The sequence below is a fragment of the Rutidosis leptorrhynchoides genome, chromosome 3 (assembly GCF_046630445.1).
Source record: "Rutidosis leptorrhynchoides isolate AG116_Rl617_1_P2 chromosome 3, CSIRO_AGI_Rlap_v1, whole genome shotgun sequence".
In the NCBI taxonomy this organism is placed as follows: domain Eukaryota; kingdom Viridiplantae; phylum Streptophyta; class Magnoliopsida; order Asterales; family Asteraceae; genus Rutidosis; species Rutidosis leptorrhynchoides.
Window position 1 is genome coordinate 256,750,509 of NC_092335.1, and position 72,089 is coordinate 256,822,597.

A 72,089-nucleotide genomic window follows, 5' to 3' on the forward strand; every position below is an offset into this window, starting at 1 on the left:
TAAATTTTAATATAAAATTTTATGTATTAATAAATAAATTATATTATTTACTCTAATAAAAACTGTTAAATATATTAAATATATAAAATGACTATATTTAAGTTATATAATAATCATGTATAAATTTTGGAAATCATTTTTAGTCAGATTGACTTTTGTTGACTATTGCATGATAATCTCGAGCATTAGGATTGTGATACACTATTACTTGACCTAAATTGTTAGACAGTTATTGACCAACATATAAATATATATATTTAATATAGGTTCGTGAATTCGAGGCCAACCTTGCACTTGTTCAATGCCATCATATGTATTTCTACAACGAAATACAGTATTGTGAGTTTCATTACTCCCTTTTATTATATTTTTGGGACTGAGAATACATGCGCTGCTTTTATAAATGTTTTACGAAATAGACACAAGTAATTGAAACTACATTCTATGGTTGGATTATCGAAATCGAATATGCCCCTTTTTAGCTTGGTAGCCTAAGAATTGGTGTTTATGATAATTGCCACCAATTGACGCGAATCCTAAACATAGATCTATGGACCTCGACACGTCTCATTCGGGTTACGAATGCTTTAGTACTTCGATTATCATGTCCGATGAGAGTCCCGGAATGATGGGGATATTCTATATGCATCCTTTTAGTTCGGTTATCAAGCGTTCACCATATGAATTATTTTTAATTTGCGGGTTATGCGTGTTATTTTGTACTCGGGTTACGTGTACAATTAAATATCTGAAAATCTTGTGGTCTATTTGTAACAACCCGACTTCGTTTTACCAAAAACACGTCTTAAAAAAAATTTATGGGACAATACATCTGGACGGCGTCCAGTTATCTGGATGGCGTCCAACTCTGAAGGACTGGACGGCGTCCAAGCCCTTGGGACGGCGTCCAAATGAACTAAAAGTTCCTGATCAGTTTTTCAAATTCACGCGAGCGGAAAACCCGCTTCCCGACACTTTTAAACGAAACAACTTTCACAACACATCATATTAAGTAAAACTAAGAGATTTCCACAATGAAAATAAGTTTTACAACACTGGGCCCACAATGACCCGTTTTACAAATAATGTAGCGATTTTGACCCATTTATCTCTTTAGACGGATTAGGACTATACAACCCAACCCGATACCAAGAGCACAATCCCGGGGACTACCAAATCCCTAATCCACGTTCAATATCCAAAAGCTACCCCATCGAGCCCAAGCGCTACTATGCATCTAGTTTAATAAACTAGCTAGCTTCATAATTACAATACCTGTAAAAAGTTAAACAACGAGAGGGGTAAGCATAACGCTTAGTGAATGCAATAATTATATACATACATATATAATCTACTTACTTGCAAACACCTACACAAATACCGCATACGAGCTAGCAACTCAACAACCATGCAATCACAATGCATATTAAAGTATTCGCAATACACAATAAGCTAGCATAACAATAGCATATATATATATAACTCGAACAATAATAATATGCTTACGCTACAACACTATAACCATGGTCAACCAATCGTACAAGGAATGGTACTCACATTTCCCATCGGCATTCATAACAACCATTAGAGTACTTAGCACATCGTACACTAATCCCACGGGTGGCATCTTAACACGTCGATGCTTCACCCCGGGTGGCATCTTAACACATCGACACTTCACCCATGATAGTTCTTGGAGTGGCATCTTAACACATTGATACTTCACTCCGAGTGGTGTCTTAACACAGCGACACTTCACTCTTCATATTGCTTGGGGTGGCATCTTAACACGTCGATACTTCACCCCAGATGGCGTCTTAACACGTCGACACTTCATCCTTTACTTTCTTGGAGTGGCATCTTAGCACATCGATACTTCACTCCTGGTGGCGTCTTAACACATCGACACTTCACCCCGGGTGACGTCTTAACACATCAACACTTCACCCGTCATATCACTTTGAGTGGTGTCTTAGCACATCGACACTTCACTCGTCACGTGAAATGTGGTGTCTTAGCACATCGACACTTCACATCTCACGCTACAACAAATAAATACATTATATACCTACGCATATAATTATTCCACTCACCTCGAACTCGAGCATTACAAACCACGCGCGAAATCTCCAACAACGCACCCGAGCAAGCTTTTACCTATAATACGCATATAGATATACACACAATCAACATACATTCTCTACAAGAGAATTCGGCTCCAACACCCTTAACCAAGGGTTTATACCTACCTCCACAAACCGCCCATTTAGACACCTAAAGGGGACTTTACCAATTACCACTACGGGTAGTAATTTCGACCCATCAAACAAGTACAATTTAACCTAAATTATACTTTACACCAATTAGACCAAACCTACGTCTTAACACTAAATTACTACTTAGGTAGTAATCATTTCAAACGCCAATTACACCAAAACCCCAACACGTGCAATATTGACCCATATTGCTTTTGACTACCTTTGACTTTTGTTAAAATGCCATTTTAACCCAAAATCACCTCCCACGATTACATCCATTCCAAAAACGCCATTTAACACTTTACAAAAGTGTTTAACATCCATTTAATTCAAAATTAGTGTCTTCATTAATTTTAACCCAATTCAAAGTCAACCCATTTGACATAAGTCTCAAAACGCCCAAAATCACTAACGACTAGTGATTCTACTTCCAAAACACCAATTAACACTTAAATCAAGTATTTACATACTTGATTCACCAAAACTTAACTCGAATCTCAGTTTGATACTAAATCAAAGTCAACACCCATTTTTGACCAACTAATATGTTCTTATGAACATCTATATACTAACACATTTATAAACTAGTGATTTACACCCAAAACCATGACCAAGATCGTCATCAACCCTAACCCACCAGTAACGGTTCAAAACCCATCTACTAACCACAACAAACCCATTTCACAACCATTAAAGAGTTTCTAACAAAATCAAGCTCAAACCCTAATTTGAATATCAAATAATGAAAATCGGAGTTAGAACTTACCAACACTACCAAAACGTAGCCGTTAACGAGATGAACAACTTTAAAACTTGGGCTCAGTCAAGATTCCTTCTCTCACTAACACTCTATCTCTCTCTCTAAAATGAATGGGAGTGTTTTATGTGGGTGAGAATGAGCTCCAAATGAGTTCTAGATCAGTTTTGATGATCCCAAACTGACCCCAAATGAAAAGACCAAATTACCCCTTTTAATTTGAGAAAAATACAGCTGCTGGCCCGTCAGGCCTCTTGGACGGCGTCCAAAAAGGTTGGACGGCGTCCCAATGAACTACGTCTGAAACTGAAACTTGTTTTGGTCATAACTTTCAAACCGTAACTCCGTTTTCGACGAATCAAATATCGTTGGAAATGTAATGAGATTTACTATCTGTGACGATCGCTCCAAATCCATATGGACAATACATCATTCATTGATTTCATTGCGAGGTATTTGGCCTATATATGATACGTTTTGTAAACAATGCATTCTTTTGAAAAGGCACACCATAAATGAATATTTAAATCAAAGGTTTTCGACATCTGATGATTTCTACATATAGACAATCACCGTAAATAATAGTTTACAATAGTTCTTCCGTTGACAATGCAGTCAAAATAAGATACATGGTGATAATTTGGTGAATGCAACGTTTCCTTGAAAAGTATGTCATGTAAGACTCCATGCACATAGCTTGTCTAACATATAAGCAACAGCGGAAGACTTCTAGGAAACCTGAGAATAAACATGCTAACAAGTGTCAACACAAAGGTTGGTGAGTTCATAGTTTTAATGTTTCGCATAATCTGTGTATAAAGGTGGATCACAAGATTTTAGTAGTTTCATCCAGAAACGTTTATCAAAATATTCTACAAGATTGAGCACCCTGGTAACTAAACTTAACGTATATATAATTTGTGCCCTTTGTATAATCATCTTAATAGTACACGCAAACCAACGTGTACGCTTCTCAAATAGCATACCTCCGTTAAAAGGCTAGCGCTCTAGCTCGGACGGGGATATCAAGCCCTATGGATCCATATACTACTACTCGCGCCCACCAGTTCTTATAACCGGTAGTTACTAGTTACCAAAGCTAAGGGATTTTCGGTTCAAACTCAGTGTAGAATTTAGTATGTACTTGTATCCATTGCGTTTAAAATAAAGCGCATGTATTCTCAGCCCAAAAATATATATTGCAAAAGCAATTAAAAAGGGAGCAAATGAAACTCACCTTAGCAGCACATAAAGTTGTTCACTAAAACGTGACCGAAACTCGGAATATCAAATAACCGTAGATCTCAACCTAGAGAACATATGTTGATCAATAAATGTCTATCAAGCTAGGTCAGGTCATAGTGTATAACAATCCTAATGCTCGAGATCGACATACAAAAGTTATCCAAAGTCGTTTCAAAAAGTCAATTTTGACAATGGTTCAACAAAACGAGACATACCTTATATAAGGATTCATTTACTCGGTTGGTAATATTCAAAAATCCAATTTATCAATCTCGTAAACAATTTGTTTAAATCTTAATTGTAGATTCAAAAGCAATTTCAATTAACGTTAATCATAATTCAGTTGATCATATCTTTTAATCCGTTCATCAAAATTATTCGATATCTAAATGAAAAATTATTGATTTTTCGCCAACTTTCCAAAAACATGTATATTATATACCTTTTACCAGTAATATATGTATTTACTTCGTGATTCATCATAACTGTTTAACGACAAAATTTAGCATACAAGCATGCATAAATATATATACTCGAGCACTAGACATGGATACACAATTAATGTATAAAAGATAAAATATGAGTGCTTACGTATCAATATTGAGATTCAATATTGTTGGAAAGTACGTAGACGCAACAGAGATAATAAACACTAGATTTGATTCACAAATATACCCTCGAACATTACCCATAACCTCCTTGACAATAACCCATAATTTCCTTAGCTCTATCCCGCTCAAAAACCCATTTTGAAGGTGACACGCTCATAACCTCGTCGTAGTATTTTAGGTATATATACTACTAATAATAATATTATAATAAGATTAATAATAATAATATTAATCTTAATAATAATAATAATAATAATAATAATAATAATAATAATAATAATAATAATAATAATAATAATATAAAAAAATAATAATACAGAGGAATGAATCGAGCTTTTATAGTATGTGGCCTGCTACAGTACCTCATGCGATCGCATGAGTTTTCAGTGTTTTTGCCATGCGATCGCATGGCCGCCTTATCCTGTTTTTGTTTGCTAGTTCGTCGACATCAAATAGTATTTTACTGTAGCAATAGTGTTTACTGTAGCAAATAGTGTTTCACTGTAGCAAATAGTGTTTTCACTGTAGCGCTGTAGCACTGTAGCAAAATATGATTTCAGTGTAGCAAATAGTGTTTTACTGTAGCAAATAGTATTTTACGGTAGGAAAGTCATTTTACTGTAGCAAATAGTATTTTACGGTAGGAAAGTCGTTTTTACTTGTACATATATATATATACATACATATAATTGTTCATGAATCGTCGAGAGCAGTCAAATGTAATTTAATACATGAAACAGTTCTAAAATTTTAAGATTCAACTTCATAGACTTTGCTTATCGTGTCGAAAACATTAAATCATTTAAAGATAAAGTTTAAATTTGGTCAGAAATTTCCGGGTCATCACAGTACCTACCCGTTAAAGAAATTTTGTCCCGAAATTTAAGTGAGGTCGTCATGGCTAACAATAGAAATGTTTTCATGACGAATATGAGTTGATAAATAGAATTTTATCACCGTTGAATTATATGGATAAAACAATCCGATTTCTCGAAGCGTATGAGAGAAGTTATCGTAAAAGAGTGAAATGAAAGAATAGAGATTCGTCTTAGCTTTTGACGTAGTTACGATTGATTTCCGGAATTTAAGGAATAGAAAATCTTCATAATCTAAATAAGATTTGATTCTTCGAAATTTGCGGAAATTAGAATTTTCTTTGATTAAATGCGTAATCTGTCTCGATTGCTATAAATTGACCTCTTCCGTTTCATTTATTTTCACCACTCCTATAATCTTCTTTCTTATTTCATACATCCCAATAGATTGTGAAAATGCTTAATCCAGTTCTGATTCTTGATATTTTCCTGGCTATCGTATCCTTCATTCTTCTTTTTCATCTGCCACCAGAGGAAGTTATTTTCTTCTACTATTACCTTGGGGTTATAGTGTTTTTCATTCTCCCGTGTCTTTATATTGCTATACGCATTGATATACACGGTTTGTAATTTCGGGGTTGTTATCGGGCTTTATGTTCTCCATTATATTTCGGAGCTTCATGCTTTCGTTTTCTCTTCCCGACCTTAAGTCAAGCGAATAATGGTCCAGAATTCGTATGTATGAATTTCAGAATAAACATAATTAATGTTCTAAGAAAGAAACGGTAATGGCACAATCCGACTTGTCAAATTACCAGAATATCCGGAAAAGACCGAATCATCAAGAAATATATTTTCTTGATATATTTAGAGATTATATAGAATGAAAGAGTTATGTAACATGGTTTATGATGAGGGTGTGATCTGTGAACCTTTGTCACGTTCCATTAGAAACTCAACATGACTTACTGTAATATAATCACGTTGATCAAGTGTCATTATATTATACTAACTCATGCTTCAGTTCCCAACATTACTTCAAAACATCCATTTTTTTTTTCGAATTTTTCAGATTTTAGAAACTAAAATAGTTTCTTTTATGATGTAACACAGATAGCGCGAAGAGGTAATGATTTCAGATAAGAATGGTTTCAAAAAATATCTTCAGAAATATGGAGGATATTTATAATGAGAGATACGATGATATCTTAGAATATTTAAGATAAGATGATGATGAAGAATATTGTCCGCAAAGGTTTTAGAGTAAGGAGCAAGGTATTCGCTAATGATTTCAGCAGACTCTGAATCATTTGGATTCTTTGAAGGTAGATTTAGTCTTTGTGATTTGTCCACAGCCTCCTTCATGGTCTGCTCAATCCGTTTTTCAATTCCAAACCTTCTCTTTTTCTATGCTTTACCACCATACTATTCTTTATCATAAAACTTTTGACTGTTAAGGTCGTTTACAGTTTTTACTGCTTCATCAACATTTTTCCAAAATTCGGAGAACTAGTTTCGTAGTTTGGGGTGTTTTTCGGAAACTTCACATTCGAAGTATGTAAGTCCAGGAGGTAGACGTTATATGTACACATTTAACTGTTGGCGTAGACGTGCTACAAGATTTCAAGATACTGATTGCTAATTCCCGATAGTTGGTATGGCAATTTCCGTTACAAGATGTGGATGAGTACATGATACAGTTTCAATGAGTATAAGGATTTTTCAGAAGGTCAAAGATCAATGAAGTTGTTGGTAAATTTACTGCTAATGTAGTGGAACATGAAAGGTTCCCCAGTAACGAAAACGTATATGCCAAAATTACAAGTCTGAAAGGTCGTCGTTGACTGGTTGAATGGTTGATAATACTGGATACTTTGAAAAGGAATTGCAAGGTTATTTTTGGTAAAAACAATACCAAAGGATCTTTCACAGTTTTGAAGTCAAAGTATAGCTTTGAAAGATGTAGAGATCTAAGAATAATTTCACCGGTTCAGAGTTATGACTTGGATTCTGATCCGTCAATATCAGAATATGTAATTGAATTTGTATGAAAACGATTGTATATCGCTGTGAGCATAGTTAATAATTTTTGAATCAAAGTTGAAGAATGTACAATATAACATATTAATTGTGAACTTATATATTTCCCGAGTATTACCTACCCGTTAAAGATTTCACAATTAATACTTTGTACAAAAGAATTTTTATTACCGTTTTTATGAAAATATATGTATGTATATTTTCTTCAGATGTAATACAGATTTAATGAGTTAATATCATATTAAGCTCATTTGATTTTCGGCTTGAATTAGAAATGAATAATCTCTAAAATATTAAAGATTACATAATCTTTGCGGAGTATTTTGCTAATGAAATCAATACTTCATTATTTATTCTTATTGATATTCCTTGGTGAAGGGTGTTGATATTCGTGGAATTCTTGCAAACTTCGCAAGGTGCAAATGATGTTTTCTAGAAAGTTTCGAGTGCATCGAAGATGAAAGTGTAAAATCAACCATATTATTGAATAATACCCTTGGTTTATTATGAAACAGAATTCTTTGGATTGAAACAGAGATTGTAGTTAACGAAGGTTAAGTTGTTAACGAAGGATGTACATTATAGAATATTAGTAATATGAATTTAACCGAGTAGTATTTACCCTTTTTCAATTCATACTTAATAGCTTAGTACGAAAAGATTTATGATGGTTTTAAAATATATATATATACATACATATAATTGTTCATGAATCGTCGAGAGCAGTCAAATGTAATTTAATACATGAAACAGTTCTAAAATTTTAAGATTCAACTTCATAGACTTTGCTTATCGTTTCGGAAAGATTAAATCATTTCAAGATAAAGTTTAAATTTGGTCAGAAATTTCCGGGTCATCACACTATCCAATGATAAGGTTTTGGAACATCAATTCAAACTTTATTTGGGATCCAAATATACGCTTACACGCCCTGTAATTTAAATGACGTCCAAAATAATGTGTAACTGAAAAATGGGGTGTTACAACTCTCCCCCACTTAAATTGGATCACGTCCTCGTGATCCGCACCAACACTCGTAGTAAGCACTTCTCCCTCGAACATTTCCGCTTCCAACGCGGAGTCACACACGTATTAATCACGCCTTCGAATTCTCACTTCGTGCTCTAATGCATCATATTACAACGATATCGGGCAATCAACCCTCGAGTAAAAACAACTGCAGCCGTTTGCTCCTATGCCGAGTATCCAAACTCGTACCATACACTTCACAATCGTCTTAAAAGTAGAGCAATTCACTGATAACCATCGTCGTCGTTCCTTTCATTCCTGCGAAATACAACCAAGCCCGACATCCATAACATCTTCCGTGAATTCTAAGATCTTACCACATGCTAATAGTAACTAGCGTGCACTACCGCAAAAAGCGATATCTCATACACTCACGTCCAGAATTTCCATTTATGAAAATACGAAAAACACTACATATCCCTTCAAGTTCTCTCGGCTACAACTCGCCACAAGCTACATCCGTAACCATATCACTCAATCAATCGATTCGCACACGACCATCCGTCACTGGATTAATCCAGGACAATAATAATACACCATGTGCTGAGCAAAACATCAACACTCGACGTAGGGTTCCTCCTCTAAACCCTACCACACAACCACAAGTGATTCAAGTTCTATTCAAGTTCTATATTGCTTGAGGACAAGCAACGCTCAAGTGTGGGAATATTTGATAATGCTAAAAATGAACATATATTTCATAGCATTATCCCTCAAGAAAGACAAGCTTTTAGTTGCAATTGTTCTATTTACAAGTGATATTCGTTTAAACAATAAAAGGTGAAGACAAAAGTCAGATTCGACGATTTAAAGACGCAAATGACCAAAAAGCTCAAAAGTACAAAATACAATCCAAGTGGTTCAATTTATTGATGAGAAACGTCTAAAAGTGACAAGAGTACGAGCCGCAAAACGAAAAGTACAAGATATTAAATTTTACGTAAGAACGTTCGAAAATATGGAACCGGGACCAGAGTCAACTCTCAACGCGCGACGCAACGGAGCTAAAATTACAAGTCAACTATGCATATAAATATAATATAATATATAAATAATTCTTAAAATTATATATATATTATATATATTTAATAAAACCGTCGGAAAACTAGAAAACAAAATTATGTGAGCTGGACCAGAGGGCCATGCGATCGCATGGCCTGGAGGCATAAACTCCATGCGATCGCATGGAGTCCTGTAGCTGCCCACATTCTTTAAATACAACGAATTCTAGCCGAATTTTTACACCTTTTTCATCAATCTCTCTTACTCTCAAATATATATATATTTATAATTTTAATTTTAATTTTAAGTTAATAATAATAAGGTTATAGTGGCGAATGTTGTAAGTGTGTAAGTCGAAATTCTGTCCGTGTAACGCTACGCGAAATTCTGTCTGTGTAACGCTACGCTATTATTAATCATTGTAAGTTATGTTCAACCTTTTTAAATTAATGTCTCGTAGCTAAGTTATTATTATGCTTATTTAAGCCAAAGTAATCGTGATGTTGGGCTAAATATTAAAGACGGGGTAATTGGGTTTTGGACCATAATTGGGGTTTGGATAAAAGAACGACACTTGTGGAAATTAGACTATGGGCTATTAATGGGCTTTATATTAACTAAATGATACCTTGTTAATTTAATATATAGACTTATAATTTGACGTATTTATATATATCCACATACGCTTGACTGGGTACGGTGGGCGGGATATCTATAAATACCAATAATTATTCATTTGACCGGACACGGGGATGTATTAATAATCAATAGACTTGTTGAAACAGGGGTGAATTACATTCAAGGGTAATTGGTGTAATTGTTAACAAAGTAGTAAAACCTTGGATTACACGCAGTCGATAACCTGGTGTATTCATTAAACAAAGTATTAAGACCTTGTTACAATTCGAATCCCCAATTAGTTGGAATTTTTGACTTCGGATATAAGGATAATTTGACAAAGACTCTCGCACTTTATATTTATGACTGATGGACTATTATGGACAAAACCGTATGGATATATCGAATAATCCAGGACAAAGAACACTTAACCCATGGTAATAAACTAAAATCAACACGTCGAACATCATGATTACGGAAGTTTAAATAAGCATAATTCTTTTATTTCATATTTCATCGCACTTTTATTTACTGTCATTTTATTTATCACACTTTTAATTATCGTACTTTTTAATTATCGCAATTTTATTTATCGCACTTTAAATTATTGCACTTTTATTATCGTCATTTAATTTACGCTTTAAATTAAGTCATTTGTATATTTAATATTTTACATTAGGTTTTAATTGCGAATTAAGACATAAAATTGACAAACCGGTCATTAAACGGTAAAAACCACTTTTATAATAATAATATTACTTATATATTTTTATATATATATATATATATATATATATATATATATATATATATATATATATATATTTATACAAATATAGTTTTTAAAAAATATAGGGTTAAACTTGGCTAGTTCCCTGTGGACGAACCGGACTTACTAAAAACTACACTACTGTACGATTAGGTACACTACCTATAAGTGTTGTAGCAAGGTTTAGGTATATCCACTCTATAAATAAATAAATAACTTGTGTAAAACTGTATCGTATTTAATAGTATTTCGCAACAAAAATATAACTATTTCATATACACCTCTGCGCACATCAAGTATTTTTGGCGCCGCTGCCGGGGACCCGAAAGCGAAACGCTATAAAAAAAAGATTTTTATTAAGTTTTAATTTCTTTTTGTAAAAATACGTTTTTAAATATTAAAAATACAAAAATATAAAAAGAAAAACGAAATATATATATTTTTAAGAGTTTGTTTAAAATATAAAGTTTTTCTATTTCTATTTTAGTTTTTAAAAATTAAGTTTTTATTTATTTTATATATATAAATTAAAAACCGAAAAAAAATAATAATTATATAATAGAATTCGGGCCGTACTGTAGCAGCCCAAATTTGGCCTGGTATCCGAATCCATGCGATCGCATGGCCCATAAACGTAGAACTCATGCGATCGCATGAGCCTGTCTGACAGGTCTGATCCCTCTGCTAGTACGGATTAGGGTTAAATTTTAATTATTATTATTATTAAACCCTAATTAGGGTTAATTATTATATTAATTAGTTTTAGTTTTAGTTTTAGTTTTATTTATTTTGTATTTTTAAGTTATAATTAGTTTTATTAAAATATAAAAATTAATACTTTTATAAAATAAACAATATAAAAAAATATTTTTATAAAAATTGTATTTTTATAATTTAAGTTTTATTTTTATACTTTGTATCTTTTTATTAGTTTAATTTGTAATTTATATATCTATCGTTCGTAATTAGTTTTAAATTTAGTATTTTGCCGTAGCCATTTTATATTTCTAGATTTTTAGACTTTGCCGTAAAATCCCTTAAGTGCTTTTTCTTTAGATTAAGACTTAGATGCTTTAAAATTTTACGACGTCACTTATCGCTTTAGTTTTAAATAAATTTTAGTGCCTTTTTAAGTTATTGCCTTTTTGGATACTGTAGAAACCCGAACTAATCCTCCCGGACGAAATCTTCAACAGTTGGTTCCATTGCGATGATCGACTCCAAAAAGGGTTCTTAATATGAGCTAGTGCACAGCGGAAGACTTATTTCGTACCTGAGAATAACATGTTTTAAAAGGTCAACATAAAGTTGGTGAGATATATAGGTTTGATGCTAGCAGCGTTATAACTATGGACCACAAGATTTTAAGTTTATAAACATAATACACTCGCAAGTGTATGAAAAGCATTCCAAGCAAAGGGGCACCCGGTAACTAGCCTTAACAAAAGTGTGTACCCCTGAGTTATAATAATATGTGCACCGAATCAAGTGCGTTCCGTTAACCTCGAAGTACTAAACACCCGTTCTTCTAGTTTACTAGAACAACATCTGGGTGGGGGTGTAAAACCCGATAGATCTATCTTTAGGATTCGCGCCTACCAGTTCATAAACCAATAGTTAAAGTTACCAAGCTAGGGGATTTTTGATTCAAACCCATGTAGAACGTAATTTTAGTCACTTGTGTCCATAACGTAAATCATTTAAAAAAAAATAGCGCATGTATTCTCAGCCCAAAAATATTTAGAGTTTAAAGGGGACTATATACTCACCATACTGTATTTTGTAGTAAAAATACATATGACACCATTAATCAATTATAAGGTTGGCCTCGGATTCACGAACCTACGTCAATTATTTAACAAGTAGTATTAACACATATGCTAATAGTAAACAAATAATATTATCTTTGTACATAATATTTATATATATCCAATTCTTATTAAAATATTTTAATTAGAATATATATGTATATATGTCATTTATTATAAATTATATATATTTATATATAAAAAAATGTTATATTCGTATCACAATTATATTTATATGTGTAACTATGTTAAAATATATATTTATTCTATATGTAAATTAATTATATATATAAAATTATAGTTAATAATATTTTATAAAAACTTATGTAATGTTATTGTAATATAGTATACGTAACAAGTACATCTTAAAAAAAAATATTTATTTGTTTCAAAATAATAATAATGATAATCTTAATAATAATATAAATGGTAAAAAAAAATATATAATAATAATAATGATAATAGATTTAGAAATAATACTTGTGATATTAAAAAAATGATAATTTTTATATTAACAAAAATAATAATGATAATAATAATAATTTTTACTAAAAGTAGTTCTTTTAATAATAATATAGTTGTAGTGATAATAGTAAAAATTCTTAGTTGTAAAAATGATAATAATAATAATAATAATATAGTTGTAAAAATACTAATTTTTAATAATAACAAAACTAATAATGATAATAATAATGTTTTTAATAATAATACTTATAATAATAATAATAAGAATAAGAATGATAATAATAATGGTACAAATTATATAAAACTACCTCAATTTTCGGTACAAAAAGATATGTCTTGGCCGGGTCTCGAACCCCCAACCTCCTGCTCACCGCTTACACCCTTAACCATCCCACCCTTCTTGTTTATCTGTTTTAAAACATACCCAATTACTTATAACCTATTTCTGTTGATATCTGTTTCATCTTCTCAAACACTCAGTCGACCAGAACCAAATTCCCCTTTCAATTCATTCGTTCATCTTAATTACATAATTAAGATTATAACTAACCATTGCTACTAACTTGTATTTATCTAAAACAAATAAAAAAAAATTCAAGAACAGCGCTGCTGTTTTTAAAAAAAAAAATTAAATAAAACTCAATTCGTGATTTCTCGATTAAAGATGTTTTAGATTAAACTTCCTGAATAAAATACATTCTAAAGTGATCCTAGAAACTTTCTCAAGCAGTAATTTCTACAGAAATGACCCTCAAAACTTTAATTTGATTAAAGAACTCCCGTTTGACTTTTTAAGAAAATAACTTTGACTCAAGAATTTAGACTCGATATTAAAAATTGAAACGTGAGATTTTACAGACTGATTTACTAGTTGAATCCTAACCTTACTGCAATAATAGATTTTGGAATAGGTTCGAATTCGAATTAAGGCCAAAAAGTTGTATTCACAGGGGAACCGATGGGTTTTCTAAAAAAAAAAAAAAAATGTTTTGTTTCCTTACTTCTGTTAGATTTCTTCAATTATCAGAGTTATATATATCATTCAAGGGATCGATTCTATACAGTATAATGATTTGATTGAAACTTTGTATGTTAGTGAAATAGATCGACATGAGTTCACGGGTGTTTTTTTAAAAAAATACAGAGAAAAGAAATATAGATTAGATGACAGATATAGTAGTTAACACGTGTTTGTATATCATTTTATATATTATACTTAATTTTAATAATAAATATATTAATAATAATATTTAATAATAATACTAATATTATTAATCAAAATACTAATAATATGAAAATAAAATACTAATAATATAATAGAGATAATACTAAGCTTAATGATAAAAGTAATTAATAATATCATATAATATTAATAATAAAGATAAAAGTAATAATAATAATAATAATAATAATAATAATAATAATAATAATGATAATAATAATAATAATATTAACAATGATATCAACAATATTAATAAATCGAATGTATCAAATTCAGTGTTACAGACGTTTGCCGATTAAGCTTGAACTCATTCATTTTCCATTTACTCTCTCTCTATAAATAATCAAATTTTATCACATAAATATATATTGTATATAATTACAAATAATATTTATATACATATTTATATATCTCTATATATAGTTTCCACTGATCACACTTAATTTTATTTATTTTACAATATAAATCCTATAATATTCTAAATTATATTTCAAATTATAAATACCTATTTAAATATATATGTTATCTATTTGCAAATAGTTGTTCGTGAGTCGCCGGGAATGGTCAAAGGGTAACTGATTATCCGAAATATAGATTTCAAACTTTCTAGACTCAACATTACAGATTTTGCTTATCGTGTCGAAGACATATAAAGATTAAGGTTTAAATTTGGTCGGAAATTTCCGGGTCGTTACAGTACCCACCCGTTAAAAAAATTTCGTCCCCGAAATTTGGTAGAGGTTGTCATGGATAACAATAGGAATATTTTCATGACGAATAGAAGGTGATAATGGAGTTTTATCATTATTAAGAGATATAGATAAAACGATTCGATCATATGAAACGCACGAGTGAAGCTATCACAAAAGAGTGAAATGAGTAAATATGGAATTGTTTTAACCGATGATGTGATTATGATTGATTTCCGGATTTTAAAGGATTTAGGGAAAAGCTTACGTAATAAGATTTGGTTCTTCGGCGATTAGAATCTTCTTTGATTTAATGCGGCTATCTGTTTTGATTTCCCTGTCGGATACTTTACTATAAATCCACTCCTTCGTTTCCTTATTTTCCACAATTCACATCTTCTTACCTTTATCCTTAATTCCTACTTTAAGACATTCACCAATATACTCCATCCCATTCTAATTCTTGATATATCCTTAATCTTCACATCTGTCATTCTTCTCTTTCTTCTACCACCAGAAAAATCTATTTACTTCCACTATATACTCTCGTGTTTATAGTGTTTCTAGTTATCCCGTGTCTCTATATTACTTTCTGCATCGATATACACGGTTTGAAATTTTGAGCTTATTATCGAGCTTTATATTTTTCATTATTTTTCGGAGCTTCATGCTTTCGTTTCCTCGTCCCGACTTCGAGTCAAGCGAGTAATGGTCCGGAATTCGTAGGTATGAAATTCGGAATGAACATAACTAATGCTCTAAGAAAGAAATGGTAATGGAACGATTTTGATTTGTGAAATTACCAGAATATCCAGAAAGATAGAACTATCTAGATGATATATTCTTGATATGTTTGGAGATTGGATAGAATGTAAGAGCCGTGTAACATAGCATATGATGACGGTACTGTGAATCATCACATTCCATTAGAAACTTAACATGACTTACTGTAATATAATGACGTTGATCAAGTGTCATTATATTATACTAATTCATGCATCAGTTCCCAATACTACTTCAAAACATTTATATTTTAAACTCGAAGGTTTCAGAATTTAGAAACTAATACAGTTTCTTTTATGATGTGACACAGATAGCGCGAAGAGATGAATGATCTCGGATAAGATTAGTTGTGAAAATATCTCCAGAAATATGGAGAATATGTATAACGGAAGATGCGAAGATATCTTATAATATCTAAGATAAGATGATGATGAAGAATATCATCTGGAAAGGTTTAGAATAAGGAGTAGAGTCGTTACTAACGGTTTTAGCAGGTACTGAATTATTTGGATTTTTTGAAGGCAGGTTCAGTCCTTGTATTTGTTCTTTGTTTCCTTCACGGTTTGCTCAATCCATTTTTCAGTACCAAATTTTCTATCGAGCGTTCCCAACACTCTATTCTTTACTTTTGGCCATTAAGACCATTTACTACATGCTGCTTTGTCATCCTTTTCAAAGTTAACGGATCTGGATCATCAGTTATCAAACCGAGGTGGTTTCAGAAGAATTGTGTTTTTAGATGATTAAACGCTGATGGTAATATGGTGGAATATAAAAGGTTCTCCGGTAACGACGGCGAAAGAATAACGTATATATATCGACATTAACCTTTCTGAGAAGTCGAGGTTAACTTGCTGGAGCTGTGATAAAGTTGGCTAATTTGGAAAGGGATTACAAAGTTATTTTGGGTAATAATAACACTAAAGAAATTAACACTGCTACGTGTTAAACGTTGACTCAGTCTCCGAGAGTCTTCGAGTGCATAACTATATGCAAGAATCTTTTCTTCCAGAGATGAGGTGCGGTTGGTTCATTTTCTCGATCGAAATGTTTTCAAGAATTATGAATGGTTTGAACGCGAATTGTAATTGTCGAGGTACAAATGAGGTTTAGAATGAAATCAAGTGGCAAACTTGAAGAATTGTTTAGTTTCATATGTTATAATCAATATTTTAATTCATTTTAATTGTCCAAAGTTAGCAGTCCAATAGTTCAATAGTTCAACAGTTCAATACATTCATATATAATTTAATATACATAATTAATACGTATCGTGACCCGTGTACCGGTCTCAGTGTCGATCACAACTCAAAGTATATATATATTTTGGAATCAACTCCAACCCTGTATAGCCAACTCCAACATTCACATATAGAGTGTCTATGGTTGTTCCGAAATATATATATAGATGGGTCGATATGATAGATCGAAACCTTGTATACGTGTCCCGTTATTTAAAGTGCGTAAAAGTAAATAACAGAAATTAAATGACAATAAATAAAATGTAATACGGAATTAACAGTTAGCTGGAAACAGTTAGCTAGGAACAGTTAGCGTGGAATCTTAACAATATTTCAATTAATTAGTTCGTTTGTTTCTAACAATTTTTATTTGTCCAATGTTTTCTTCATTATGCCACTTGTTGGATTCCGATAGGTCAAAATTCAAATATGTAATTTGAATAAAAATGATTGTTCTGTGGTGAACGGATACGTATATCGGTAACTGTAAATAGGATAGTAATTGACCGTTGAATCAAATTCGAAGAATGTACAGTGTAACTGGTTAATGTGAAATCTAAATATTCCTCGAGTACTACCTACCCGTTAAAATATTTTCATCATTAACAGTTTGTACGAAAGAATTTTTAATCACCATTTTTATAAAAATATACTTGCATATATATTTCCTTCAGATGTAATCATGGATTTAATGAGTCAATAAAGTATTAAACTCATTTGATTTATCGTTAGTACTTGATTACATGATCTCTAAAGCATTATAGATTACATAATCGTCATGTCGAATGAAGACAAATGAGGTAGAACGATATGTAAAGCGAAGGTAATCGATGTAGAACGATATGTAGAACGAAAATCATACTCGAAGTACAGATAGTGATATTGAGGTGTGTGAGGTTGATATCCGAGGTACAAATTGTGATGTTGAGGTTTACGACGCGGTTGTGGTTGAGGGGGATATGGGTACTGTCGGTGTTGATGATGGTGGTACGGATTATGCTGCTGGTGCTGCTGCTGGTGTTTGTAACCTTCGCACCATATTCTCCAAAGTCGTCACGCGAGCGCGAAGTTCGTTAACTTCTGCTAGTACACCGGGATGATTGGTGGTTGGAGTGAGCGAATGAACAAGATCTGAAATATGGGATAGTATATAATCGTGACGAGATACTCGAGAAATGAGAGAGAAAATGGTTTCTCGAACAGGTTCGCCGGTAAGTGCTTCAGGTTCGTCGTCAATAGGGCAATTCGGTGGGTGAAAGGGATCACTTTCTTCTTGTCTCCAATAATTTAGTACACTACGAACCCATCCCCAATTCATCCAAAATAGATGATGGGAAATTGGTTGATCAATTCCAGTGACGCTGCCTTCGGAGCCCGAATGAAAATCCATATCAGCGTAGCTGTCGGGGTCGGAGGAATTCGAACTGGACGCGGAGTTCATCTTGTATAGTCGGGGAATGAATTTTTGGTTTGGGATAAATTATAGGAGTTAGGTTTGATATTCTTCAATACATAACTTACATATGTATTTATAATACTCAAAATCCCGTGATTTGCGGAGAATCTTTGAAATTCGTCAGGCAATGTCTATAGCAACAGATACGCTAGGATACGAATTTTGTCTATACACTATCGATGCACTAAATGCAGTAAGACGTGTCTAGACTTAAGAATACTAAGCAGGCAATTCCTAAGGATGATAAGCAGATGATTTCCGACTAAATATGATAAGCAAAACTTTTGACATATAGACACGGTCAAAGTCCAGACTCATTAATGTATTCTAACAACTACTAGTCAGACACACTAATGCAAGACCTGGTTCACTAAGACCAACGCTCTGATACCAACTGTAGAAACCCGAACTAATCCTCCCGGACGAAATCTTCAACAGTTGGTTCCATTGCGATGATCGACTCCAAAAAGGGTTCTTAATATGAGCTAGTGCACAGCGGAAGACTTATTTCGTACCTGAGAATAACATGTTTTAAAAGGTCAACATAAAGTTGGTGAGATATATAGGTTTGATGCTAGCAGCGTTATAACTATGGACCACAAGATTTTAAGTTTATAAACATAATACACTCGCAAGTGTATGAAAAGCATTCCAAGCAAAGGGGCACCCGGTAACTAGCCTTAACAAAAGTGTGTACCCCTGAGTTATAATAATATGTGCACCGAATCAAGTGCGTTCCGTTAACCTCGAAGTACTAAACACCCGTTCTTCTAGTTTACTAGAACAACATCTGGGTGGGGGTGTAAAACCCGATAGATCTATCTTTAGGATTCGCGCCTACCAGTTCATAAACCAATAGTTAAAGTTACCAAGCTAGGGGATTTTTGATTCAAACCCATGTAGAACGTAATTTTAGTCACTTGTGTCCATAACGTAAATCATTTAAAAAAAAATAGCGCATGTATTCTCAGCCCAAAAATATTTAGAGTTTAAAGGGGACTATATACTCACCATACTGTATTTTGTAGTAAAAATACATATGACACCATTAATCAATTATAAGGTTGGCCTCGGATTCACGAACCTACGTCAATTATTTAACAAGTAGTATTAACACATATGCTAATAGTAAACAAATAATATTATCTTTGTACATAATATTTATATATATCCAATTCTTATTAAAATATTTTAATTAGAATATATATGTATATATGTCATTTATTATAAATTATATATATTTATATATAAAAAAAATGTTATATTCGTATCACAATTATATTTATATGTGTAACTATGTTAAAATATATATTTATTCTATATGTAAATTAATTATATATATAAAATTATAGTTAATAATATTTTATAAAAACTTATGTAATGTTATTGTAATATAGTATACGTAACAAGTACATCTTAAAAAAAAATATTTATTTGTTTCAAAATAATAATAATGATAATCTTAATAATAATATAAATGGTAAAAAAAAATATATAATAATAATAATGATAATAGATTTAGAAATAATACTTGTGATATTAAAAAAATGATAATTTTTATATTAACAAAAATAATAATGATAATAATAATAATTTTTACTAAAAGTAGTTCTTTTAATAATAATATAGTTGTAGTGATAATAGTAAAAATTCTTAGTTGTAAAAATGATAATAATAATAATAATAATATAGTTGTAAAAATACTAATTTTTAATAATAACAAAACTAATAATGATAATAATAATGTTTTTAATAATAATACTTATAATAATAATAATAAGAATAAGAATGATAATAATAATGGTACAAATTATATAAAACTACCTCAATTTTCGGTACAAAAAGATATGTCTTGGCCGGGTCTCGAACCCCCAACCTCCTGCTCACCGCTTACACCCTTAACCATCCCACCCTTCTTGTTTATCTGTTTTAAAACATACCCAATTACTTATAACCTATTTCTGTTGATATCTGTTTCATCTTCTCAAACACTCAGTCGACCAGAACCAAATTCCCCTTTCAATTCATTCGTTCATCTTAATTACATAATTAAGATTATAACTAACCATTGCTACTAACTTGTATTTATCTAAAACAAATAAAAAAAAATTCAAGAACAGCGCTGCTGTTTTTAAAAAAAAAAATTAAATAAAACTCAATTCGTGATTTCTCGATTAAAGATGTTTTAGATTAAACTTCCTGAATAAAATACATTCTAAAGTGATCCTAGAAACTTTCTCAAGCAGTAATTTCTACAGAAATGACCCTCAAAACTTTAATTTGATTAAAGAACTCCCGTTTGACTTTTTAAGAAAATAACTTTGACTCAAGAATTTAGACTCGATATTAAAAATTGAAACGTGAGATTTTACAGACTGATTTACTAGTTGAATCCTAACCTTACTGCAATAATAGATTTTGGAATAGGTTCGAATTCGAATTAAGGCCAAAAAGTTGTATTCACAGGGGAACCGATGGGTTTTCTAAAAAAAAAAAAAAAATGTTTTGTTTCCTTACTTCTGTTAGATTTCTTCAATTATCAGAGTTATATATATCATTCAAGGGATCGATTCTATACAGTATAATGATTTGATTGAAACTTTGTATGTTAGTGAAATAGATCGACATGAGTTCACGGGTGTTTTTTTAAAAAAATACAGAGAAAAGAAATATAGATTAGATGACAGATATAGTAGTTAACACGTGTTTGTATATCATTTTATATATTATACTTAATTTTAATAATAAATATATTAATAATAATATTTAATAATAATACTAATATTATTAATCAAAATACTAATAATATGAAAATAAAATACTAATAATATAATAGAGATAATACTAAGCTTAATGATAAAAGTAATTAATAATATCATATAATATTAATAATAAAGATAAAAGTAATAATAATAATAATAATAATAATAATAATAATAATAATGATAATAATAATAATAATATTAACAATGATATCAACAATATTAATAAATCGAATGTATCAAATTCAGTGTTACAGACGTTTGCCGATTAAGCTTGAACTCATTCATTTTCCATTTACTCTCTCTCTATAAATAATCAAATTTTATCACATAAATATATATTGTATATAATTACAAATAATATTTATATACATATTTATATATCTCTATATATAGTTTCCACTGATCACACTTAATTTTATTTATTTTACAATATAAATCCTATAATATTCTAAATTATATTTCAAATTATAAATACCTATTTAAATATATATGTTATCTATTTGCAAATAGTTGTTCGTGAGTCGCCGGGAATGGTCAAAGGGTAACTGATTATCCGAAATATAGATTTCAAACTTTCTAGACTCAACATTACAGATTTTGCTTATCGTGTCGAAGACATATAAAGATTAAGGTTTAAATTTGGTCGGAAATTTCCGGGTCGTTACAGATACAGAATTCTTTTAAGCTTTAATACCTTTAGACGCAACTTTTAATATTTAGTTTTTAGACTTTTAAGTTTGACGCTGCATTTTATTGTTTTTCGACGCTTATTTTTTTTCGACCTTTTATTTTTCGACATTTTTCGACGCACTCTTTTTCTTTCTTATTTCTCGACGTTCTAGTTTTTTAGGACATAGATTTTCTTCTCTACAATTTCAAAACGAAAAATTATTTTAAGCGGTTAAATTGATAGACATCCAAAATTTTCTGGTTCGTAGTAATAGTTGGATTTGTTAGTGGTGAGTTGTGGGCTTCCGATTTAAAAGGTCCTGGCTACCTGCTGTATCTATTGGCTATTCGAAAAGTGGGCAAAATCAGAAAAGTCTATTAATTTGATAACTTATATAATTTTTATCTTTTATAACTAATAGGATATTCTGTGAATGCACCGAGCAAAACGTTCACCACCTTTCATACGTTCACCACCTGTAACTCGATCAAGACATCTAGCCAATATTGTCACCGTTGATTTTTCTTTAGAATCGTCGTCAAGTTGACCAAGTACTCCAATTCAAATTTTCGGTAATCCATTTTTTGAACCCGACCTCACAATTGAGGATCCGGAGGATATTCAGGGACAATTCAGAGATACTGAACCACACATTACTCATCTAGAAATTGTCGAGGCCGAAACCATTAAGTCAGAATCCTCTAGCGATTCAGATTCAATAAATTCAATCATGGAAAATCTGGAACCTCTAAGTATGGAAGACCGAATGAGAGCTAAACGCACTGGCCAGGGTCATGCAATTACTCAACCATACATTAATGCGCCAGATTATGAAATCAAAGGACAAATCCTACACATGGTAACTAATCAATGCCAATTTAGTGGTACGCCGAAGGAAGATCCAAATGAACATCTTCGTACCTTTAATAGGATCTGTACTCTATTTAAAATCAGAGAAGTAGAGGATGAACAGATCTATCTCATGTTATTTCCCTGGACTTTAAAGGGAGAAGCCAAAGATTGGTTAGAATCGTTACCTGAAGGGGCGATTGATACATGGGATGTTTTAGTTGAAAAATTTCTTAAACAATTCTTTCCAGCATCTAAAGCCGTGAGACTTCAAGGAGAAATTGTTACGTTCATGCAAAAGCCAAATGAAACTCTATATGAAGCATGGACAAGATTTGGAAAGTTGTTGAGAGGATGTCCGCAACATGGTTTAGACACTTATCAAATAGTACAAATATTCTACTAAGGATGCGACATCACTACACGAAAAGACATAGATATAGCAGCTGGTGGTTCCATTATGAAGAAAACCGCAACTGAAGCTTACAAAATTATTGATAACACTGCTTCCCACTCACATGAGTGGCACCAAGAAAAAGATATCGTTAGATCATCTAAAGCAACTAGAGCCGATTCTAGCCATGACTTTGATTCCATGTCCGCAAAGATAGATGCTGTCAAGAGACGAATGGAAAAGATGACTAAAGATATTCACTCAATACGAATTAGTTGTGAGCAGTGTGGAGGACCACATTTGACAAAAGATTGTCTCAGTATTGAACAAACAATGGAACAAAGAGAGAATGTTTCATATATAAACCTAAGGCCTGGAAATAATTATCAAAATAATTATCAACTGCCAAGACCAATCTATAATCAAAATCAGAATATTTAACTGAAATTTTCCATACAACAACCAACAAGGTCCTAGCAATCAATAAGGTCCTTGCAATCAACAAGTATCCAATAATACTTACAATCAGCAAAGACCTATTTTTCAAAATAAACCACCATAAATCGATTTTAAAAAGCCAAATTTAGAAGACATGATGTCAAAGCTAGTTGAATCTCAAACTCAATTTTTCACATCTTAGAAACAAACCAATAAACAAAATGCTCAATCATTTAGAAATCAACAAGCTTCAATCCAAAATTTGGAACAAGAAGTAAGCAACCTAGCAAGGTTGATAGGTGAAAGAAAACCGGGAAGTCTACCTAGCGATACAAATGCTACCCCCGGAATGAAATAGCTAAAGCCATTACCACAAGAAGTGGTATTACACTTAAACCACCTGAAATACCTGTAATTTCTGATGACTATTCCTACTCCACAAGAACAACAACCTGAGCAAGATAAGGAAAAAGAACCGGTAGTTGAAAAGGTTAATGAAGATAACACAGTTAAGGCAATGCCTTATGTTAAACCATACCAACCACCACTTCCTTACCCGAATAAAATGAGAAAAAAAAAGATTTAAAGCCGAGCAATCCAAATTCTTGGATATGTTTAAACAAATAAATGTAAATCTTCTTTTCATTGATGTGATTTCAGGAATGCCAGGAAGTTTCACAATTCCATGTTTTCTGGGTAGTCTTTGTTCAATAGAAGCATTGGCAGATTTAGGTGCTAGTATAAATTTAATGCCGTATTCACTATACGCTAAACTAGACCTTGGAGAATTGAAACCAACAAGAATAAGCATACAACTAGTCGATCGATCAGTAAAATATCCTAGAGGGATAATGGAGAACATGCTAGTTAAATTTGGTACTTTAGTATTTCCAGTGGATTTTGTTATTCTGGACATGGAAGAAGATTCTCGAGTTCCTCTCATATTAGGAAGACCATTCTTAAACACGGCTAAAGCAATAATAGACGTGTTCGTTAAGAAACTGACCCTAAGTATAGAGGATGAGAGTGTTACCTTTTCTATTGATAGAGCCATGCAACAACCGCAATCTGCAGATGATACATGTTATTATGTTTAAACTATAGATTCACATGCAGAATTGTTAGAAGAATTTCTAGAATTACAAGGAATAGGAGAATGTTCTTTAGGAGAAGAAACTGAACCAATTGATGAAGCTGAAATGTTAGCTACACTTATGGCTAATGAATATGAAGCAACAACAGAAGAAATTCAAATGCTAAAAGAGGAAGACATATATCGATACAAATCATCGATAGAAGAACCACCGACATTAGAGTTAAAACCACTTCCAAACCATTTAGAATATGCTTATTTACATGGTAAATCAGAATTACCTGTAATAATATCGTCTTCTCTTACGGAAAATGAAAAATCTCAACTCATTTCTGTGCTAAAAGCTCATGAACCAGCTATTGCATGGAAGATTCATGACATTAAAGGCATAAGTCCTTCGTATTGCACACATAAAATCCTTATGGAAGAAGGTCATAAAACGTATGTGCAACACCAACGAAGACTAAATCCTAATATGCAAGATGTTGTTAAGAAAGAAATTATTAAACTGCTAGATGCAGGTTTAATTTATCAAATTTCTGATAGTCCATGGGTAAGCCCAGTTCAATGCGTACCTAAGAATGGTGGCATGACTGTCATCACAAATGAGAAAAATGAGCTTATTCCTACTAGGACTGTAACAGGATGGCGTATATATATTGATTATAGAAAATTAAATAACGCCACCAGAAAAGATCACTTTCCCTTACCTTTCATTGATCAAATGTTGGAAAGATTAGCCGGGAATAGTTACTATTGTTTTCTTGATGGTTTCTCCGGATATTTTCAAATTCCAATAGCACCCGAGGACCAAGAAAAAACCACATTCACGTGCCCTTATGGTACTTTTTCTTACAAACGCATGCCATTTGGACTTTGCAAAGCCCCTGCAACCTTTCAAAGGTGCATGATGGCGATTTTTCACGACATGATAGAAGAATGCAGGGAAGTTTTCATGGATGACTTTTCAGTCTTCGGTGATACTTTTGAAACATGTCTAGTTAATCTTGAACGAATGCTTATTAAATGCGAGCAATCAAATCTAGTTCTTAATTGGGAGAAATGCCATTTCATGGTTAAAGAAGGCATCGTTCTTGGTCATAAAATTTTAAAGGAATGAATTGAAGTGGATAGAGCTAAAGTAGATGTAATTGCTAAACTTTCACATCCCACCAATGTTAGAGGAGTTAGGAGTTTTCTAGGGCATGCCGGTTTTTACCGACGTTTCATAAAAGATTTTTCTAAAATTGCCACTCCTATGAATAAACTCCTAGAAAAGGATGCTCCATTCATCTTTTTAGATGAATGCATCAAATCTTTTAATATTCTTAAAGAAAAACTCACTAATGCGCCGATCATGATAACTCCATGTGACGATCACTCCAAATCCATATGGACGAACACGTCATTCATCGATTTCATTGCGAGGTATTTGACCTCTATATGATACGTTTTGTAAACATTGCATTCTTTTGAAAAGGCACACCATAAATGAATATTTAAATCAAAGGTTTTCGACAGCTGATGATTTCTACATATAGACAATCACCGTAAATAATAGTTTACAATAGTACTTCCGTTGACAGTGCAGTCAAAATAAGATACATGGTGATGATTTGGTGAATGCAATGTTTCCTTGAAAAATATGCCATGTAAGACTCCTTGCACATAGCTTGTCTAACATATAAGCAAACAGCGGAAGACTTCTAGGGAACCTGAGAATAAACATGCTAACAAGTGTCAACACAAAGGTTGGTGAGTTCATAGTTTTAATGTTTTGAATAATCTGTACATAAAGGTGGATCACAAGATTTCAGTTGTTTCATCCAGAAACGTTTATCAAAATATTCTACAAGATTGAGCACCATGGTAACTAAACTTAACGTATATATAATTTGTACCCTTTGTATAATCATCTTAATAATACATGCAAACCAACGTGTACGCTTCTTAAATAGCATACGTCCGTTAAAAGGCTAGTGCTCTAGCTCGAACGGGGATATCAAGCCCTATGGATCCATATACTACTACTCGCGCCCACCAGTTCTTATAACCGGTAGTTACTAGTTACCAAAGCTAAGGGATTTTTGGTTCAAACTCAGTATAGAATTTAGTATGTACTTGTGTCCATTGTTTAAAATAAAGTGCATGTATTCTCAGCCTAAAAATATATATTGCAAAAACATTTAAAAAGGGAGCAAATGAAACTCACCTTAGCAGTACATAAAGTTGTTCACCGAAATGTGATCGAAACTCGGAATACCAAATAACCGTAGATCTCAACCTAGAGAGCATATGTTGGTCAATAAATGTCTACCAAGCTAGGTCTGGTCATAGTGTATCATAATCCTAATGCTCGAGATCGACATACAAAAGTTATCCAAAGTTGTTTCAAAAAGTCAATTTTGACAATAGTTCAACAAAACGAGATGTGCTTTATATAAGAATTCATTTACTCGGCTGGTTATATTTAAAAATCCATTTTACCAATCTTGTAAACAAGTTGTTTAAATCTTAATTGCAGATTCAAAAGCAATTTCAATTAACGTCAATCATAATTCAGTTGATCATATCTTTTAATCCGTTCATCGAAACTATTCGATATCTAAATGAAAAGTTATTGATTTTTCGTCAGCTTTCCAAAAACATGTATATCATATACCTTTTACCAGTAATATATGTATTTAATTCGTGATTCATTATAAACTGTTTAACGACGAAAATTAGCATACAAGCATGCATAAATATATATATACTCGAGCACTAGACATGGATACACAATTAATATATAAAAGATATGATATGAATGCTCACGTATCAATATTGTGATTCAATATTGCAGGGAAGTACGTAGACGCAACGGAGAAGATAAACACTAGGTTTAACTTAGAAGCAATACTCCCGAACAATACCCATAACTTCCATAGCTATAACCCATAATTTCCTTAGCTTTAACCCGTTCAAAACTCGTTTTGAAAGTGACACGCTCATGACCTCGTCGTAGTATTTTATGTATATATACTACTAATAATAATAAGATTAATAATAATAATATTAATAATAATAATAATAATAATAATAATAATAATAATAATAATAATAATAATAATAATAATAATAATAATTTAATTATAATAATAATAATAAATAATAATATAATTATAATATATATAAATATAGAGAGAGTAGAGATGGATATAGATAAGTGTGTAAAACATTCGCAGAAAACTGGAGAATTTATAGTACATTTGCTGAAACTGAACCCCATGCGATCGCATGGGTTTTATGCCTATTTCTCATGCGATCGCATGGCCCTAAAATCCAGCTCACAATTTTTTAACTTTTAGCTTGTCGACATATTTTTATATAATATATATAATATATTTAATTTAAATAATTAATTATATATTATATTAAATTCACGTGCATAGTTGATTTGTAATTTTTGTTCCGATAAGTCGTACGTCATCACTCGACTCATGTCCCGGTTCCGATTTCTCGAATGCATTTTTGTACGCTTAGAAAACTTGCATTTTACGTTTCATGTCACGTACCTTTGTAAAAATATAGCCTTAAATTATCCCTAAACTATACTACTCAAAATATATATTAAACTTTTGAGTGTTTTGGTCATTTACTTCTATAAATCATTGTCTCGCTATTTGTTTATATATATATATATATATATATATATATATATATATATACATATATATATATATATATATAATAACAATTCGTTTTATGACCAGTTTAATATTATATTTTATATATTTTCAATATTAATATATACGTTTTAAAATACATATCACAAGTTATTCATATATCTAATTCCAACAGTTAATATTCCTTATTATTGTATGTCTCCAAATTACGTTATTTAAACAAACACTTTACCATTTATTTCGAATATCGTTAAAAATGAACGATTTCCCAAATCAACTTGGACCTCACAACAGAGACTCGTAATAATATCATAATCTTTAAGGGACTCAATAAATATCTTTTAATTCAATCGTTTGGCATAATCTTTTAACTCCGTAGTTAAATATATCAATCAGATAATCAAACCAATAAGGTTAATGCACATTATCATTTTCATAACACTTTGTTATGTTTTCAAGTTATAGTATATATATGTATCTATTTACATATATTTGTTCGCGAATCGTTGAGAACAATCGAAGGTTATTTGAATAGTTCAAGAATTTTAGGATTCAACTTTATAGACTTTGCTTATCGTGTCGGAAACGTTAAAGATTAAGTTTAAATTTGGTCAGAAATTTCCGGGTCATCACAGTACCTCCCCGTTAAAGAAATTTCGTCCCGAAATTTGAGTGAGGTCGTCATGGCTAACAATAAAAATGTTTTCATGACGAATATGTGTTGATAAATAGAATCTTTTTATCACCGTTGAATAATATGGATAAAAAATCCAATTACTCGAAGCGTATGAGGGAAGTTATCGTAATAGAGTGAAATGGAGAATAGAGATTCGTCTTATCTCTTGACATAGTAACGATTGATTTCCGAAATTTAAGGAATAGAAAATCTTCATAATTTAAATAAGATTTGATTCTTCGGAATTTAAGGAAATTAGGATTTCCTTTGATTAAATGCGTAATCTGCCTCGATTGCTATGTCTGCTATTTTGCAATAAATTGACCTCTTCTGTTTCATTTATTTACACCACTCCTATAATCTTCTTCCTTATTTCATACTTACAAAAGATTTGTGAAAATGCTTCATCCAGTTCTGATTCTTGATATTTTCTTGGCTATCATATCATTCATTCTTCTTTTTCATCTGCCACCAGAAGAGGTTATTTTCTTCTACTATTACCTTGGGGTTATATTGTTTTTCATTCTCCGTGTCTTTATATTGCTATACGCATTGATATACACGGTTTGTAATTTCGGGGTTATTTTTGGGCTTTATATTTTCCCTTATATTTAGGAGCTTCATGCTTTCGTTTTTCCTTCCCGACTTTAAGTCAAGCGAATAATGGTCCAGAATTTGTAGCTATACATTTCGGAATGAACATAGTTAATGTTTTAAGAAAGAAATTGTAATGGCACGATCTTGATTTGTCAAATTACCAGAATATCTGGAAAAGACCGAATCATCAAGAAAAGTATTTTCTTGATACGTTTGGAGGTTAAATAAAATGAAAGAGTTATGTAACATGGTTCATGATGAGGGTGGGGTCTGTGAACCTTTATCACGTTCCATTAGAAACTCAACATGACTTACTGTAATATAATCACGTTGATCAAGTGTCATTATATTATACTAACTCATGCTTCAATTCCCAACATTACTTCAAAACATCCATTTTTCGAATATTTTTTTTTTTTAGATTTTAGAAACTAAAATAGTTTCTTTTATGATGTAACACAGATAGCGCGAAGAGATGAATGATTTCAGATAAGAATGGTTATAAAAAAATATCTTCAGAAATATGGAGGATATTTATAATGGAAGATACAATAATATCATAGAATATTCAAGATAAGATGATGATGAAGAATATTGTCCGCAAAGGTTTTAGAGTAAGGAGCAAGGTATTTGCTAAGGATTTCAGCAGACACTGAATCATTTGTATTCTTTGAAGGTAGATTTCATTTTTGTGATTTGTCCACAGCCTCCTTCATGGTCTGCTCAATCAATTTTCCAGTTCCAAACCTTCTCTTTTTCTCAGTTTTACCACCATACTGTTCTTTATCATCAAACTTTTGACTGTTAAGGTCGTTTACAGTTTTTGCTGCTTCATCAGCATTTTTCCAAAATTTGGAGAACTAGTTTCGTAGTTTGGGGTGTTTTTCAGAAACTTCACATTCGAAGTATGTAAGTCTAGAAGATAGATGTTATCTATATATAACTGTTGTCGTAGAAAATGCTGCGAGATTCAAAATACTGATTGCTAATTCCTGGTGGTTGGTATGGTAATTATTGTTACAAGATGTGGATGAGTACATGATAGGGTTTCAATGAGTATAAGGATTTTTCGAAAGGTCAAGGATTAATAAAGTTGTTGGTAAATTTACTGCTAATGTGGTGGAACATGAAAGGTTCCCCGGTTACAAGAATGTATAATACAAGATTATAATAAGGCTAATCTTTAAAGTCGAAGTTAACTGTTGGAAGTATAGTAAAACTGGATACTTTGAAAAAGGATTGCAAGATTATTTTTGGTAAAAACAACGCTAAAGGATCTTGCACAGTTTTGAAGTCAAAGTATAGCTTTGAAAGGTATAGAGATCTAAGAATGATGTCACTGGTTCAGAGTTATGACTTGGATTCTGATCTGTCAATATCAGAATTTGTAATTGAATTTGTATGAAATGATTGTGTATTGCAGTTAAGGTAGTGAGTATAGTTAACGATTTTTGTATTAAAGTTGAAGAATGTACAGTGTAACATATTAATTGTGAACTTATATATTTCCTGAGTATTACCTACCCGTTAAAGATTTCACAAGTAATATTTTGTACAAAAGAATTTTTCATTACAGTCTTTATGAAAAAATCTGCATGTATATTTTCTTCAGATGTAATTCAGATTAAATGAGTTAAAATTATATTAAGCTCATTTGATTTTTGGCTTGAATTAGAAATGAATAATCTCTAAAACATTAGAGATTACATAATCTTCGTGGAGTATTTCACTAATGAAATCAATACTTCATTAATTATTCTTATTGATATTCCTCGGTGAAGGATGTTGGTGTTCGTGGAGTTTTTGTGAACCTTACAAGGCACATATGATGTTTTCTGGAAAGTTTCGAGTACATCGAAAATGAAAATGTAAAATCAATTATGTAATTGAATAATACACTTGGTTTATTATGAAATGGAATTCATTAAGTTGAAACAGAGATTGTAGTTAACAATGGTTAAGTTGTTAAGGAAGGATGTACATCATTGCATATTAGTAATATGAACTAACCGAGTAGTACCTACCAGTTAAGATTCACACGTAATAGCTTAGTACGAAAAGATTTATTTTGATTTCAAAATTCATATATATTAAATATACATAAAATTTCTTCAGGGAAAATGAGTTAATACATCATCGGTTATTGTTGCGGGTATTTCTTGGTAACTACGGTGCGTATGACGTTGATGCTCGTGGGACAGATTGTGAAGTTGAGGTTTGCGATGCGGATGTTGTTGGTGGTGGTAATGGTACTGTTGGTGTTGTTGTCGGTGGTACTGTTGATGCCGGTGATGCTGATGGTGGTTGTAACCTTTGCACCATATTCTCCAAAGCCACTACCCGAGCGCGAAGCTCGTTGATTTCTTCTACTACACCGGGATGATTGGCGGTTCGGATGAGCTGATGAATAAGATCCAGAATTTGAGATAGTATATTATCGTGACGAGATACTCTAGAAATGAGAGAGAAAATGGTGTCTCGAACAGGTTCGCCGGTAAGTGCTTCAGGTTCTTCGCCAAGAGGGCAATGTGGTGGATGGAAGGGATCGCCTTCTTCTTGTCTCCAATAATTAAGTAGGCTACGAACCCATCCCCAATTCATCCAGAATAGATGATGGCTAATTGGTTGATCCATTCCGGTTACACTGTCTTCGAAATTCAGGTGAATATCCATATCGGAATAGCTGTCAGAGTTTAAGGAATTTGAACTAGATACGAGATCCATCTTGTATAATTAGGGAGATGATTTTTTTTTTTTATATGAATTAGATTATAGAATTTAGTTTGGTATTCTTCAATACATAATTTACATATGTATATATAATACCAAATTCCATAAATCACGGAGAAATTTTCGGAAGATGTCAGGAAAAGTTTACAGTAACAGATACGCTAAGATATGAATTTTGTCTATACATTATTCATGCAATCAATGCAGTAAAACGTGTCTAGACTAGGAATGATAAGCAGGTAATTTCCGACAAAAAATGATAAGCAAAACTTTTGACATGCAGACACGGTCGAAGTCCAGACTTACTAATGCATCCTAACAACTATCAGTTAGACACACTCATGCAAGACCTGGTTCGCTAGGACCAATGCTCTGATACCAACTGTGAAGATCGCTCCAAATCCATATGGACGAACACGTCATTCATCGATTTCATTGCGAGGTATTTGACCTCTATATGATACGTTTTGTAAACATTGCATTCTTTTGAAAAGGCACACCATAAATGAATATTTAAATCAAAGGTTTTCGACAGCTGATGATTTCTACATATAGACAATCACCGTAAATAATAGTTTACAATAGTACTTCCATTGACAGTGCAGTCAAAATAAGATACATGGTGATGATTTGGTGAATGCAACGTTTCCTTGAAAAATATGCCATGTAAGACTCCATGCACATAGCTTATCTAACATATAAGCAAACAGCAGAAGACTTCTAGGGAACCTGAGAATAAACATGCTAACAAGTGTCAACACAAAGGTTGGTGAGTTCATAGTTTTAATATTTTGCATAATCTGTACATAAAGGTGGATCACAAGATTTCAGTTGGATCATCCAGAAACGTTTATCAAAATATTCTACAAGATTGAGCACCCTGGTAACTAAACTTAACGTATATATAATTTGTACCCTTTGTATAATCATCTTAATAATACACGCAAACCAACGTGTACGCTTCTCAAATAGCATACGTCCGTTAAAAGGCTAGTGCTCTAGCTCGGATGGGGATATCAAGCCTTATGGATCCATATACTACTACTCGCGCCCACCAGTTCTTATAACCGGCAGTTAATACTTACCAAAGCTAAGGGATTTTTGGTTCAAACTCAGTATAGAATTTAGTATGTACTTGTGTCCATTGTTTAAAATAAAGTGCATGTATTCTCAGCCCAAAAATATATATTGCAAAAACATTTAAAAAGGGAGCAAATGAAACTCACCTTAGCAGTACATAAAGTTGTTCACCGAAATGTGATCGAAACTCGGAATACCAAATAACCGTAGATCTCAACTTAGAGAGCATATGTTGGTCAATAAATGTCTACCAAGCTAGGTCTGGTCATAGTATATCATAATCCTAATGCTCGAGAACGACATACAAAAGTTATCCAAAGTTGTTTCAAAAAGTCAATTTTGACAATAGTTCAACAAAACGGGACGTGCTTTATATAAGAATTCATTTACTCGGCTGGTTATATTTAAAAATCCATTTTACCAATCTTGTAAACAAGTTGTTTAAATCTTAATTGCAGATTCAAAAGCAATTTCAATTAACGTCAATCATAATTCAGTTGATCATATCTTTTAATCCGTTCATCGAAACTATTCGATATCTAAATGAAAAGTTATTGATTTTTCGTCAGCTTTCCAAAAACATGTATATCATATACCTTTTACTAGTAATATATGTATTTAATTCGTGATTCATTATAAACTGTTTAATGACGAAAATTAGCATACAAGCATGCATAAATATATATACTCGAGCACTAGACATGGATACACAATTAATATATAAAAGATATGATATGAATGCTCACGTATCAATATTGTGATTCAATATTGCAGGGAAGTACGTAGACGCAACGGAGAAGATAAACACTAGGTTTGACTTAGAAGCAATACTCCCGAACAATACCCATAACCTCCATAGCTATAACCCATAATTTCCTTAGCTTTAACCCGTTCAAAACTCGTTTTGAAAGTGACACGCTCATGACCTCGTCGTAGTATTTTATGTATATATACTACTAATAATAATAAGATTAATAATAATAATATTAATCTTAATAATAATAATAATAATAATAATAATAATAATAATAATAATAATAATAATAATAATAATAATAATAATAATAATAATAATAATAATAATAATACTAATAATAATAATAATAATAATAATAATAATAATAATAATAATAATAATAATAAATAATAATATAATTATAATATATATAAATATAGAGAGAGTAGAGATGGATATAGATAAGTGTGTAAAAAATTCGCAGAAAACTGGAGAATTTATAGTACATTTGCTGAAACTGAACCCCATGCGATTGCATGGGTTTTATGCCTATTTCTCATGCGATCGCATGGCCCCAAAATCCAGCTCACAATTTTTTAACTTTTAGCTTGTCGACATATTTTTATATAATATATATAATATATTTAATTTAAATAATTAATTATATATTATATTAAATTCACGTGCATAGTTGATTTGTAATTTTTGTTCCAATAAGTCATACGTCATCACTCGACTCATGTTCCGATTCCGGTTTCTCAAACGCATTTTTGTACGCTTAGAAAACTTGCATTTTACGTTTCGTGTCACGTACCTTTGTCAAAATATAGCCTTAAATTATCCCTAAACTATACTACTCAAAGTATATATTAAACTTTCAAGTGTTTTGGTCATTTACTTCTATAAATCATTCTCTCGCTATTTGTTAATATATATATATATATATATATATATATATATATATATATATATATATATATATATATATATATAATAACAATTCGTTTTATGACCAGTTTAATATTATATTTTATATATTTTCAATATTAATATATACGTTTTAAAATACATATCACAAGTTATTCATATATCTAATTCCAACAGTTAATATTCCTTATTATTGTATGTCTCCAAATTACGTTATTTAAATAAACACTTTACCATTTATTTCGAATATCTTTAAAAATGAACGATTTCCCAAATCAACTTGGACCTCACAACAGAGACTCATAATAATATCATAATCTTTAAGGGACTCAATAAATATCTTTTAATTCAATCGTTTGGCATAATCTTTTAACTCCGTAGTTAAATATATAAATCAGATAATCAAACCAATAAGGTTAATGCACATTATCGTTTTCATAACACTTTGTTATGTTTTCAAGTTATAGTATATATATGTATCTATTTACATATATTTGTTCGCGAATCGTTGAGAACAATCGAAGGGTATTTGAATAGTTTAAGAATTTTAGGATTCAACTTCATTGATTTTGCTTATCGTATAGGAAACGTTAAAGACTAAGTTTAAATTTGGTCAGAAATTTCCGGGTCATCACACTCTAAATTGGAATATACCATTTGAACTCATGTGCGATGCAAGTGATTTTGCAATGGGAGCCGTTTTAGGACAAAGGATTGAAAAACAATTTTAACCTATTTATTACGCTAGTAAGACGTTACAAGGAGCACAAACGAATTACACAACTACTGAAAAAGAACTCCTTGCTATTGTCTTTGCTTTTGACAAATTTCGTTCATATCTCGTTCTAGCTAAAACGGTGGTCTATACCGACCATTCTGCTCTTAGATACCTATTTTCAAAACAAGATGCTAAACCACGATTAATCCGTTGGATCTTACTCTTACAAGAATTCGATATTGAAATCCGAGATAAAAAGGGAGCAGAAAATCTCGCCGCTGATCATCTTTCTCGTCTTGAAAATCCCGAATTAGAAGTTCTAAATGAATCGGCCATACAAGATAACTTTCCTGATGAATATCTTTTAAAGATCGATTATAATGAAATTCCATGGTTTGCAGACTATGCAAACTACTTACTATGTGGATTCCTTAAAAAAGGGTTGTCATACCAAAAACGAAAGAAATTCTTTAGTGATATAAAACACTATTTTTGGGAAGATTCACATTTGTCCCGATGAAATAATACGCCGATGTGTATTCGGAGATGAAGCTAGTCAAATCTTAAACCATTGTCACACAGGACCAACAGGAGGGCATTATGGGCCTCAACTCACAGCAAGAAAAGTTTACGATGCTGGATTCTATTGGCCTACAATTTTCAAAGACGCACACCTTCTTTGTAAATCCTGTGATGCTTGTCAAAGGGCCGGAAAAATAAGTCAACGTGATGAAATGCCACAAAATGTCATTCAAGTATGTGAAGTATTTGACGTTTGGGGTATTGACTTTATGGGTCCATTTCCAAAATCTCATAATAATCTCTACATTATCGTTGCCATTGATTATGTATCTAAATGGGCGGAAGCACAAGCTCTCCCAACTAACGATGCACGAGTTGTAGTTAACTTTTTAAAACGTCTTTTTGCAAGGTTCGGAACACCGAAAGCTTTAATAAATGATCGGGGTACTCATTTTTGTAATAATCAACTTGAGAAAGTTCTCAAAAGATATGGAGTAACTCATAAAATTTCAATCGCTTATCATCCACAAACAAGTGGACAAGTTGAAAATACCAACGAGCATTAAAACGTATTCTAGAGAAAACCGTAGGATCAAATCCGAAGGAATGGTCCTTGAAATTGGAGGATGCACTCTGGGCTTTTAGAATAGCCTACAAAACTCCAATTGGTACCACACCTTTCAAACTCGTTTACGAAAAAGCATGTCACCTTCCAGTAGAAATTGAGCACAAAGCATTTTGGGCTTTGAAGACATGTAATCTTGATTTACATGAAGCTGGACATCTACGGTTAAGTCAATTAAATGAATTAGAAGAATTAAGACATGAAGCATACGAAAATTCATTAATCTATAAGAAAAGAACAAAGAAATGGCATGATAAAAGAATCAAAAGTTCAAAAGAATTTAAAGAAGGAGACAGAGTTCTTCTTTTCAATTCACGATTCAAGTTATTTCCTGGAAAATTGAAATCAAGATAGTCTGGACCATTCATAGTCAACAGAGTTTTCCCATATGGAACAATAGAGTTAATAAATTCAAATGGGATTGAATTTAAAGTTAATGGTCACAGAGTTAAACATTACATACATGGTCCGATGGAAGTTGACAATGAAGTCAATCATAATTTCACAACCCAAGAAAACCCTGAGAATGAAAACATAAATATGTTATTAACAACTTATGAAAAACCAAAATTGGAAGATGGGGAAGCTTCAAATTGGAGTGATGAAGAAGAATTACTATACAAACCTCCCATTCCAAGAAACGAAGAAAAATGTGAACAAGAAGTTCAAGTAGAAGTGAAAGAACCAAGAAAAGATCACTTGGAAAAGGTTAACAAACCAACTCTACTTACTAAAGTATGAGACCCAGGTGAATTTATCATTTCTTGCTTGCTTAACGATGGTGCTATGTATAACGGACTCGCAGATTTAGGAGCAAGTGCAAATGTTATGCCTCTTTCCTTATACAAAAGATTAGGTGTAGGTAAATTAAGACCAACCAGAATAGGTGTTCAATTATTTGATTAAACCATTAAACACTCGGTTGGAATAGCAAACAATTTACTTGTTAAAGTGGGAAGTTTGACCTTTGTTGCAAACTTCATAGTTATTAATATGGAGGAAGATCTTGATATTCCTCTAATTTTAGGTCACCCATTTTTAGCAACCACCGAAGCGTTCATTGATGTAAGAGAAGGTAGAATGACACTTAGGGATGGTGACAAATCGATCACCTTTGTAAACCGAAAGTTTAGATCTCCACCAACCAAAACTGTTGAACCAATAAAAATGCCTAAGTGTGAGGAATATGAAGCAACAACCAATGATGACCTGATAACAAAGAACCCCGTTGTTAATACGAAATTAGATGAACCCGTTTTTAACAGTTCAATGAAGAAACTTTATAAATGGATTCAAGATGCTAAAATTAAGGGGAACTTTAAGTTATGTAACCAATTAGTATCCAATTTTTCGCCTAAAGAGAAGGCAATGTTAGTTGAATTTGTGAAAGTTACAGAGGAAATCAACAATTGGCTTGAAGTGTAGTGACCCGAACTTTTCCATGTTTATATATATTAAATGAAATTGATATTTATATGATTAAGTGTTTCCAACATGTTAAGCAATCAAACTTGTTAAGACTTAATTAATTGAAATAGGTTTCATATAGACAATTGACCACCCAAGTTGACCGGTGATTCACGAACGTTAAAACTTGTAAAAACTATATGATGACATATATATGATTATATATATAGTTAACATGATATTATGATAAGTAAGTATCTCATTAGGTATTTTAACAATGAGTTATATACATAAAATTGAGTTTATTGAATTAAGAAACTCGAAACGATATATATAACGATTATCGTTATAACAACGTCTTACTAAATACATATGAATCATATTAAGATATTGATACACTATGTATAATCATGATAAATGATAAGTAAACATGTCATTATGTATATTGACAATGAACTACATATGTAAAAACAAGACTACTAACTTAAGGATTTCGAAATGAGACATATATGTAACGATTATTGTTGTAACGACATTTAAATGTATATATATCATATTAAGATATAGTAATATATCATAATATCATAATAATATAATAATTTAACATCTCATTAGATATAATAAACATTGGGTTACCAACATTTAACAAGATCGTTAACTTAAAGGTTTCAAATCAACATTTACATGTAACGACTAACGATGACTTAACGACTCAGTTAAAATGTATATACATGTAGTGTTTTAATATGTATTCATACACTTTTGAAAGACTTCAAGACACTTATCAAAATACTTCTACTTAATAAAAATGCTTACAATTACATCCTCGTTCAGTTTTATCAACAATTCTACTCGTATGCACCCGTATTCGTACTCGTACAATACACAGCATTTAGATGTATGTACTATTAGTATATACACTCCAATGATCAGCTCTTAGCAGCCCATGTGAGTCACCTAACACATGTGGGAACCATCATTTGGTAACTAGCATGAAATATCTCATAAAATTACAAAAATATGAGTAATCATTCATGACTTATTTACATGAAAACAAAATTACACATCCTTTATATCTAATCCATATACCAACGACCAAAAACACCTACAAACACTTTCATTCTTCAATTTTCTTCATCTAAGTGATCTCTCTCAAGTTCTATCTGATGGAATTCAACATTTCAACAAGTTCTTAATGTTAACTTATTCATGAAACCAATTCATTAAGAGATACAACAAGCGGAAGCAAAATATTAAGAAAGCATGTTAATATGTTAAACCACTTTAGATGAATTCCATATAGTTATCAAGTCATGAAATAATGCTTACATATAACAAAGAAGGAAGAAGATTATTCCTCCTCTATGATGAGTTATGAGCTGAATTTGGACAGCAAAATGATGATGAAAATGATGGAAGAAAGCTACCAACTTGAACCCTCAAGTGTGCAATACCCTAATCCTTTGATGCACCAACACCACCCTTTAAGTTAGTTAAGATTTAGACACTTAACTAGCTAATTAAGCAAGCTTAAAACCCTTTTATTTGCACCCAAAATTCTGATCAGTAGCAACTAGAAAGAAGATGATGAATGGAGCCTCAAAACTATGAAACCTCAAGTGTTTATACCTCAAACTTATAACCAACACTTAGTGCTTTGGTTAAGATTTAATAACACTTGAATTTCTCACTTACAAAACCACTTGAACCCATTTTTGTTCAGCTCAAAATTCGGCCAGAATCATACTGCAGAAAGTTTGAAAGAGTTTCTAACTTGTAAGTTCAAAAATAAGAGTCAAAACTTGGTTTTAAGTGTTAAGCATGCATTTGGGAATATTTGTATCAAAAGTAACAAGAATAAACTAGCATGGGACTTGTCTTGGAGTCCCAAAATCTGCCCATCCATGCCATTATTTTATAACAAGAATGTTTATAAAAAACTTGATGTTTTATATATAAAACTTGTTATAAAACATATGCATTGTTTAGTTACTTATATACTTTATAAACCTTTTATAAAATGTAACACAATATAATTATTTAAACCTATAAACAATTATATATAATTATCCAAATAATTTATCTCAAGTGATAATATTTTAGAAAACCGATTTTCTAAAATTTAAGTGTCGCGTATTTACTTAACGATCCAATCGCTAAGATTAAATACATTTAAAGTGTTGGTAAGCTTGTTATTGGGTATGACCCGACTTGGATCATAATATATTAGCCACGTTAATTAAATATGTCTCTCGGGCATACGAAAATCCTTCAATCTCCCACTTGCACGAGAAACATAAGAAATTAATGCAAGTGATGGATACCACCTAACGACCGTCCATCACCCCCAATATGTTATGACTTTGTGCCATTCAATAACATCATCCCTTTCGAGTTTCCCATCTCGAATATGAATAGGTGAATCTTTCATTATTTCCTTTCGTCCTAGATGTCATGCTAAATCCAAGAGACACAGAGTGATCACTCTCTTCTAGATTTAACTTTATCAGGCCTTAGACATCTGACTCTTAACGAATAAGAGGGACAAATTCCATCTTGATCACATACTTCCAAGATATATATACTTTGCATTACACCTGAGTTCTTCCTTATGAACTACCATATTTCAGAATAGCGAAGGAAAGAATCAAGGCACAATACTTGGTAAATATCTGAACCCAATATGTATCTCAGGTCAGAGGATACAATGATATTCAGCTTTACTCAAGATTTCATGTGATCAACCACAAAGGCTCCATTTAGTGAATCTTGAGGGCGGGTCTTCCAATATTTGTATCCCACAAATATCTATGAACCTTGGTAGCAACCTTGCCCCACATTCAGTCCGTGAATGTATACCAATCTAAGTTCATAATAGTCTAAACCTCACATTTGCTCCCACAAATGTGATCGACTACGGAATTTAGAATAATTACTTATTCATGGATAAAATATGCAAAATAGGAACATAACTCAAAATAAATTAATACCATAATTATATTAATGAGTTTGAACAATTTCGTTCCGTTACAATACTTAAAACAGATCATGACCAATCACTAGAATATCGAAGCCCTAATGCACAAACATGTCCTGCATGTTTTGATCCATGTAAGAGCTTCGTGAGAGGATCCGCTATATTAAGATCTGTGTGAACTTTGCGAATACATATCTTTCCCTTTTCAACTTCATCCCTTATGTAGTTGAATCTCCGCTCAATGTGATGGGTCTTTTAGTGAGCACGAGGTTCCTTGATTTGAGCAATCGCACCCTCGTTGTCACAAAAGATCTCAAGAGGGTCCTGAATGGAAGGAACTACTCCTAAGTCGTCGATGAATTTCTTCATCCATGCAGCTTCCTGAGCTGCCAATGAGGTGGCAATGTACTCCGACTCTGTAGTGGATAATGCAACAACATCCTATTTTGAACTCTTCCAAGAGACCGTACCTCTATTTAATGTGAAGACATAACCGGATTGTGATCGAGAATCATCTCGATTAGTTTGGAAACTCGCGTCCACGTAACCTTTTACAGCGAGTTCCTCCTCACCAGACCCATATATTAGAAACATATCCTTAGTCCTTCTAAGGTATTTCAATATACTTTTGACAGCAATCCAATGACTGTTTCCTGGGTTATTCTGGTATCTACTTGTCAGGCTAAGAGCGCATGACACATCCGGTCTAGTGCATATCATTGCATACATGATTGACCCAATGGCGGATGCATATGGGACTTTCTTCATTCTCTCCTGTTCATCTTTCATGGTGGGGCACTGAGATGAACTGAGAAGTGTTCCTTTTTGAATAGGTACCAAACCTTTCTTAGAGTTCTCCATCTTGAACCTTTTCAAGATCTTTTCAATGTATGTACTTTGATTCAAACCTATCAGTTTCTTGGATCTATCCCTGTAGATCCCAACCCCCAAAACGTATTGTGCTTCTCCAAGATCCTTAATGGAGAAGCATTTACTTAGCCAAGTTTTAACACCTTGCATTGCCGAAATATCATTTCCAAATAACAATATATCATCCACATATAGTATAAGGAACATGATAGTGCTCCCACTAGCTTTCTTATATACACATGCTTCATCACCATTTTTAATGAAGCCAAATTTCTCGGCTTCCTCATTAAAACGATGATTCCACATTCTAGATGCTTGTTTCAATCCGTAGATTGACTTCTTTAACTTGCATACCTTTTTAGGATATCTCGGATCAACAAAACCTTCAGGCTGAATCATATAGACATCTTCCTCAAGATGCCCATTCAGGAAAGCGGTCTTGACATCCATTTGCCATATTTCATAATCATAATGAGCAGCAATGGCAAGTAATATCCTAATAGACTTTAGCATTGCCACAGGCGAAAAAGTTTCATCATAGTCAACCCCTTGAGTTTGAGTGAAACCTTTTGCTACAATTCTAGCTTTATATGTATCCAAGTTTCCATGTATGTCGGTTTTCATTTTGAAAAGCCATTTACAATCAACTAGCCTTGAGCCAGTAGGTTGTTCAACAAGTTCCCAAACTTGGTTGTCATACATGGATTGCATCTCAGCGTTCATGGCTTCCTGCCATTTATCCTTATCAATCCTTGATAAAGTATCTTGGTAGTTTGTTGGTTCATCCAAATCAACCACATAGCAACCATCCATGAGAAATCCATATCTCTCAGGAGGATTACTAATCCTACAAGATTTGCGAACGTCTTGTGTATTTCGATCATCCATTTGATCATTCTCAACATTTTTATGTTGAGTGCTAGTGTCAACCAATTGTGTATCATCTATTTGATCTTGAACCGCTTCAAGATCTATCTTCCTTTCACTATTTTCTTCCATTAGGAACTTAGTTTCAAGGAATTTAGCCTTTCGAGCAACAAATACATTTTGCTCGGTTGGATCATAGAAATAGTATCCCATATCATCCTTGGGATATCCTATGAAGATACACTTTGTGGATCAAGCATTCAACTTATTAGGGACGTAACACTTAGGATAAGCTTCACATCCCCATATGTAGAAACCCGAACTAATCCTCCCAGACGAAATCTTCAACAGTTGGTTCCATTGCGATGATCGACTCCAAATAGGGTCCTTAATATGAGCTATTGCACAGCGGAAGACTTAATTCATACCTGAGAATAACATGCTTTAAAATGTCAACATAAAGTTGGTGAGATATATAGGTTTAATGCCGGCAGCGATACAAATATAGACCACAAGATTTCATATGTAAACATTTTAATAAAAATATTCTAAGTGGTTGAGCACTTGGTAACCATACTTAACATTTAATCACGTCGCATATTCCCTTTATTATGAAATCTTACTACACTGTACCAGGTGTAGTCACGAAATGAAGTACTGTGCAACCGTTGAATACTGGTCGTCCAGTCCGGTTGGGGTTGTCAGGCCCGATAGATCTATCAACAGGATTCGCGTTTACAATACCGCTGTAAATAACAGTTACCAAGCTACAGGGAAGTATGCCAGTGGTACAACTCAACGTAGAATATATTTTTCAGTTACTTGTGTCCATAACGTAAAACATAAAATACATGTATTCTCATCCCGAAATACTTAGAGTTTAAAAGTGGGACTATATACTCACCTAATGTATTTTGTAGTAAAAATACATATAACATCATTGATCAAGTATAAGGTTGGCCTCGGATTCACGAACCTATATTCAGTTATATATATTAACACATATAATCGTAATCAAATAATTACATCTCTTAATTATATATTATTTATATATTTAGTGTTGTAGTTTACATAGATTTTGTATTACATTTTTGTATATATATTATATCTTAAATTATATACTATATATATGTTTATTTTGTATATGTATATAAAATATGTTATATTTATTTATTTGTTAAAATAGTTTTGATAATAATGATTAAAATAATAATTTTACAAAAAAATGTTAATCTTAATAATAATTTTAATTAATTATAATAATGATAATAATAATAATAATAATATTGTTAATAATGATAGTAATAATAATATTAATAAATTTGGGATTAGAAACTACCTTAAAACTAGTTTGTAAAAATAAATGCCCAAAACGGGACTCGAACTCGGGACTTCTCGTTCACCCCTCAAGTACCCAACCATCCATCTATCATCGTGTTTCTGTTATGTATGCATTTTATTTACTTATAACCCGTTAATTCTGTTACAGTCCACCAATCTTTATGTCATTCGGCCCAACAGAGGTATATTACCCAATTAAAACTTCGGCCCACAAGGAAAAACAACTCGACCCAAATCCTAGAATACATCTACGGCCCAAAAACGATTTTAAACACTAGTGGCCCAACCACCAACCGATTGAATCTAATTAGAGTGTGAACACTGTAGTTCGATCAAGACAACCACTCCAATTTGATGTACACCCCACTCGAGTAATTGGTTATCTACAACCAATAAACTAGTTCGGCCCACGTAATCATTTAAGGGTTGTTTGTATTTCTTCTATTCAACCGAAATAAAAAAAATATATCTACAAACCATTCCTCGTGTATCTATCAATTAGATCCCCACATCACTTTTAGGTAACCTTTTGTCTGCCATAAACCTCAATGAGTGTCATATTATAAATAATCAAATGAGTTGGTACATCTTCTAATAATTATGTGGTGTCTCTTCCTTCTCCTTTTGATTTTTTTTAACTTTACGGACCAACAACAGGTGCACTTCTCTCTATTTTCTTTGCGTCAAACATTAGTGAGGAAAGTAGCATTAAACGGCTACGGTTTCTTATGTTTTTTTTTAACAACGGTGATAGAAATTCTTTGATCAAGAATAGAAGAGAAAGAAGGAAGATAAAAGAGAGATAGGGTGGTGTTCTTGAAGATGGAAGTGGCGTAAAGTGGCGAAGATGAGGTGGTTCTCGATTAACAGAAGGTGATGCTTAAACGGAAAAAAATATAATATATATATATACATGCAGGTGGTTTTATGGTGGTAATGTTCATGATGGTTCGTAGAGTGGTTGTTTGTTGGGTCACTAAGAGGCTAAACAAAACGGAAATAGAAGTGGGTTTATGGTCTTTGAAGGGTTCATGACGGTCATGGTTGTTATGGTTCGAAGATTCAAGGTGATGGTGCATTTGAATGGTGACAGAAGATGGATGGAGGTGGGTTCGATGAACCAAAGGTGGTGTCGATTGTATAGGTGTTCGACAAAAAAGAGAGGTGGTTTATGAATGAAAAAGAAGGTGTGATAGTTGTAATATTGATTGTGGTGGTTAAGTGGCGGTTGAACAGATTATAGCAGCAAGAAGTAGAGAAGTTGAAGTGATCAATTACCAGGAAGTAGTAGAAAAATATATATATGTGAGGGTTTTCATGGTTGAAGGTGGTGGCGGTTGATTGTGGTGATGAAGAAATGACTGATATTGAGAAGGTGGTGAGTTTGCGTGCCCTCCTCCACAACAACAAGAAATCAATTGTTTTATAGTGATATTGGATTCGACAGATTCCATCAGAAGAAAAGAAACAAAGGAATAAGATAAGAAGTAAAAAGCAGATAGCGATTATTTATCTAATTTGTACAAAATTTGAGATTTGTAGAATCAATTATAAACAGCTAGAAAACGACCTGGAAACAGTTATGTTGCCAAATCCCTTGCTTTATAATTTATATAACTAATTCTTAAAAAAAAATACATAAAGATAATAATAGATTGTGTAACTAATTATATCAGATTATAATAATATTATTAACTGTATATTTTTATTGAATCCTTATTATTTATTATTTACATATATATATTTATTACAATATTATATATGTACAGAAATTCATATATAATTACATATTTATGTATACATCAATGTTCGTGAATCGCAGGCTTGGTCAAAGGGTATCTAATCATCCAGATATAGATTTCAGACTTTCTAGACTCAACATTAGGGTTTTTGCTTATCGTGTCGGAAACATATAGAGATTAGGGTTTAAATTTGATCGGAAATTTCCGGGTCGTTACAGTACTCACCCGTTAAAGAAATTTCGTCCCCGAAATTTGGTAGAGGTTGTCATAGATAACAATGAGAATGTTTTCATGACGATTATGAGGTGATAATGAAGTTTTATTATTATCGAGAGATATTAGATAAAGCGATTCAGTCATGTGAAGCGCACAAGTGAAGCTATCACAAAAGATTGAGATTGAGATTTAACTTTTGACGTAGTCACAGTGAATTTCCGGAATTTAGGGATTTAAAAGAAAATCTTGAAAATCTAAAAGATTTGATCCTTTGGCGAATAATGAAATTATGATCTTCTTTGATTTAATGCGCCAATCTTGTTTCAATTTCTCTGTCGGATATTTCACTATAAATCCACCTCCTTCCCTTCCATACCTCACATCTTCTATTCTTTCTCCTTCAATTCATACCTTAAAGTATTCTTTAAAATGCCCATCCCGTTCTGATTCTTGTTATACTTTTAACTTTCATATTTTTCATTCTTCTCTTTCATCTATCACCAGAAGAATCTATTTACTTCTACTATACTCTTGTGTTTATAGTGTTTCTAATTCTCCCGTGTCTCCATATTGCTATCTGCATCAATATACACAGTTTGAAATTTCTAAGTGATTGTTGGGTTTTATATCCTTCATTATTTTTCGGAACTTCATGCTTTCGTTTTCTCTTCCCGACTTCGAGTCAGGCGAGTAATGGTCCGGAATTCGTAGGTATGAGATTCAGAATGAGCATAGCTAATGCTTTCAGAAACAAATGATAATGGCACGATTTTGATTTGTCAAATTACCAGATTATCCTGGAAGATAGAACTATCAAGATGATTTGTTCTTAATACGTTTCGGAATTGAATAGAATGTAAGAGCCGTGTAACATGGCACATGATGACAGTACTGTAAATCATCACATTCCATTAGAAACTTAACATGACTTACTGTAATATAATGAAGTTGATCAAGTTTCATTATATTATACTAATTTATGCATTAGTTCCCAACACTACTTCAGAACATTCTTATTTTAAACTCGAAGGTTTCAGAATTTAGAAACTAATACAGTTTCTTTTATATTGTAACGCAGATGTTACGAAATGATAAATGATTTCAGATGGGAATAATATCTCCAAAATTTGAAGAATATGCATAATGGAAGATATGAAAATATCTTATAATCTCTAAGATAAAATGTTGATGAAGAATATCATCTGAAAGGTTTAGAATAAAGAGTAGGGTTCTTACTGACGGTTTCAGCAGGCACTAAATCATCTAGATTCTTTGAAGTCAAACTTATTCTTTGTGATTTGTCCACAGCCTCTTTCATACCTTGCTCAATCCGTTTTTTTTTTTCAATTCCAAACCCTTCTCTTTTCTGAGCTTTACCAACAAACTATACTCATCGTCAACTCTTGATTTGTTAAAGTCGTTTACAGTTTTTGCTGCTTCATCAGCATTTCAAGAACTACTTCATGGTTCAGGGTGTTTTTCAGAAACTTCACATTCAAGGTATGAAATTCTTAGGGATAAACGTTTTAGGTATAGCTGGAAAAGTTCTGCCAGATTTTCAAAATACGACTTGCGGATTCCGCCAAAGGGATGCCGAGCTGCTGGTACATGATGTCGTGAAAGGTTCTCTATTAACGACGGCGAAAGGACAACGTATTTATATCGAGATGATAATAAGGCTAGTTTTACTGAGAAGTCAAAGTGGAGCTGTGATAAAAATGGCTAATTTGGAAAGAAATTGCAAAGTTATTTTGGGTAATAATAACACTAAAGGAGTTAACACTGCTGCGTGTTAAACGTTGACTCAGTCTCCGAGAGTCTTCGAGTGCATAACTATATGCAATAATCTTTTCTTCCAGAGATGAGGTGCGGTTGGTTCATTCTCTCGATCGAAATATTTTCAAGAATTATGAAATGTTTGAACGCGAATTGTAATTGTCGAGGTACAAATGAGGTTTAGAATGAAATCAAGTGGCAAGCTTGAAGAATTATTTAGTTTCATATGTTATAATCAATATTTTAATTTAATTAATTCATTTTAATTGTCCAAAGTTAGCAGTCTAATAGTCCGATGGTTCAATGATTCATATATAATTTAATATATAATATTCGAATTAAATAATACGTATCGTGACCCGTGTACCAGTCTCGGTGTCGATCACAACTCAAAGTATATATATATTTTGGAATCAACTCCGACCCTGTATAGCCAACTCCCACCTTCACATATAGAGTGTCTACGGTTGTTCCGAAATATATATATAGATGGGTAGATATGATAAGTCGAAACCTTGCATACGTGTCCCGTTATTTAAAGTGCGTAAAAATAAATAACAGAAATTAAATGACGATAAATAAAATTGCGAGAATGTAAATTGCGATAAATTAAATGTTAGCCGGGAACAGTTAGCTAGGAACAGTTAGCGTGGATACCTAACAATATTTCAATTTAGTTAATTCGTCTGTTTCTAACAAATTTTATTTTGTCCAATGTTTTCTTCTTTATGCCACTTGTTGGATTCTGATAGGTCAAAATCCAAATATGAAATTTGAATAGAAATGGTTATTCTGTGGTGAATGGATATGTATATCGGATAGTGAATGATCGTTGAATCAGATTTGAAGAATGTACAGTGTAACTTATTAATGTGAATTCTAAATATTCCTCGGGTACTACCCACCCGTTAAAATATTTTCATCATTAATAGTTTGTGCGAAGAAATTTTTAATTACAATCTTTATGAAAATATACTTGCATATATATTTTCATCGGATGTAATCATGGATTTAATGAGTCAAAAACTCATCTGATTTACCGTTAATACTAGATTACATAATCTCTAAAACTTTAGAAATTACATATTCACCATGTCGAACGAGGAAAAATGAGGTAGAATGATACGTAAAGCGAAGATAGCCGATGTAGATCGATGTGTAGAACGAAGTTCATACTCGAAGTACAGATGGTGATATTGAGGCGTGTAATGTTGATGTTCGAGGTACAGATTGTGATATTGAGAGTTACGGCGCGGTTATGGTTTAGAGATGATAAGGGTACTGTCGACGTCGATAATGGTGGCATTGATTATGCTGCTGGTGCTGCTGCTGGTATTCGTAACCTTCGCACCAGGTTCTCCAAAGTCGTCACACAAGTGCGTAGTTCGTTAATTTCTTCTAATACTATGGAATGATTGACGGTTGAGATGAGCGGTTGAGTAAGATTCGAAATATAGGATAATATATAATCGTGACGGGATACTCTAGAAATGAGAGGGTAAATGGTTTCTCGAACAGGTTTGCCGGTAAGTACTTTCAGGTTCATCACCAGAAGGACAATTTGAGAAGAATCTTTAACGTGAAATGATTTCCGGATGCCGGATGCTATTCTAACTATATAGAATATCTATATGTAATACTAAAGATTTCGTAGGCTACAAAGGATGTTACGGCATATATCAGGCAAATCTACATATACGCCAAGATAGGAATTATCAGATACGCTAAGATATGAATTTCGTCTATACACTATCGATGCACTAAATGCGGTAGAGCGTGTCTAGACTTGAGAATGATAGGCAGGCAATTTCCTAAGGATGATAAGCAGATGATTTCCGACTAGAAATGATAAGCAAAACTTTTGACAGGCAGACACGGTCAAAGTCCAGACTCACTAATGTATCCTAACAACTACCAGTTAGACACACTAATGCAAGGCCTGGTTCGCTAAGACCAACGCTCTGATACCAACTGTAGAAACCCGAACTAATCCTCCCGGACGAAATCTTCAACAGTTGGTTCCATTGCGATGATCGACTCCAAATAGGGTCCTTAATATGAGCTATTGCACAGCGGAAGACTTAATTCATACCTGAGAATAACATGCTTTAAAATGTCAACATAAAGTTGGTGAGATATATAGGTTTAATGCCGGCAGCGATACAAATATAGACCACAAGATTTCATATGTAAACATTTTAATAAAAATATTCTAAGTGGTTGAGCACTTGGTAACCATACTTAACATTTAATCACGTCGCATATTCCCTTTATTATGAAATCTTACTACACTGTACCAGGTGTAGTCACGAAACGAAGTACTGTGCAACCGTTGAATACTGGTCGTCCAGTCCGGTTGGGGTTGTCAGGCCCGATAGATCTATCAACAGGATTCGCGTTTACAATACCGCTGTAAATAACAGTTACCAAGCTACAGGGAAGTATGCCAGTGGTACAACTCAACGTAGAATATATTTTTCAGTTACTTGTGTCCATAACGTAAAACATAAAATACATGTATTCTCATCCCGAAATACTTAGAGTTTAAAAGTGGGACTATATACTCACCTAATGTATTTTGTAGTAAAAATACATATAACATCATTGATCAAGTATAAGGTTGGCCTCGGATTCACGAACCTATATTCAGTTATATATATTAACACATATAATCGTAATCAAATAATTACATCTCTTAATTATATATTATTTATATATTTAGTGTTGTAGTTTACATAGATTTTGTATTACATTTTTGTATATATATTATATCTTAAATTATATACTATATATATGTTTATTTTGTATATGTATATAAAATATGTTATATTTATTTATTTGTTAAAATAGTTTTGATAATAATGATTAAAATAATAATTTTACAAAAAAATGTTAATCTTAATAATAATTTTAATTAATTATAATAATGATAATAATAATAATAATAATATTGTTAATAATGATAGTAATAATAATATTAATAAATTTGGGATTAGAAACTACCTTAAAACTAGTTTGTAAAAATAAATGCCCAAAACGGGACTCGAACTCGGGACTTCTCGTTCACCCCTCAAGTACCCAACCATCCATCTATCATCGTGTTTCTGTTATGTATGCATTTTATTTACTTATAACCCGTTAATTCTGTTACAGTCCACCAATCTTTATGTCATTCGGCCCAACAGAGGTATATTACCCAATTAAAACTTCGGCCCACAAGGAAAAACAACTCGACCCAAATCCTAGAATACATCTACGGCCCAAAAACGATTTTAAACACTAGTGGCCCAACCACCAACCGATTGAATCTAATTAGAGTGTGAACACTGTAGTTCGATCAAGACAACCACTCCAATTTGATGTACACCCCACTCGAGTAATTGGTTATCTACAACCAATAAACTAGTTCGACCCACGTAATCATTTAAGGGTTGTTTGTATTTCTTCTATTCAACCGAAATAAAAAAAATATATCTACAAACCATTCCTCGTGTATCTATCAATTAGATCCCCACATCACTTTTAGGTAACCTTTTGTCTGCCATAAACCTCAATGAGTGTCATATTATAAATAATCAAATGAGTTGGTACATCTTCTAATAATTATGTGGTGTCTCTTCCTTCTCCTTTTGATTTTTTTTAACTTTACGGACCAACAACAGGTGCACTTCTCTCTATTTTCTTTGCGTCAAACATTAGTGAGGAAAGTAGCATTAAACGGCTACGGTTTCTTATGTTTTTTTTTAACAACGGTGATAGAAATTCTTTGATCAAGAATAGAAGAGAAAGAAGGAAGATAAAAGAGAGATAGGGTGGTGTTCTTGAAGATGGAAGTGGCGTAAAGTGGCAAAGATGAGGTGGTTCTCGATTAACAGAAGGTGATGCTTAAACGGAAAAAAATATAATATATATATATACATGCAGGTGGTTTTATGGTGGTAATGTTCATGATGGTTCGTAGAGTGGTTGTTTGTTGGGTCACTAAGAGGCTAAACAAAACGGAAATAGAAGTGGGTTTATGGTCTTTGAAGGGTTCATGACGGTCATGGTTGTTATGGTTCGAAGATTCAAGGTGATGGTGCATTTGAATGGTGACAGAAGATGGATGGAGGTGGGTTCGATGAACCAAAGGTGGTGTCGATTGTATAGGTGTTCGACAAAAAAGAGAGGTGGTTTATGAATGAAAAAGAAGGTGTGATAGTTGTAATATTGATTGTGGTGGTTAAGTGGCGGTTGAACAGATTATAGCAGCAAGAAGTAGAGAAGTTGAAGTGATCAATTACCAGGAAGTAGTAGAAAAATATATATATGTGAGGGTTTTCATGGTTGAAGGTGGTGGCGGTTGATTGTGGTGATGAAGAAACGACTGATATTGAGAAGGTGGTGAGTTTGCGTGCCCTCCTCCACAACAACAAGAAATCAATTGTTTTATAGTGATATTGGATTCGACAGATTCCATCAGAAGAAAAGAAACAAAGGAATAAGATAAGAAGTAAAAAGCAGATAGCGATTATTTATCTAATTTGTACAAAATTTGAGATTTGTAGAATCAATTATAAACAGCTAGAAAACGACCTGGAAACAGTTATGTTGCCAAATCCCTTGCTTTATAATTTATATAACTAATTCTTAAAAAAAAATACATAAAGATAATAATAGATTGTGTAACTAATTATATCAGATTATAATAATATTATTAACTGTATATTTTTATTGAATCCTTATTATTTATTATTTACATATATATATTTATTACAATATTATATATGTACAGAAATTCATATATAATTACATATTTATGTATACATCAATGTTCGTGAATCGCAGGCTTGGTCAAAGGGTATCTAATCATCCAGATATAGATTTCAGACTTTCTAGACTCAACATTAGGGTTTTTGCTTATCGTGTCGGAAACATATAGAGATTAGGGTTTAAATTTGATCGGAAATTTCCGGGTCGTTACACCATACCTTTAAGTATGATAGAGATGGAGGTTTTCCAAACCACATCTCATGAGGAGTTCGTTCCACTTTCTTGGTTGGGGCCATATTTAGAATATGAGCCACGGAGCATAGACAATAACCCCAGAATGATAGAGGTAACGATCTTTTAGCCATCATAGATCGAACCATATCCATTAGGGTTCGGTTCCTCCTTTCGGACACACCATTAAGCTGTGGTGTCTCTTGTAGAGTAAGTTGCGAGATAATCCCACAACTTCTAAGATGATCTTGGAAAGCATTGCTTAGGTATTCACCTCCTCTATCGGTACGAAGTACCTTGATTGTCTTATTGAGTTGATTTTGTACTTCGTTTTGATATTCTTTGAATGCTTCAAAAGTTTCGTCCTTGTGCCTTAATAAATAGACATATCCCAAACGACTGAAGTCATCAATGAAAGTGACGAAGTATCTTTCACCTTTCCTAGTCATGGGCTTAAAAGGTCCACATACATCCGAATGTATTAGTCCTAATAAGTCTTTAGCCCTTTCATAGGTCCCTTTGAAAGGTGCTTTAGTCATTTTGCCTTGTAAACAAGATTCACATACATCAAACGAGTCTAGTTCATTTGATTTCAAAAGTCCATTCTTTTGAAGTGTATGCATTCGATTCTTGTTTATGTGACCAAGGCGACAATGCCATAAGTAGGAATCACTCAAATCCCTTTTGAGTTTCTTGGTGTTTGCATGGAACATTGAGCTATTGTATGATGTGTCATCATGAACTAATTCATAAATACCATTCGAAGGCGAAGCCTTAAAATAGAACACATTATCTAAAGAAACATGGATATCATCATTAATGAAATTAAGATTAAAACCATATTGTTTCAAACGGGACACAGAAATAATGTTTCGAAATAAATCGGGTGCATACAAAACATTTTTCAAAATAAGCTCCAAAACACTTGGTAGCTTTAAAACAAAGTCTCCTTGAGCTTTCACTTGCACCCTTGCTCCATTTCCCATGAAGAGACTTGTTGTTCCCGCTGGTTGTTTACTTCTTTTGAACCCCTGCAAAGAATTGCAAATATGAGTTCCACATCCTGTGTCTAATACTCATGTATTAGAAGAAGTAATACTAAGCTCAATGTATACCATATATACATTACCTGAGGTTTACCCCGCATCCCTCTTTTCCTTCAACTCCTTCAGGTAGACCGGGCAGTTGCGTTTCCAGTGACCCATTTCACCGCAACCGAAGCACGGATCTTCCTTGGGGTTAGCTTTACAGGCAACCTTTTGCTTCTTGTTGTTGTTGGTTGGGGTAACCATTTTCCCCTTTCCCTTGCCCTTGCCTTGGTAGGCGGGTCCTTTCCTCTTAGCCGCCTTCGGCTTAGAAGTGTTATTGTTTTTAGACCCGACTTCATTGATCAAAAACATGGGTGAAGCCCTTTTACCCTTGCTCGCTTCGGCCGTCTTTAGCATGGCATGTAATTCACCAATGCTCTTATCCCATCCATTCATGTTGTAATTCATTACAAATGTGTCAAACCTCTTTGACAAGGAATTAAGGATAAGGTCCGTGGCTAATTCATTAGACACGTTGCAGTTTAGACGGTTCGCACGATCAATTAGGCTTTTCATCTTAAGGACATAAGATGAAACGGATTGGGAGTCATCCATCCGACATGCAAGAAGCGCTCGGACCCTTTCAAAGCGCTCGATACGAGCTTGTTGAAGGAACATCTCCTTCAACTGTGTGATCATGTCATATGCACTATGATGCTCAAAATCCTTTTGGAGTTCAGGTATCATAGTCCCAAGCATGAGGCAAGAAACTTGCACCGAATCGGTGCAATACTTCTCCCAATAAGCCATGCCTTCCGTATCATCCTCGTCCGGTTGATCGGGAATGGGGTCTTCCAACACATACGCCCTATCCTCTAGTTTGAGGACAATTCTTAGATTGCGGAACCAATCCATGAAGTTCGTATGGTTGAGTTTTTCCTTTTCGAGGATTGATGTGACACCGCTGATTTTTTTTTAATACGTGGCGGAAGCATTTATATTAATTGAACCATTAAAATAACATAAACAAATAATATTTACATATCCAAAACATTTGACAGCTAGCCTTAAACTAATACATCTGGTGTCACGTGACATTACAACAAAATTTAGTTTTAACAGAAAAGACACATCAGAGTTTCTTCATTGTCAAACACAACATCGCAAGCCCGTCTTCTCCCCAAAAGCATAATCTACAAAAGCTAATAACCTGCAGGGAGGAGATGGAGGGGAATTAGCACGAAGCTAAGTGAGTACGACTAACTACAGGCCATAGCATACATAAGTGTTATACTAATCATGTCACATAGTCTAACACACAAACATCACCCCGTAGTGCAGTCTACAGAGACTCCGGCAGTTCGGCCAAACCATTAACCTCCAGTTGATCGGGCTGGGGTTTACCGGAAGTTCCTCCTACATACCATGCTGCATAAATCATCCACACGCGACGTACGCGTCATTCAAATATATACTACACGGATGCAAATAGGCTACCACATGAGGAACCCAACCCGCAGGTTGATCTCTCCTATCGAATTAGGCTACCACAAGATAGGGACGCACTGGGCTCCAGCAGACAAGCATCAACTAACATGCAGTCATCACAAGGTACTAACTAATCACAACAATAAGTATATCTAGCAAGCATGACAATCATAATATAACATGCTACAATATACTATATTCTCCAGTTAGTCCCACTCACCAAATACCAGCAAACGAGAAGGTATTCAGCTATCTAATCACTGAACCTTCTCTTTCTCCTTTTCTCCTGAGAAAACATACACACAAGTTAGTTTCTGTCCGTTAACACCAAATAACACAATATAAAAATTTTTGTCAGAAAAACTGTCCGCTAAAATTTTTCTCCTTAACACTTATGCAACGGGCAGCATAACGGCTAAAACTCAACACTTTGGTAAAATATTCTGCCCTGGACACTCAGTCGGTCGACTGACACTGACAGTCGGTCGACTGTCTACACAATCGGTCGACTGCCCTTCTCAGTCGGTCGACTCACTTGGTATTACATCAATCGGCCGAATGTAATTCTCAGTCGGACGGTTGTCTTCGTTAATCGGTCGGTTCAACCCTCAGTCGGTCGACTGTCGACCGACAGTCGGCCGACTGTGTTCATCTTCATCAGAAACTGAACAAAGGCTACGGACTTCAAGCTAAATTCACCAAAACTCGATCTAAAGCTCGTTTTCGACATCAAAACTTACCACAACTCAATTACTACATGTTATAGACAATAAACCCACAAAGTTTTGACCATAACAACATCAAACCCATGGATTTTGACACAAAATCAAGCTTTTTACAAAACTTACACAAAACTATGAATTTAACCATGAATTGAACACAAAAACACATGTTTCTTACCTTGTTAGAATCAGTAGACAACAAGGAACAAGATTCCAAGATCAATTTGAGCTCAAGAACAAGTTTTGATGATTAGGGTTTCAAAGGAGAAAGAATTAGGTACGGGGTATTATTTTAGGAAGGATCTGAAAAGTGCAAGAAATGCACTACACAAGTCATCAAAAGTGGGTTAAAATCCCACATTGTGTGACACACGGGTATTTATCAGTTATCTGATATCTTTCGTACGTCATTTGGCAACCCAAACGAAGTCCAAATTAAATAAACAAACCTGTTCTGTGACCCTTGTCACAAACTGGTCCTAACCACATTATTATTTAATAGTAAACATTAAATAATAATAAAAGCATATAATAACACAACACTAACTTAAGGGCAATCTAGTAATCTTACATCTAGGCCCGATTGAGGATGTTACAAATCTACCCCCTTAAGAAGATTCCGTCCTCGGAATCTGGTCAAAGTCAAACAAATGGGGATAGCGCGCTCTCATTAACTCCTCGGTTTCCCACGTCAAGTTAGAACCTAAACTGTGCCGCCATTCCACTAACACCATTGGAATCTGTTTCTTTCTCAACTTTGTGACTTTCTTGTCCACTATTCTAACCGGCTCTTCTACTAGTATCTTAGTCAAGTCGAATTTCAAATCTTTCAATGGAAGAATCTGACTTTCATCGTCTATTTTGCACTTTCTCAGATAGCATACGTTGAACGTGTTGTGAATTCCTGCTAACTCTGATGGAAGATCTAAAACAACAGTTTGATCATTCAGAATTTCTATGATTGGAAATGGCCCAATAAACCTCGGAGCTAGTTTACCACGTTTGCCAAATCTGATCACCCCTTTCCACGGTGATACCTTCAAGTATACACGATCACCTACATGAAATGTTACCGGACGTCTGCGCGGATCAGCATACATCTTTTGTCGATCTCTAGCTGCCTTTAATTTCTCACGTGCAATTTCAACTTTTTCTGCAGTTATCTGAACAATCTCGGGACCTGCAAATTGTTTCTCACCTGCTTCTAACCAACATGTCGGAGTTCTACACTTACGACCATACAACATTTCATACGGTGGCATTTCGATACTCGAATGATATGAATTGTTGTAAGCAAACTCTATCAATGGAAGATGCGAATCCCAAGAACCACCATACTCTAAGATACATGCTCTCAACATGTCTTCTAACGTTTGAATCGTTCGTTCACTCTGACCGTCTGTTTGTGGATGATATGCTGTACTTAAATTCACACGCGTACCCAGATTCTGTTGTAGACTGTTCCAGAAGTTCGATACAAACCTAGTATCTCTATCGGAAACTATTGACAACGGTACACCATGACGACTAATGATTTCTTTCAAGTACAACTCTGCCAAATCACTCAACGAGGCTGTTTCACGAGTAGCTAAAAAGTGAGCACTCTTTGTTAAACGATCCACAATCACCCAGATCATGTCGTGACCTTTCTGGGTTCGGGGTAACTTGGTTACAAAATCCATCGTTATATGATCCCATTTCCACTGAGGAATTTCTAACTGTCTTAGAGATTCATACGGTTTCTGATGTTCTGCCTTAACTTGCGCACAAATATGACATTTTTCGACAAAATTTGCAACATCTGTCTTCATTGTTGGCCACCAATACAATGTTTTCAAGTCTCTATACATCTTTGTACTACCTGGATGCACTGATAATCTCGATTTATGCACTTCAGTAAGGATTAAATCCCTCAAATCTCCAAGCATAGGCACCCAAATTCGGTCATTATAGGTCTTTAATCCTCTAGAATCATTGCATAGGTCAAATTTTCTTTTAGTCATTTGTTCAGTCTTTAGGTTTTCGTCATTCAAAGCTACTAACTGAACGGTTTTCAATCGATCAATCAGGTCTGAAACTATCTCAATTCTCATAAATCTAACATTTTCGACTGTTTTCTTGCGACTCAGAGCATCTGCGACCACATTTGCTTTACCCGGATGGTATTTAATCTCACAGTCATAGTCTTTAATCAATTCTAAACATCGACGTTGACGCATATTTAATTCTTTCTGCGAAATGATATATTGAAGACTCTTATGATCTGTATAGATTTCACAATGTGTACCATACAAATAATGTCTCCAAAGCTTCAAAGCAAACACAACTGCAGTTAACTCTAAATCGTGAGTAGGGTAGTTTCGTTCATGATTCTTCAACTGTCGTGAAGCATATGCTATAACTTTATTTCTCTGCATCAAAACACAACCCAGACCTGCACGTGACGCATCGCAGTAAACCACAAAATCTTCTATTCCCTCTGGTAAAGCTAAAACCGGCGCTTGACATAACAACTGCTTAAGGGTCTGAAAAGCCTTTTCTTGTTCATCAGTCCATCGAAAGGCTACATATTTTCTGGTTAACTTATTTAATGGACCTGCTATTTTAGAAAAGTCTTTGATAAACCGGCGGTAATAACCTGCTAAACCCAGAAAACTTTTAATTTCTGTTGGCATTTTCGGCGAGTTCCAGTTCATTACAGCTTCTATCTTAGACTGATCTACTTTAATACCCTGCTCACAAATCACATGACCCAGAAACTGTACTTCCCGCAACCAAAATTCACACTTAGAAAACTTACCTTACAACTGTTCCTGTTTCAAAAGTTCTAACACCAATCTCAGATGTGTAGCATGATCTTTCTCGGTTTTTGAATATATCAAGATATCATCTATGAAGACAATCACAAACTTGTCATGATACTGACGACACACCCTGTTCATGAGATCCATAAACACTGCTGGCGCGTTGGTTAACCCGAATGGCATAACTAAAAATTCATAATGACCGTATCTAGTTCTAAACGCTGTTTTCGGTATGTCGATCTCTGCAACACGTACCTGATGATACCCTGAACGTAAATCAATTTTTGAAAAGTAGGAAGCACCCTGTAACTGATCAAATAAGTCATCTATTCTTGGTAACGGATACTTATTCTTGATTGTTCTCTTATTTAAGTCGCGGTAATCTATACACATACGAAGGGACCCATCTTTCTTTTTCACAAACAAAACAGGAGCACCCCACGGTGAAGAACTTGGCCGGATAAACCCCTTATCTAACAGTTCCTGAATTTGAGACATTATTTCTCGGATTTCTGACGGAGCTAATATGTAAGGAGCTTTTGCAACTGGCGTAGCACCTGGAACCAAATCAATTTTATACTCTACTTCACGTACTGGAGGTAATCCTGGTAAATCATCTGGAAATACTTCTGGAAATTCTGACACAACGGGAATATCGGTCACCTGCTTCTTCTCTTTCTTAACATCAATCACGTAGGCTAAGAATGAATCACACCCTTTTGTTATTGCCTTCTGAGCTTTCATTAGGGAAACCATAGGGAAGTTAAATCCACTGCGCTCTCCCCTAGCTGTCACTCGGGATCCGTCAGCCAAACGGAAAGAAATCATCTTCTTATAACACTTAATATTAGCCCTATTAGCTCTTAACCAATTCATACCTATGACTACATCAAAGCTAGGTATAGGCATCAACAAACAGGTTAAAGGGAAGGAATGGCCGTCAATTTCGATGGTAATTCCAGACACAGATGATGTGCATGGAACCATTTTACCATCAGCTACTTCTATTCCCAAAGGCTCATTTAACATCCTAACAGACAACTTCAACTTATCACAGAAGCCTAAGGACATAAAAGACCGATTCACTCCAGAATCAAATAACACACGAGCTGGCAAGGAATTAACCAAGAACATACCGGTAATGACGTCATCGGTAGCGGTTGCAGCGTCTACCGTCATCTGAAACGCCCTTGCCTCTGCTGTTGGAGGATTCTTCCTCTTCTGCCCGGTAGAAGAAGCAGAAGATCCCCCGGAAGTAACTGACCTCGCCCCTGACCCTGCCCCAGAACCAGCTCTTGACGCAGATGGACAATCCGCTGATCTATGACCTTCCTTATGGCAACTCCAACAAACATTTGACTTAAAAGAACAAGTTGTTGATTCATGACCTTTCACTCCACATTTCAAACATCTTCGGGTCATTGGAGAACACGGTCCGGCATAAGTCGACTTACAAACATTACACCAATCAGGCTGACTTGAACCCGATCCGCTTATACCGGACTTACTCTTCTGTTTAAACCCACCTGACTTCTTCCCACGAAATCCTGATTACTTACTTGATTGCTGACCAGACTGACCACCAGTTTGACTTTCTGATTTTCCCCCAAAAGATCCACTTTTTGAACTTTCTCTTTTCGCTGCCATGATATCACCTTCAGTAATCTTCACCATATCATGAGCCTGTGCCAACGAGGTTGCAAATCTCGCAACTGTTCTATATTCTGGCTTAATCACCCGCATAAAATGTTGAATCTTATCCTTTTCAGTCGGTACCCACTGTTGAACAAACCTTAACTTCGATGTAAAATCTCTGAAAACTTCATCAATCGTCATACTTTCTGTCATCTTCATACTCAGAAACTCAGTTTTCAATCTTTCCATCTCATACTCAGAACAATACTGCTCCCGAACCTTAGCTGCGAACTGTTCCCAAGTTATTTGACTGATCTGTTCTTTGGGTAAATATGCAGTAATAGAATCCCACCACTCCATTGCTTCACCTTTGAGAAGCCTACTAGCAAACAGTACCATAGATTCAGGCTCACAAAAACATGCTTCTAATGCTCGTTCTACTTCTCTTAACCAATTGAGCGTCGCTGTAGGGTTTGTGTGACTACTGTACTCAGGAGGTTTGCAGTCCATAAACTGTTTATAGGTACACTTCCTTCTTGTCTCAGGGACTTGAAATGGGTACATCATTTGATTAGGAAAAGTCTGGTTAAACGGAAATGGCATTTGATAGTTTTGATAGGTATTTTGTGGAAATTGTGACTGAGAACTGCCACCGGCTTGATTATAAAAATTAGGAGGAAAGGTTGTGTTCAACGCAGTGGTATTTGGGTTCCATTGCGCCCGTTCTTGTTATAATTCCTTAATTTTCTCCTGAGCTTCTAGTAACCGACTTTGAAGTTCTATTACTTCTTGAGAAGTTTCTTCTTCTGAAGACACATGTCCATCTTCGTCAGGGGCTCTAAAAGTACCAGTTCCAGGGACAGTGGGGCCAGTAGCGTTAGCTTCGTTATCTGCCATTACTGCACTACTACAACACTCACACCAAAGCTTAGTATAAACTCTGTTAGTACTAACAACTAACACATAACCTGTCCTAATACTCACTTAACCCATCCCCAGCATGTTATGTTTGACATGACTCTTCTAAGTTTGGGAACATGACATGTAGATCACAATGCACATGCTGCCAAACTCAGCTCTGATACCAACTTGTGACACCGCTGATTTTTTTTTTTTAATACGTGGCGGAAGCATTTATATTAATTGAACCATTAAAATAACATAAACATATAATATTTACATATCCAAAACATTTGATAGCTAGCCTTAAACTAATACATCTGGTGTCACGTGACATTACAACAAAATTTAGTTTTAACAGAAAAGACACATCAGAGTTTCTTCATTGTCAAACACAACATCGCAAGCCCGTCTTCTCCCCAAAAGCATAATCTACAAAAGCTAATAACCTGCAGGGAGGAGATGGAGGGGAATTAGCACGAAGCTAAGTGAGTACGACTAACTACAGGCCATAGCATACATAAGTGTTATACTAATCATGTCACATAGTCTAACACACAAACATCACCCAGTAGTGTAGTCTACAGAGACTCCGGCGGTTCGGCCAAACCATTAACCTCCAGTTGATCGGGCTGGGGTTTACCGGAAGTTCCTCCTACATACCATGCTGCATAAATCATCCACACGCGATGTACGCGTCATTCAAATATATACTACACGGATGCAAATAGGCTACCACATGAGGAACCCAACCCGCAGGTTGATCTCTCCTATCGAATTAGGCTACCACAAGATAGGGACGCACTGGGCTCCAGCAGACAAGCATCAACTAACATGCAGTCATCACAAGGTACTAACTAATCACAACAATAAGTATATCTAGCAAGCATGACAATCATAATATAACATGCTACAATATACTATATTCTCCAGTTAGTCCCACTCACCAAATACCAGCAAACGAGAAGGTATTCAGCTATCTAATCACTGAACCTTCTCTTTCTCCTTTTCTCCTGAGAAAACATACACACAAGTTAGTTTCTGTCCGTTAACACCAAATAACACAATATAAAAATTTTTGTCAGAAAAACTGTCCGCTAAAATTTTTCTCCTTAACACTTATGCAACGGGCAGCATAACGGCTAAAACTCAACACTTTGGTAAAATATTCTGCCCTGGACACTCAGTCGGTCGACTGACACTGACAGTCGGTCGACTTTCTACACAATCGGTCGACTGCCCTTCTCAGTCCGTCGACTCACTTGGTATTACATCAATCGGCCGAATGTAATTCTCAGTCGGTCGGTTGTCTTCGTTAATCGGTCGGTTGTCTTCGTTAATCGGTCGGTTCAACCCTCAGTCGGTCGACTGTCGACCGACAGTCGGCCGACTGTGTTCATCTTCATCAGAAACTGAACAAAGGCTACGGACTTCAAGCTAAATTCACCAAAACTCGAACTAGAGCTCGTTTTCGACATCAAAACTTACCACAACTCAATTACTACATGTTATAGACTATAAACCCACAAATTTTTGACCATAACAACATCAAACCCATGGATTTTGACACAAAATCAAGCTTTTTACAAAACTTACACAAAACTATGAATTTAACCATGAATTGAACACAAAAACACATGTTTCTTACCTTGTTAGAATCAGTAGACAACAAGGAACAAGATTCCAAGATCAATTTGAGCTCAAGAACAAGTTTTGATGATTAGGGTTTCAAAGGAGAAAGAATTAGGTACGGGGTATTATTTTGGGAAGGATCTGGAAAGTGCAAGAAATGCACTACACAAGTCATCAAAAGTGGGTTAAAATCCCACACTGTGTGACACACGGGTATTTATCAGTTATCTGATATCTTTCGTACGTCATTTGGTAACCCAAACGAAGTCCAAATTAAATAAACAAACCTGTTCTGTGACCCTTGTCACAAACTGGTCCTAACCACATTATTATTTAATAATAAACATTAAATAAAAATAAAAGCATATAATAACACAGTACTAACTTAAGGGCAATCTAGTAATCTTACATCTAGGCCCGATTGAGGATGTTACAATTGACCTCAACGATAGGTTGTTAAAGTTGATGGGTGCGTTTGGAATGTTGTTGTTGTTATTGGCGGCCATCTACAAAATTTAACAAAGTCGTTTAAGTATTAATTTTAATTTAACAATCAATACCCTTTAAATCCAATTAATATTTATTAAATTTTAGAATCCAACGGTAAACCAAATTTCGGTTAGGTGACCTTTATCCCATCATTTGATTTAGCTAGGTAGTCATTATATGACAATTGCAATCCTTTTGCAACTTCTAAGTTATGGGATCATGCAATCCTTTTGCATGGCATATTTATCCCATCAACGCCTATTAGTTCCTCATGCTTCGGTGACCCTAAGTTCATGATTCCCAAATCAAGTCGTCCTACTTGTGTAAACGTGTAAATTTAACATACAAGTGGTTAGGTGACCTTTGTCCCACAAGTGTGCGAAATTTACCTCAATCATATTAGTTTGCTCATAACGGTTAGGTGACCTTTATCCCATTATGAGTTCCCTAATATTTTTAAGTGTTGCACAAAAGGATGGCGTTTTAACTTGTTTACCTTGTTAATTGAAGGGATTTTAAGTTTCCATTATTTCTAGTTTAAGAAAACATTTATGCCATACACCAACATGCATTTAGTGTATGGTTTATTTGAAATCCATTTTCAAGTCTTGTAATTTTAGCCAATTACTTGATATAAACCATTTTATATATGTGATTCAATAACCATTTATTATAATCCTTTTATTGTTCTTAATAACCATTTATTAATGTCCTTATGCCATTTCAATTTAACCAATTAAATCGTCATTTTGCATGTCGTAAATAATGTTTAATTTAACCAATTAAATTGTCATTTTACTTGTTGTTAACTTGTGATTAACTTGTAGTAACCAAACATACAAACACAATATACAACCATGCATGCAAAACTAATGAGTTCACAATCAAGCCATTTAGGTAGACATTTGTTTAGCCGAAAACAAATGTCACCGGTTAAGGGGTTATAACACAAAGTAGGAGATTTCAAATCTCCCACTTAATCTTGCATCTTCCTTGTCTTCATCTTGCATCTTCATTTTTACAAAAATATATCCTAATACATTTTTCTAAAATGAAAATACAACCTAATCTATTTTACATACCAAATATAAAATAAATTACATAACCAAAATTAATATTACATACCAAATGAATGATTAATTTTACAAACCAAATGAATGAATATAACAATCACATAGAAAGATTAACAAATCAACCAAACAAATATTCATACAAACACAAGGTCTTGGCTATGATTGTGAACATCAATATATCAACAAATATGAACCAAATGGCAAACCCAAAACCACTTTTGGAACCCTCATAAATTCGGCCAAAATGAGAAACCCTCCCAAATCCATTAATTTTGCATTTTACTTTCATGCATGTTATTAGAATGCAAAGTTGATGGGTTTTAAAGACCATATATAAGAAGCATATTTCAAAGACTTCGGCTCTAGATATCATTGATGGAATTCAACATTTCAACAAGTTCTTAATGTTAACTTATTCATGAAACCAATTCATTAAGAGTTACAACAAGCGGAAGCAAAATATTAAGAAAGCATGTTAATATGTTAAACCACTTTAGATGAATTCCATATAGTTATCAAGTCATGAAATAATGCTTACATATAACAAAGAAGGAAGAAGATTATACCTCCTCTATGATGAGTTATGAGCTGAATTTGGACAGCAAAATGATGATGAAAATGATGGAAGAAAGCTACCAACTTGAACCCTCAAGTGTGCAATACCCTAATCCTTTGATGCACCAACACCACCCTTTAAGTTAGTTAAGATTTAGACACTTAACTAGCTAATTAAGCAAGCTTAAAACCCTTTTATTTGCACCCAAAATTCTGATCAGCAGTAACTAGAAAGAAGATGATGAATGGAGCCTCAAAACTATGAAACTTCAAGTGTTTATACCCCAAACTTATAACCAACACTTAGTGCTTTGGTTAGGATTTAATAACACTTGAATTTCTCGCTTGCAAAACCACTTGAACCCCTTTTTGTTCAGCTCAAAATTCGGCCAGAATCATACAGTAGAAAGTTTGAAAGAGTTTCTAACTTGTAAGTTCAAAAATAAGAGTCAAAACTTGGTTTTAAGTGTTAAGCATGCATTTGGGAATATTTGTATCAAAAGTAACAAGAATAAACTAGCATGGGACTTGTTTTGGAGTCCCAAAATCTGCCCATCCATGCCATTATTTTATAACAAGAATGTTTATAAAAAACTTGATGTTTTATATATAAAACTTGTTATAAAACATATGCATTGTTTAGTTACTTATATACTTTATAAACCTTTTATAAAATATAACACAATATAATTATTTAAACCTATAAACAATTATATATAATTATCCAAATAATTTATCTCAAGTGATAATATTTTAGAAAACAGATTTTCTAAAATTCAAGTGTCGCGTATTTACTTAACGATCCAATCACTAAGATTAAATACATTTAAAGTGTTGGTAAGCTTGTTATTGGGTATGACCCGACTTGGATCATAATATATTAGCCACATTAATTAAATATGTCTCTCGGGCATACGAAAATCCTTCACTATCTTCAAGTTCTAAGTGTTCTTCATAAATTCTATAAGTTCTAGTTTCATAAAATCAAGAATACTTCCAAGTTTGCTAGCTTACTTCCAATCTTGTAAAGTGATCATCCAACTTCAAGAAATCTTTCTTATTTACAGTAAGATATCTTTCTAATACAAGGTAATACTCATATTCAAACTTTGATTCAATTTCTATAACTATAATAATCTTATTTCGAGTGGAAATCTTACTTGAACTTGTTTTCGTGTCATGATTCTGCTTCAAGAACTTTCAAGCCATCCAAGGATCCTTTGAAGCTAGATCTATTTTTCTCATTTCCAGTAGGTTTATCCACAAAACCTGAGGTAGTAATGATGTTCATAACATCATTCAATTCATATATATAAAACTACCTTATTCGAAGGTTTAAACTTGAAATCACTAGAACATAGTTTAGTTAATTCTAAACTTGTTCGCAAAAAAAGTTAATCCTTCTAACTTGACTTTTAAAATCAACTAAACACATGTTCTATATCTATATGATATGCTAACTTAATGATTTAAAACCAGAAAACACGAAAAACACCGTAAAACTGGATATACGCCGTTGTAGTAACACCGCGGGCTGTTTTGGGTTAGTTAATTAAAAACTATGATAAACTTTGATTTAAAAGTTGTTCTTCTGGGAAAATGATTTTTCTTATGAACATGAAACTATATCCAAAAATCATGGTTAAACTCAAAGTGGAAGTATGTTTTCCAAAATGGTCATCTAGACGTCGTTCTTTCGACTAAAATGACTACCTTTATAAAAATGACTTATAACCTGTAATTCCGACTATAAACTTATACTTTTTCTTTATAGATTCATAAACTTAAGTTCAATATGAAACCATAGCAATTGGATTCACTCAAAACGGATTTAAAACGAAGAAGTTATGGGTAAAACAAGATTGGTTATTTTTGCTTGTTGTAGCTACGTGAAAATTTGTAACAAATCTATATTAATCATATCATAGCTAACTTATATTGTATTATACATGTATTCTAATATATTATGTAATCTTGGGATATCATATACACGTATGCAAATGTTTTGACATATCATATCGACCCATCTATATATATTATTTGGAACAACCATAGACACTCTATATGCAGTAATGTTGGAGTTAGCTATACAGGATTGAGGTTGATTCCAAAAATATATATAGTTTGAGTTGTGATCTAGCCTGAGACATGTATACACTGGGTCGTGGATTGATTCAAGATAATATATATCGATTTATTTCTGTACATCTAATTATGGACAACTAGTTGTAGGTTACTAACAAGGACAGCTGACTTAATAAACTTAAAACAGTAAAACGTATTAAAAATGTTGTAAATATATTTTGAACATACTTTGATATATATGTACATATTTGTTATAGGTTCGTGAATCGACTAGTGGCCAAGTCTTACTTCCCGACGAAGTAAAAATCTGTGAAAGTGAGTTATAGTCCCACTTTTAAAATCTAATATTTTGGGATGAGAATACATGCAGTTTTATAAATGTTTTACGAAATAGACACAGGTAAATGAAACTACATTATATGGGTGAATGATCGAAGCCGAATATGCCCCTTTTGCTTGGTAGCCTAATAATTAGTAAACCGATCTACTAATTGACGCGAATCATAAAGATAGATCTATTGGGCCTAACGAACCCCATCCAAAGTACCGGATGCTTTAGTACTTCGAATTCGTTTTTATCATGTTCGAAGGATTTCTCGGAATGATAGGGGATATTCTTATATGCATCTTGTTAATGTCGGTTACCAGGTGTTCACCATATGAATGATTTTTATCTCTATGTATGGGATGTATATTGAAATATAAAATCTTGTGGTCTATTATTATGATTTGATAATATATAGGTTAAACCTATAACTCACCAACATTTTTGTTGACGTTTTAAGCATGTTTATTCTCAGGTAATTATTAAGAGCTTCCGTTGTTGCATTCTAAAATAAGGACAAGATTTGGAGTCCATGCTTGTATGATATTATGTAAAAACTGCATTCAAGAAACTTATTTTTGATGTAATATATTCTTATTGTAAACCATTACGTAATGGTCGTGTGTAAACGGTATATTTTAGATTATCATTATTTGATAATCTACGTAATACTTTTTAAACCTTTATAGATAAAATAAAGGTTATGGTTGTTTTAAAAATGAATGCAGTCTTTGAAAAACATCTCATATAGAGGTCAAAACCTCGCGACGAAATTAATTAATATGGAACGTTTATAATCAATATGAATGGGACATTTCAGTTGGTATCCGAGCGTTGGTCTTAGAGAACCAGAAAATTGCATTAGTATGTCTTACCGAGTTTGTTAGGATGCATTAGTGAGTCTGGACTTCGACTATGTTTTTCTTCAAAAACGATTGCTTAACATTTTTTTGTTGTTGTTGGAAACTATATATTATTAACATGTAAATATTATGTGATATATTAATCTCTTAACGTGTTTGATATTGTGTGATAGATGTCTACCTCTAGTACAAATCCCATTGATTCACCTAATTATAATGAAGAGTCGAATATATTTTGGGAAGATTCACAAATTCCCGAAGAGGAACCGAAAGAGGAGGAACCGGAAGAGGAGGAATCGGAAGAGGAGGAACCGGAAGAAGAGGAATCAGAAGAGGAGGAATCGGAAGAGGAGGAACCAGAAGAAGAAGGGGTTCCGGAGGAAGAAATATTGATACCTATAGTAAATCGATTAAATAAAAGAAAATCCTCAACCAACGGACCAAAGTTAATAATGGTCAATGGTGTTTCCGCCGAGGAAGCAAAATATTGAGAAGATTACCAATTTTCCGATGAATCGGATCCCGATGAGGATTCCGATGATGTTATAGAAATTACCTCGACCAAATTTAATCAAGCGAAAGAAAATAATAAGGGAAAAGGTATAAAAATAGAGAAACCCGATTCCAACCCCGATGAACTTTATATGTATCGGCAACATCCGTATTTCCTAAAATGTAACAATGACCCGGGAACCTCTAAACCACCAGGTTTTTCTAAACCATTATGGAAAACGACGGCTCGTATTAGAGGAACACCATATATTCCTAGAAAATTAGGAAAATGAACCAAGTCCGAAGAAGAAGAAACCAGTTATTCAGATTAGAGGGTTGTAATCATATTGTGTATTATATGTATTGTAGTGTGCTTGTACTTTTATGTTCTATATAAAAATTGCTTGTATTGTTTGTTATTACGAATCTAATCCTTGTCTATTTTACAGTATAAAAACAAAATGGACGTTAAGGGTAGACAACCGAATATTTTAGAAGACCTACCAGAGGATATGATTGAGGAAATCTTGTCTAGAGTTGGTCAGAATTCATCAGCACATTTAGTTATGGCAAAATTAACTTGTCAAACATTTGAAAGACTTGCCAGAAATGCCTTAGTTTATAAAAGGCTTTCCTTTGATAGGTGGGGTATATCACATTGGGGAGACCGTAAGTTACGCCGTGTTTTCTTTAAAGCATTAAATGCGGGGAACCCAAATGCAATTTTACCCTACGGGTTAAGAACCTATTTTGACTCAACATATCCCAACATAGGATTTTGTGAATTAGAAAGAGCTTCTAACATGCAACATAAAGAAGCTTGTTATGCTTACGGGTTAGTGATGTTCGCTTCTTACCAAAGTGAGAAAAAGAACATCGGATTGCAACTTTTAAATAAAACCTTCCCACAAGTGACGGATTCAGTAGTTGGGGTGAGAAACAAGGTTTTTAGATTATTACGGGGCTGTTGGACATTACGAAACCCTCGTCCTTTTAACGACACTACAACATGCTGCCTAGCCAATGGTCATAACGGTTATTTTCCACAAGACCAAGGATGGAAAGTAGTCTTAGTAAAACCAGAATGCATGAATTATTTCTGGACTTATGAATTACGTGTCTTTATTTCCTTTACTGAACAACTTGCGTATTAACTAGATTTATCTTCAAAACTGTCCTGTATCATAGTGTACTATATTTCATGTTATATGTAATATAGCGAAGTTGTAAGTTTGAAGAATATTTGTATGTGATATATTATTATAATAAGTTTTTCATATGGAATTGTAGTAGTTGAATTGTATATTAGCTACTAAGTATGAACTTAACGGGTAGGTAGTACCCGAATTTAAACTTATAAAACGCTAATATGAAGAAAAAGCTTTTATAAATGAGTTCATATTATGCTATAAAATACTATTGACTACTCTTAATATTCTGTATGATTAACTCGATTCAGTTGGCTATTTTGAAGGAAATGGCACCGACTACTCGACACACCATGAATATGAGCGAAGAGGAATTTTGTACCTTTCTTGCTGCAAACATAGCCGCAGTACAGGCTGCGCTACATACCAACAATAACTCTGAATCTAGCAATGCAGCTAACGGTGCAAGAAATCGTGTAGGATGCTCCTACAAAGAATTCACTGCCTGCAAACCTTTGGAATTTGATGGAACCGAAGGACCAATTGGATTGAAACGGTGGACCGAGAAAGTCGAATCGGTGTTTTCCATAAGTAAGTGTACTGAAGAGGACAAAGTTAAGTACGCTACGCATACCTTCACAGGTACTACGTTAATGTGGTGGAACACCTATCTTGAACAGGTAGGACAAAATGCTGCTTACGCACTACCGTGGTCGGCATTCAAGCAATTGATGAACGAGCAGTACCGTCCTAGAAACGAAGTCAATAAACTTAAGGCAGAACTGAGAGAGTTACGAACACAAGGGTTCGACGTTACCACATATGAACGACGATTCACAGAGTTGTGCCTATTGTGTCCAGGAGCATTCGAAGATGAAGAAGAGAAGATCGACGCATTTGTAAAAGGGTTACCAGTAAGGATTCAAGAAGATGTGAGTTCACACGAGCCCGCTTCTATACAAAAGGCAAGTCGAATGGCTCATAAACTCATAAATCAGATTGAGGGAAGAATTAAAGAGTAGGCGGCCGAAGAAGCCAACACGAAACAACTCAAGAGGAAGTGGGAGGAAAACGGTGACAAGAGTCACTAGTACAACAACAACAACAATTACAACCACAATCGCAACAACTATCCCAACAACCGCAACAACAATCGCAACAATAACCGCAATCCTAACAATAACTACAACAAACATCCCAACAACAACAACAACAACAACAACAACAACTACAACAACCGTTTCAACAATAATAACAATCCCAACAACAACCTCAATAACAACAACGGCAACAAAAACCAAAAACAGCCATGTCATAGGTGTGAAGAAAATCATCAGGGGTTTTGCACGATATTTTGCAACAGGTGTAAAAGAAATGG